Genomic DNA, 72,089 nt, shown 5'->3' with positions numbered 1-72,089 from the left:
ATGTGTGGTTCTGGATGCCAGTAAGGGAGGAAATACCCCTAAATGGGTTCATAAATGGCTGATGAATCTTTTATCCTGAAGCCAACAGCAACCACATTACAGTATACTGTGTATACTCTGGTATCGAGCACTTGTGAGAAATTGGAGGAAAAAATACTGAATGATATATTTACCATGCAATGTCAAATCTCCACCCTAAGCAATCCTACTCAAACCTTAGCCTAACCTTACAATATACCTAGCCTACCCTATGCAAAACTACTGTCAGTAAGACCTAAATAATTCAGAGCTGCAAGAGCAAAATTGCACTGCAGCTCTACAGTAAAGTCCAATAAACACATATTCTACTTGAAGTACACATTAATACTGCACTACATATATGAGGGAAAATGTCTCAGTCAAAATTGTCATGATACTCATACTCAATGGCCCTATATGATCAAGGATACCACAAAACTAATCAAAGTTTGTACAGAGTACTGTCAAGTATTAACCAATATCCAACACTATATAAAAAAGGAAAATAATGATAAACACCAAACACTTCTAATATGAAAGAATAAATAACATTATTGATATTACCATGATCATAGCAACTATCTTGTTGCCAGAAGTGTTGAAATTTGCATCAAGTTTCCCACAGAACATAAGTAAAGCTTTTACTTAATCAGCATGACCGGATGGATTGTGGTTTTTCAATGAATGCTGGTCTGGAAAATTGGCTAGTAGTGCCTCAATAGGACCTGCTTCTTGGTGAGACTGGTATAACAACATTTTGGACAGTTGATGAGGTGGGACTGTCAAGTTATGATCATAGTGAGTCATATAGGGGCTGGTTGAAATAAAACATATTTATGCATAAAATCAGTCTTTCTTAATAAGGGTTACACAACCGGAACAACTGACTCAGCCAATACACTGGTTAATCTGGCAAACGTTGGCAACTAATCACATTTTATCTCATTACTCTGGATGTGGATTAACCTGATTTGGGATTGTTACATGGTCACCTAAAATCAGTAGGGACGGAAGTTTGATGTGGTCAGACCATTTCATAGATGTCTTATGGTACCTGTTGTGTAATGCCTCGCAACAGACAGCAAATGTACCACACTATTTCAAAGTGAGGCTGATAATATCCTGGAAGGACGAAAATGAAATTCTTAATGAGTCTGCCAAAAGAGACATTACCATAAAAAACTGATGACTGGATCTGATAAATTCCCGTTATGTATCTTAGCAGTTTTTACACCCTTCCTGGCATGAAATAAACTAACCACTGATGGAAAGATGATGATGTACTCCAGACTGAAAAGAACTGACATGTCTCAAGAGAGATGAATTATCAGCCCCAGTCAGGTGCCACTTGTTTAGGATGGCTTGTGTGACATATGTACAACGCAGAACCAGTACAGTAGTAGACATATTGCATCCCATGTGGTTCTCTTGACCACCCTGTGTCAGGATGTAATTCAAAACTGAAATTATTCTTTACAACTTTTAGGGTCATTAAAAATTGATTACTGCAGTAATTTCTTCAGCAGTTATCTCTAAAAAAAAAAAAAAAAAACATGATTATTAACTCCCAGCAGTAAAATGAACCAACATGTGTCATGAACTACTTATTATACACAACTAAATTGTATATACTATATTAAAATTCAACTGGCAAAGCAAATATAGCCTACATGCTAAAATAAACAAGCAGACTAGCAATTTAACTAGTATTAATACTTTATATCAAAGATTACCTGTAATTCACTGATGACTTTTGTCAGAAATAATGTCAAAAAGGCACAAATGCCCAAATATAGCTTTTCTGTAAGAAAAGAAACAAATACGTGTATCCAAAATTTTTTACAGGGAATCCCTCCCTATGTGGTGCCTCCAAAACCAAAATAAGGAACCAAGAACAACAAGAATGCACCAGAGATAAATATAACAAAGAAATGATCAACTCAGTTAACAAAGTTGAAATTTCAGAAATGTATATATGTTGATGCAAAGTCTGATGTAGCCTATATCCTAAAACAGCCAAGTCAACCAGTTCTCAAAAGCAAAACATACAGCACTATTAATAAGAAAGGCATTGTTCCTTTCTTTTTCCAAAATCACCAAGCACTTGGAGGTACCTTATACTGTATTCCTAAAATTACCATGTACCTGGAGGTAAGTGCACTCTGAAACATTGCTGACAATGAATATGGTCATGCACTCATATTAGAAAACAAGTATTCCAAGTTTCATTAAATTAATGATGACAATAAGAAACCCTGAAAGAAACTATCAAATATAAATATTTTTCAGCAAAATAGGATAACAGCTTTCCTAACTGTTATTCAAAAATCTGACATGATAAAAATATCCTTCAAGAAACTAAGTAAAAGTTAAACTACAACCAAAAAAAAAAAGTAACAGCAGTTCAAAGCAAATTATTTTTTACAACACCTACTGTATGGTAATATGCGAGTAACTAACACAATGCAAACAAAAATTAACGGAAGTTTGCATGTACACTACTAATTCAAAAGAAAATACCCAACAGCATGTAAAATGCATCCACAATACATTTTTCATTAATTGTGCTGCATTATTACATTACATTATGTCTCATGTTCTATTTTCAAGTTGCTAAAAGAGGTGAATTTTATCACAATTTGTGCAATTGTAACTGTATATATCCCACAAAAATTTTTAATTTCAATTACTGCGTATCTTAATAAGACTACTTTTTGTACCACTGCTTACAGCAATTTGTGCAATTGTAATTGTGTATCTCCCACAAAAATTTTTTAATTGCAATTACTGCGAATCTTAATAAGACTACTTTCTGTACCACTGCTTACAGCCCTGCAGTACTGAGCACTGATACATCAGCTGACTGGCATTACAGTATATTCTAAACTTCAGGTTGTCATTGTCAAATTATAATCATATGTCAAATTACAATCACATGCCTAAGGATAAGACCAACAAAAATTAGCAAAATATACAATTGGGGAAAAACCATTTTAAAGGCAATACCATTTCAGCTTGTGCGTAAAAAACTGTAGGCAGCACATTAAAAAAATAAAATCTTGTCAACTTCAAGAGAATAATTCTTATTTTCAAGAAGCCAGTCCTCTAAATAAACGCTATGCTAATAAATTCCTCCATTACTGGCTTCAAAGCAGCTTTTGGCTTTGCATCCCTTCATAACAAGCTCGCCTGTGGACTATGACAGTGATACAATGGCCTGGCCTACTAGCCAAATTACCAGAGATGAGCTAACATTTTTGTGGCTTTGTTGAGCACAACCAGCTCAAGGTGCCACCGAGTGTGCTTTGATCTGAGGTGCCACAGACCCAGAGATGGTAATATGGGTATATGCTAAATATCCTGGAAGCAGAATTTCCATCAGCTGATGATGAGGACACTTCGAAGGAGCATAGTTTTATGGTGCTTATCATGGCAAGAGATCTGGTGAATGTTCAACAGCAATTCATGAGGGCAAGATTAAGTTCACACTGATGACTAACTGACAGTTTCCTTAAAGCAACAGAATCAGGGGAGGTCGACTACGAGGGCTTCACACTAGGATGTTGTACATAGGGAGGAAAATGTTCTCCTGGATGAGAACATAAGCAACTGGCTAAAGGCTGTTGCAGGAGACCAGATACTAACTCTTTGTTCCCAAGGTGCAAACTGCCAACACACTAAGGCCAAATGACGCGATGACATTTGCATTCACAATAATGTAATGCGAGGTCTCATGAAACCAACTCCAATCTCACAGTTTCAAGGATCTGGCAGACTGTACGTGCACGAGCACATACAAACATGTATGCAGCTGGTATTTTTGCCTTTTATCATCCTCTAGCACCCTATCCATATTATCAACACCCAGCTAATCCTGGATCTCCCAATATCCATAAAAGGACAATTTAAAGTCATTTAATTCTAAGACACCAATGATTTGGATGCATTTCTAAAATCAAACTACAACTATACTTCAAGATATTACAGGAGAAAATTAAGAAAAACTACACTTCGAGATATTACAGGAGAAAATTAAGAAAAATTAATTTCAAATTTGAAGATTAAAATACACTAACATCAAACATCAGATACTATTCAGCGGCAAGTGGTAACACTTCATACTCTAAACATACCGACAAATGAGTACTTCAAAACCAAGATAAGATAACATACAAACAAAATCTAGTTTACATCAGTAAATGGAAAAAATAAGGTACTGCATTAAAATGAGCACAACCCTTGATGATAATAAGCCCAATAAGTGCAAACCTTAATATTATCATGAGTTTACAAGAAAAAACTGATTATCATAGACTTTCACAAGCCTGGAAGGTTTTTCTTTAAAGGAAAACTTAATTACATGTATCTCATCTAATCAATCAATGAATTATTTTGAACCTACTGACTGGGCACCATGAAAATGTTGAAGAGGATCACAAAATTTCAAGGGATCCCTCAATATTTATCTGTTACTGTGTAAATCCTATTCCTTCCTATAAAACATTTTTGGGGGACCAGTGGAAAATGTAAAGTTAACTCAAGTAAAAGTCACGGTGGAAAAATAGACTAGATAGCCTAATTAAGATAAAATGCTATGAGCAATAGGTTTTCATAGATTGGCTCTAATCTCTCCCAGGAGTGGATTATTACCTTGATGAGGAATTTCCATGTCTGAAAATTCATGAAAAGCAATATACGCTCTGACACGGGATCTGGAAACAAGATGCCACATGAAGTTAGACGTAAGATCTGCGCAGGGACTGATGAAATTATTTGTGGAACTGCACCTTGGTTCATCCAGCAGGAGATACAAGAACTTGTGTAACTTTTAAATAGGTTCAAGGTTCTTGACTACTAACAAAGCACAAGCAATCTTGGCTCGACTATGGTATACTGTAGTAGAATTGAGAACAAAGCATCTAAAACCAGTTCTAGGACTAGTGTAAACGAGAAGCAACAGTTTCTGGCTTTTATGGATGTATACTGTTGAACCTGCAACCAAGCCCTACTTGACTTTATAAATCATATTTTATAGCAGTCATGTCTCTGCTGGAAGCTAATTGGTTTCACTGCTTCAAGTATAGCATAAGAAAGATCATACACGTGTTAGCATACGAAAGATCATAAGAAAGATCATGCACGTGTTTTCTGTCTTGTGAGATTAGGTCACACTCATTCAAGACATTCTGGTTGGCAGCGGTTAGTTAGATGAGAGAGACCATACTGATCAGCAATAACTTATGACCTAATCAACTTTACCCATACTGTGTGCATGAGCCAGACATCTCTTTGAATATGTGAATATGTAAGGTTTATGACAGTTCAATGAGCTGCTATCCATGTTAGGTCATAAAAGATATGTGAATATGTAAGGTTTATGACAGTTCAATGAACTGCTATCCATGTTAGGTCATAAAAGATAACTCTATGTTTTACAGTTTTCACCCACAGACCAGCTAATGAGGGAACTGTTGATCCTAACAGATACCTACACAAATTCTGTTATTACTGCACTGCTATAAAAAAACTGAGGGATGTATTAGTTTTAGTTTTAATAGATATTTAACTTTCTGAGTAATCTACATCAGTTAATTCCTCAAAAAGGTCATTAACTGGATTTTGAAATTCAAAAATGTAACTACTGCATATACTAGTTACCAGAACTCAAAATTCACTTTAAATAACAGTGAAAACAAAGCAATAAAGTATATCTATGTATAATTCTTTCCCTAAAATGCAAATATGTATAATACAGTGTACTGTATACATCTATGATGGGTACAATACCCAGTATAGCCTGGTAGCTAGGACATTTGGCACTCTAGCAAAATGTCTGGGTTCAATTCCCTGATGAGCAACAACTCTTCAGGCCAAATCTGTTAAGTCCCACAGTTCCTCTGCTGCCTAAACCATGAATTCTTAACATAAGAAGCTGGATAAAAGTGGTGGGTCACATTCAGAGAGAAGGGTATGTGGATGTTAGTTACCTCACCCTGAGACTTGCTGAGGCTAGGGAGGCTAATACCCACCGCAGCAACCATCTTAAAGGGAACAAGGAAATGACAGGATATTCTTAGTGGAACAAACACACACACAATATATATATATATATATATATATATATATATATATATATATATATATATATATATATATATATATATATATATATATATATATATATATAATTCTCCATCGGAGATATTCCTGAGGCAGCGTGAATTTGATATTAAGTGACATTTGTAGCTTCATGATTATATATATATATATATATATATATATATATATATATATATATATATATATATATATATATATATATATATATATATATATATATATATATATATGATGTAAGTAGGCCATGAATTTTATTTCATATTTATTTTGAAGACATCTCATCAATCTGAAACAAAATGTATTTCAGTATTATTTTCTCTTATATTTATTTATTACGACAGATGGCTGACAATATATCACACTGAAGACAGGCTATGTGATCACAGATGAAGTAGCAAGTACCTACACGGGGGGTACCAGAAAGGGTCATGGAAATTTAAATAAATTATCTATGAAGGTGGATATCTGCCTTGCCAAATTTTCACTGTTGACAAAACAAGATTTCATTGGAATAGGATGCAGGAACACAACCAAACAAAAGATGCTAGAACCATAGCAAGGAAGAAGCCATTCACGAATCGACTAAGCTTGATGCTAGGAGATTTTGTGGTTTTGAAGTTAACCCTTTTTTCTCAATTAACTTTCTGAGAACCTGTGTGCATTCAAAAACACTAATGAACACACTCTCAGCTCACTAGCAATCTAAACTCAAATCCTTGGTGATTGTTTAAGGATCGATTAGTCAATTATTTTATGCTGTCTTGCCAAGTTACATATATCAATCAACCCACTTCATCCAAGCTGAATATAGGTGGGCCTATAAGAAACTTTCCAATCTTGAACACTGCATCCAACAAAATTTCGACATTCAGTCAATGGATCAAGGAATGGTGGCAAACTGCAATCAGCATTTGCACAGATGGTAACCCTCAGTAGCAATAAATAATTATGATCTTTTGTTTCTAGATATTTGGAAATGCTAAACATGCCTGAGAGTATGAAGAATATCACAGCAGACCATGAAGATGTCACTAAAAAATTCACTGAAGAATTTTGGAAAAAAATTCTAAAAAAAATATTATTTACCCAAACTTACAGCCTTAAATAGAATATACACTTGCTGAAATGAGGGAGGAAAACTATGGAAATTCCAAAAACTCTTCAATGAGATGCTAACCTGGAAGAATTATAAGAATTAAAATTGAAGAAATTAACAAACTGTTCAGTGAACTATTAGAAAGTGTTGTGGAGAACTGCAGACAGGAAAGAGTATGCGAAATAAGGTGGTGCTGCCAAAGTACCAATTCACAGCAAATGTGCTTTATTGCTACATTGGAAAGAATGTACCACACTGCTGAAAGATATAACTTGACAGATCAATAATGCCAAGAAGCTTTAAATACCTAACAGAACAAAAAAGAAAAAAAAATCAATCCAAAGTAAAGCATGTTCTACAATTGTGAGACCTTTCCCACCTAACCCCCTGTCCTTAACCCTTGATAAAGACTATTGATGAACCATTGTCATGTACAAGTGCACCTAAGGAATCAAGTTCTGATAATGAAATATTTGAGTGAATGTCATGAATTTTTGTTCTTTACACTTTAGTTTACTTGTATTTAATTGTAAGCAATGTATTTTTTCGATATTTTTTTTTTCAAAGGAAACTATGTTTTAGCTTAAACCAAATGCAATGTCACTTTCACACATACATTTCCACAAAATACCATAAAAGAGACGTCAAGTATTTTAAATACTGTATGGTGAAACTAGGAAATAGTAAAGCACCACTGTGCAATGCTTTTTGAAAACACTGAAGAGTACAGTGCAAGATAAAGAACAGAAAGAATCTATTTATGTCAGTGACAACAAGTAACTTGAAATGTCATTACATGTAATGAAGCTGGTTGCACAGAAATAAGGACAGTACAAACATAGAGTAACAATACACAATATAAAATGTCACTTAACAACTATGGTTAATATAAAAATGTTATTTAATAGATATTAATAAATAATACCATGTAATAAAAATGATCACTAAAGATATTGATGATAGAAATCTTGGTCTGTACTGCATGACTTCCATCAAATATTTACAGGTTTTACTGCACGTGTATCACAAGTATCAGCACTGAAAATACAACTTCATTTTAGCTAGAACTAAGCAATATTGACAAACCTTGAAAATCGTTATAAACTATGCTATCTAGGAATAGGAAAATCTAATCAAGATCAGGACAAAATACCTTAGCCTGGTCAACGGTAATTAACGTAGACATGAAAGCAGCCTTCGCAGAGAATGTCTAGACCTAAATGAAATAAATAACGATATCACAATCCACTGGTTCAGTTTTCACTTTATTTCTACTGCCATTCATCCAAAAGTGCGGGCCACACCTAGAGCCTAGCTCTAACCCTCTCTCAAACCTTCCTGTTTCCCCCTTCCCTCTCCCCCACCTCCCCCATTTCCACGAGAACCCGTCAACAAACACAAGTCAATGAGATTTAGCGATCATTTTCGCTTAGAATCCAAACTTGTAAGGTTTCTTCAACACGGATCACACACACAAGTACATAGACCAATCCTTACCTATAGCTTCCGGGCAATTAACGTTAAGAGGATAAGCCCACTTACGGCTCAAAAAATTTTCTTTTAAGGTTTCCCTCTCTTCTGAAAATGCCGGCATTAGCACCCGAAACTGGACACATACCGATGTTTCACCTCACTTTGGAATTCTCAAATGTTCGTTGGTAGAATGTATTCCAATATCAAACAATTCATCGACACATGAGCTAAAGAGACTACAAGATAACAGACTAACCTTAGGACGAAGCACTCGCAATCCTCCTTACACTTTCGAGTCACTTCATATACTGAAGGATTGACGCACGCGCGCCGCTTTGTGGAAAGGAATACGAGCCTAATGTTTACTAATGAATATTTTAACATTTTAATTTTGTTACGATTTTATTAACCTAAACGGTAGTATTATTCCTTGCTTTACTACCTTCTGTTAAAAACAGTAAAGTTGAAAGTAAAATCCGACCGATATATTACTAACTGTAAACTCTGCATTCCTAAATTATTAGTTGTAAATAATTTAAGTTTCTCATTTTTTACTAATATTCATTAACTTTTGAAATGAAATGAAATCCATACTAAAATTTTAAACATAACTGCAGACATATGCAATGCGACAACGATAAAGCTGGACAGATCTCACGCTTGGAACTAAACAAAACATACCTGCAGCAGACATCAATGAAAAGTGTTGCCAAAGATCACGCGAGTCAGCAGAACGAACGTAGGAACCAGATAGGCTGTGTTTGTTTGTTCAGTCTGCAGTCCTCCCTGTGTTTTAATTCGAGCGAATCTGCGTGTGTGTGTATGTGTGTGTGTGTGTGTGAGAGAGAGAGAGAAGGTTTGCGCGCCAACAGTTTTTTGCTCGGATGAAACGTCAAACACTACACGTTTCCCGGCGATTTATCTTTCCCATTTTCAAAATTAACACATGCTTCCGGTTTTAATAGCAGATATCGCTAACAATCACTGCATGCGTTCTGTTGCAATATCAGTGATCCTTATGTCAGGTGAGGCTTTAACATTACAAAACGAACGACAGTGTTCGGGCTTACAACCCAAACCTCCTTTGGTGCCCTGCCCAGTGGTATTTTAATGGTTTGGATATGGGTATGGCTATCTTTAGTATGTTTAATCAACAGAGGAACCAGAGACCTTATTGGTGGGACGCATTGCGTAAACATTATCTTATTAATTAAAACATATTACATGAAACAAGTTTCTAATGAGTATCCTGTTAAGTTTAGTAGAGAAAAAGACAAAATTGTTTGCTTTTTAGGAAACTATTTTTTAGTGGTACCCGAAATAGAATGTTGTCGGAGTAAATTAAAATGGGACACCACCAAGCCGGTTGAGGTCACTCAACCCTAAAACAATTTGTTCACTTTTCAGTATATTTTCTGTACGTAACTTTTGTATAATTAAGTACTGTAAACAAAAAAAAAATAATAACAGCACGCTCTTGGTTAACCGCAGCAATAAATCGATGGTTAAAACGATAACAATTTATGCAAATAATCGTGATATTGATGTCGTATAGACGTATATGTTGGTTGCGCCTAGAGGTAAATGTAAAACGGACAATTAAAAGTAAATCGCCCATTAAAATAAGTTCATTATGCTATCTAAGGTATCGAAATCATTACAAGTGGACTGCGCTAATGACGCAGAAAGCAAATAACACTGCAATGTTAATGCTGCGATTTTATTCATAACGACACCAATGTTTACGATGCATGCGAGGCCGTTCTCTAATTATCCAAGTGATTATTTTGTTCCTGAACCCTTCGCATAACTGATTCGGATGACAAAAAAAATCGTTTCGCTTTCTTTGTTTGGAAAGAGAAATGAAATAAGGAATGTTTACCATGTCGATATGTTAGGACTGTATTGTTTTTCACGTTTCTCTTGCAATTAAAGAGGTGCATTTTATGTTAACATTCGCTATAAATACATAGGCATTCGTGCTGTATACATCACAGCCAAACTCACGGTCACATACGTGGGCGTTGCCATGATTTCTGTCTTGGGGAGGAGGGGGAGTAATTTATCTTTACATAGGTCTTTTTTCACAACTTTCATATTTTATGATTTTCTTATACTTACCAAAATTTAGTGGGTTGCGGAAGCATCCCTAATGGATACGACCATGTTCACATATGCAGTAATAATCAAGGTCTAGAGAATAATTCTCTAGACCTTGGTAATAATTATAGACACTAAGTTCTATAGTTAAAGGTAAAGACACAGTAGGCCTACAGAGAGGTACTTATTATTCGTTAGATTATCGACTGAATCTCCCCACCCCCCACCCCAAAAAACTCTTAAAGTTGGTTCTTCTCCCTAGAGACGAAACGACGTTGCGGCTGATAGATTACGAAGCACGGGCTCTTAAGTCTTATGAGCAGCCGGCAAGAAGAGGAGGAAGGTGGCCGTTATTAAGATAAAGAAGCAAGATGGGCAGGATTCCAAACCCTCTGAGACCACCTGGTGTTCATCAGTCGAGGTCGAAGAGAAAGTACGATGGCAGTGAGTACTTGGTTCAGCTTTAGAGATGCCAAGAAGGAAAATGAGAGTTGCAAGTGACGGAGAGAGTTTACGACCGGTACACGAACAGATTCGTTCGGGGCAGCTAAAAGGGGTGTTGGGCGAGTCGAAGATTGTTTATGAAACCGGTTGTTGTAAAGGGCGCGATGTTTATGCAACAATCCGCCTCCAAAAACCGAAAGTATTTTTTTAGATATAAAGGAAAAAATGTAATAAGTACAAAATATACAGATCAGCAAGCCTTCCATATAGATTGCATAAGGGGACCATACGAAACCAAGAACCATTTATGGTTGCTCTGTCTGCATTCTACAGTTACCAGTGCTCAGGAAGTGAACCTGCTTATATCAATCTTTTTCTCTTGAATCACAGAGGCGAGATATATTTCTGTAAATATTGAAAGAACAAAGTTTAAGTTAAAGACACAGGCCGTAAAATGTTTGTATGATGTCAGTTCGCTTCTTTTTTTATGCAGATTTATTGTGGCTCGAGAAATGTTTGGAATTTCAGATCAAAGTAACTCTTCGTAAAAAAACGTTGCGAGACAAAGTCTGGGAGTTTTTTCAGCACTTAAAAAGGCGCGAAAACCCGAGTGGAATGTGGTCGTGTTCACGTTACTACAACGTTTATACCTGTGTGAGGGCTGCGGGGGGAGCGCAAGGGGGGAATTATGGGGGCTTGTTTGAGGGTTCAAAGATGCACTGGGGTCGTTATAAAAGGAGGAAGGGTGTAGACGCCGGAAACTGGAGGGAGGATAATTACGGCCCCGTCCCCAACATCAGGGATAATATCCCGTTTCCCTTCACAACCTGTCTTTGAAGCACCTGCAATAGAACCGACCCCGTGTCACACGATGAAGAATAATTGCAATGAAAAATAAGCGCGGTTTTGTCAAGTAGATTTGCCAATGACCTACGTTCATGGATGTTGATTCTTACACTTTCAAGCATTTGGTAGACTCCTAAAGAGCTGCATGGAGTATGTGGCCTGCATCACAGAACTGAAGGAAAGCCTTAACGTTTGTCAAAAGAGTAGGAAAAACAGAACAGACAAATCATATTATTACAAAATGTAAAAGCCTAGTACTCTATGAGATAGTGAAAATGGAAACTTTTTCACAACAACAATTTGTACCACACCTGGTGAGATTCTGCAGCCTTGCAAGAGTTATTATGAGAGAGAATCTCTGAAAGATTCCCACCAACGATTATTTTAAATATATCCCGAGAGAACGAGACGGAGAGAGCGAGCCTATCGAAATGATTGAAAAAGAGAACCAGAAATCATACTGCAAACTGAAATCCATTGCCACATTTCTAAAAAGAAACGAAGTCCCTTTTATTTCCAAATTTTAAAAAATTGCAAACTATGATTGTTATATTCCCTGCTATATATAAAATATCTTATCAGTCATATTGTATGTGTGCTTATATGCATAAAATATATTTGTTAAAAGTTTGCAGGTAACTAGTTTAGCCTGCAAGAATTACACACACACACACACACACACACACACACATACATATATATATATATATATATATATATATATATATATATATATATATATATATATATATATGTGTGTGTGTGTGTGTGTGTGTGTGTGTGTGTGTGTGTGAAGTTGTTTCTAGCAGGTGTGGCTCCATAGAAAAAGAATTAAGATCGCCGCCACATTCACACTTTAACTGCTGCATAGTGAACGCATCTGCGTGCAGAAAACTGCCACAATACTAAGCGCATCGTAACCTTGCTATGCAGGTCCATCAGTAGCACACTGAGCCCCTGACACACACACACACACACACACACTTATTCACCCTTGTCTTTGCATTACTCTCACGCTTCCTGGAAATTATTTTTTCGTAGGGGGCTAGTGCCGTCAGTGCACCTCATACAGTGCACTGTAGGCATTACTTAAGGTCCTTTGCAGTGTCCCTTCTGCCCCTAGGTGCAGCCCCTTTCATTCCTTTTACTGTACCTCCGTTCATATTCTCGTACTTCCATCTTACTTACAAACATCTCCTAACAATTGTTTCGTAGTGCAACTGGGAAGTTTTCTTCCTATTACACCTTTGAAAACTTTTTACTCTCAGTTTTCCTTTCAGTAGTGAATGACCTCATAAGTCCCAGCACTTAGCCTTTGGCCTAAATTTCATAATCCATTCCATTCCATTCCATTCCAGAATATTAGGACTACCCTCTCCAGTGCCAACTGTACACCATCTATTAAGCACTTCTACAGTATATCTTCCTCTCCCCTTATAGTATCTCGTAATTATACAATTCTCATCACTAACCTACCGACCTCCCTTCACTTCACAAAACCAACTCGTTTCATAACAATCTGATCCTTACATTCACTTAACTTTTCACTCTTGCCACTCTGTCTACATACCTCCACATTTCAGTTCTTCTCACATACACGCATACCACGTAAACAGTGCATCTCAAAGCCTCAGGCGTTTTTCTGTCATTCACATTCAAGAGCCACACTTCTCTCTCATAAAAGGCTTTGTTTAAATATTCGTTCATACATCACTCACCGTTATTCTTACGGCATGTAGGCACACACAATACTATGTATACATACACACTCATACACACACATATATATACATATATACATATCTTAATTTTGTTTGCTTAGCGTACCAACGTTTAAGAAATCCTTTCTAAAAATCAGGGCTACTGAACTTTAAAATATAATCGAATTATAATTTTGTACGCTTTTAAAAATCTGATTTAGGATTAATATAATACTAAAATATCTAGTGTCATTATGTAAAAAATAATTTAATAATAACTAAACACAAAGGAATCAGAAAATAACTGTGAAAAGCTGTACAGTATATACCTTGATAGACGCTGTAGTGAAATATTTAAGTAACTATTTTGGCTTTTGGTACAACCTATTATGAGCTGTCTTTTAGAAATTACACACACACACATTACACACACACACACACACACACATACACATATATATATATATATATATATATATATATATATATATATATATATATATATATATATATATATATATATATGTGTGTGTGTGTGTGTGTGTGTGTGTGTGTGTATGTATGTATACATTTCACGTTACCAGTAAAGACAAGTGTTTAGTATACCTTTCTGTTGAACTGATACTTTTATGCATTTGATCCGACTGAAAGAGGGGGTGAGGTGATTAGTTAGATCGTGGTTTTCTATTGTTTGCACACGTCAGGGATAGCAATTGGAATTTCTCACACTAATGTCTTCAGACCAAGAGTTTTATCCCATTTCCAATTAACTCATATCTCCAGCCAACTCTGGAAAACCTGAAACAAGTCACGGATTCGTTTCGCGTCCCGTAATCAAGATGTGATGTATGTCATGTTTTCGGCAAAAGGTGGAGGTTCTGTGGCCTGCAAAAGTGCCCCATTGCTACATTCCAACAACGGTTGCCCTTGAGACATGACACGGGTCTTGTTTTCGAAGAAATCGTGATGTTTATCAGTACCACGTTCGTTTGATTGGTCCTCCTGCTGTTGACACTGGTTTCAATGTGAGCTGTTTGAACAAGTCACCAAAACTTTGCCGCATTCCTTGCCACAGCTAAAAGGAGTACATGGGCATGTTCGATTGACGCCTGTTTTTCCCCTTGTCGACCTATGCTGTGAACTGTGTCGTCAGCTGTTCATAGTGGACTTGCAGCTGGGGATGGCTGGGAACATGTGGCTAACAGCTTAATCCCAAGACCTTTTCTGAAAATATAAATCTTCAGGGGGATTACTACATGCAAGCGCAAATGCACACACACATGCGCACTAACTATATATATATATATATATATATATATATATATATATATATATATATATATATATATATATATATATATATGGTATGTGTATATGCTTGTTGTCAGGGCGTGCAATGTCTCCGTGTATTTATTGGATGTCAGGAAAAGTCTTGTTTCCCGTATAACTGCTGGCTTTCAGAAAGCATCCTGTTTACTGTATGCCTTTTGGCTGCCAGGAAGCATCTCGATTTTGCATGTTGGCTGTCATGAAGCTCCTTGTGCCCTGCATGCTTGTGTGATGTCAGGAAGCAACTTTATTCTTGCTTGCTTGTTGGCTGTCAGAAAATGCTTTGCTTTCTGCATTGGTATTGCTGTCAGGAAAGACCTAGCATCCTCCATTCTTGTCAGATATAGGAAAGAGCCTTATATTCAGCACGCTTGTCAGTTGTCAGAAAGTATTTTTTCCTTCATGCTTATTGTCTGTCAGAAAGCAACTTGATCCTGCATGCTTGTCAGCTGTCAGGAAGCACGTTGTCTCCTAAATGTTTGTTGTCAGGAAATGCATTGTCTTCTGTATATTTACTGACAATCAGGAAGTATCTCGTTTCTTGTATAACTGTCAGCTGTCAGGAGCTGTCTTAATTCCTGTATGCTTGTCAGCTGCCAATAGGCACCATGTTTCATGTATGACTGTTGGTTGTCAAGAAGCACCTTGTTTTCTTCTATGCTTATCCGCTGTCAGGAAGTGCCCTGTTTCTTGTATGATTGTTGGCTGTTAGGGGGCATTTTGTTTCCTGCATGTTTATTGGCTTCCAGGAAGCTTCTTTATTGCTGTATGCCAGTCAGCTGTCAGCAAGCTTCTTGTTTCCCGTGTGCTTACTGGCTGTCAGGAAGCACCTTGCTCCTAGTATGGTTACTGATTGTCTGGAAGCATCTTTTTTTTTTTGACTATGATTGTCAGCTGCCAGAAAGTGCCTTGTTCCTCTGTGCTTCTCTCGTGTTAGAATGTATCTTGTTTCCTGGAAGGATGGAGATTCGACTAGACATGCTGTCATCGGCTCTTTTTGAACAGGCGTCGTGTAGCATTTTATTGATAACAGGTGGACCCCCATCCATTTTATAATGAACTTATTATTGTTTATAGTGCCACCATGATTTGGATTTCATTTGTTGCTTCGTACCGTCCTATTTTCATTTATCAAACACTATTTATTTAGTTGTCAGTAATGCTCAGCAAATCGAAGCCAAGACCTTCATTTGAATACTTGTCGAATATATTTGAATTCCTTGTCTTTCACTGAAATTTGGGATTAGTTAGTCTTCATCATGTTTGTTACTGAAGTAATTACAATTTTTGCACTTTACGGACTTATATTTTCCATCCTATAAATATATGGAAAATATTGTTCTGTTTCCTCTTCTGTTTTGATATGGGGGCCATATTTTAGATGTACAAGTATTTTGAAGATGCTACTGCTAAACAAGATTTATTTCTGAAAACCTGTCACGTACTGTTATATTAATATCATTATAGTTTCTCCCATTATAAGTGTTTTTGGGCTACTGAAACTCTCATAATCATTATAATATTCTGCAAAATTTGACATAACCAAACAATATCCTTAGATTCTGGAGTGTCATAACCTTATATTTTCTGAGTCTCTAGCACCATAATGGTCTCTGTTGTTTGGTTAGAGTCCAGAGGTCAACAGCAGGCCTCTCATTCCCTTCTACATCCATTCACTCGTCTAATGGAAAAGGTCCATGCTATCACAAAGCTGGGTTTATATCAAAACCAGACACCGACATCATGGCACCATGAATATTTTCGTTGTCTTGATTAATAGAAGCCCTGCTGCATATTTTGACATTACAGTTTGAAACATTTCTTTTGCTTCTTCATCACCAATAGTGTGCTGGGCGTTCCTGGGGAAACTTGTGTACCCTATCGTTAAGTCAGTACAACAGCTCTACAAGGATTGTAAACAACAGCAGCTATAAAGGAAATCCTGGCCTTATCGACCATTTGATAAGAGGGCCATTACGTCATCCCCATTAGTGGTAACGACGTTATTGGCATTACGATATGCCATTGTTAGCAGGAAAAGAAAGTATGAGGAAATACCAGATTTACTATTGCATCACATGAGAACTACAAAGCAACTGTTTAGATCGACATAGGGTAAACGGATTTGGTGGAATTTTCTCAGACAGGTACTGAACACATTAATCTATTTATGGTTAATAAAACTGGCGTCACAACATTTAGGGTACTACGAATTTACTCGGCTGTAACTGGAAGGTCGATCACACAGCAGACTAGAGGAGGTGTTTCAGGTTAGAGATCCTGTTCGTCCTGGTTGTGTAGATGTCTCCCTTATGGAATCAAAATACACACACACACACACATATATATATATGTATAATATATATACATATATATAGATATATAAAGATATTTCTATATATATATATATATATATATATATATATATATATATATATATATATATATATATATATATACATACAGGGTGTTTCAAATTAGAGCCCCCTCTACAGCATAAACTAAAATTGATATGGACAAAAACAAAAGTAATTCAGAACAGATATTTATTTAAGTTTCTCTCTGAGTATTTAATATTTTGTGTGGCCTCCATCTTCCTGCACCAGAGCCTGCATTCTTGAGGGGTATGATTTCAGCAAATCTCAAAAAAGCTGAGACTCAAACTCCATTTCCCTGAGCACTTCGATCACCTCTCTTCGCAAGTCGTTGAGGCTTGCTATACCATCATAGTTCACTGTGTGCGCTTCAACACGATCCTTTAAGAAACTACCAATGTTTTTACACACATTAAGGTCAGGGGAGCTACCTGGAAATTCACTTGACGAGAATAAATCGATACCACTGTTTCAAAGCAGCTCCTGTGTCTGAAGAGCCTTGAAACATGGTGCCTTATCATGCAAAAATGTGACTTCTTCAACAGATAACACATTTTCAGGATCTTTGAGGAAAGGAAATACTCCACCAGTAAGCACAGTTTCTCTGAAGTATTCGCCATTCCATGACTGTCCTTTTTCTTTGATGATCCACATTAACCATTTGGCTGTGAAACAGAGAAAAATTCCCAAACATTCAGGAAATTTCACAACTTGGCGATAACGCACGTCATCGCTGGTATCATCCAACTTTGCAGCCCAAATTATGTCATTTTTATGATTTGGCTTCCTGACTGTGTAAATGAAGAATTCATCTGATGCGGCAACATGGAGAAAGTCAGCTTCATCCCAATCTTTAAGAAATGAACCACAAAACCATGCACGGTCTTCTCTCTGTTGCTGAGTGATGTTGGGCTTGCTGATAACATGAAATGGCTTGATACCAGATTTTTTCAACTCATGATATACAGCACTATAACTTCTCTTCTTTTCCCTTTTTGTTTCTAGTTCAAGCACCAATTTACGTAAAGACTTTCTTGGTCTACCCACTGCCTGAGCTATGATGTCTTTTGACTCCTGAGAAAGGACTTCAGGCCTTCCAAGATTCTCACTCTTTTCGCGATGACAGTCATATGGATTTTTGTTCCAGTTTCTTTTAACAAAGGATTCATCTCTTTTAATGTATTTAGCTATCCAGGAACATGAAATGAAGGATGCGCCAGCATCCCTGTTCTCTCTGAAGGTTATAGCCCGGATTCAGTCAATACATCTGATTCCCTCCGAGTCGTTAGCCATGGCTGTATCTAACTCCGTCACTCTGTCTGAAAATACAAGAAATGTAACATGAAAAATAGCTTAATAGAAACTTAAAATAATGTACTTGGAGATGGGCTATAGCAGAAAACTTCATAACTTTCCATTTGTTCTGTGGAGGGGGCCTCTAATTTCGAAACACCTGGTATATATATATATATATATATATATATATATATATATATATATATATATATATATATATATATAATATATATATATATATATATATATATATATATATATATATATATATATATATATATATATATATATATATATATATATATATATATATATATATATATATATATATATATATATATATATATTCACGAAGTGACCATGTACCTGGCTATCACACAACTAGTCACAAAATCCAAAAATTTATAATATATATATGTATGTATGTATATATATATATATATATATATATATATATATATATATATATATATATATATATATATTATATATATATATATATATATATATATATATATATATATATATATATATATATATATATATATATATATATATTCACGAAGTGACCATGTACCTGGCTATCACACAACTAGTCACAAAATCCAAAAATTTATCTCACTTCAGCCAGATACTTGAACCCTCATAACAATAAAATTACGACTGAACACTCTAAAGGTAAAAGTGATCCCTTAAAACTTGCTTATCACCTAAAAAATCAAATTAAGTTTATCGAGTTATGTGTGAGGTATAGAGATATACTAGATAAAGAAGGGCATCACCCCATCAAACAACTATAATTGTTTCCCTGGTCTTCATTCACTTCCATTTAGGAGAGGAGGACAAAACATGTCTATCACTTACCTTGTGCATACACAAATAACCCTATTCATTGGTTGGTAAAAAATGAAAAACTGTGTTTTGAAAACTTTAAATACAAAAATTTATTTCTAGCTTCAAAAGCTATAATTAGAATTCACAGTCTGAAAAAATTTACCATTACTTGAAAACAATATAAGATTTAATTAATTCTTAAACAAGATTAATTCACAAAACTTTAACTTATCAAGAAATTAGGTTAGATAAGCAAAATTCAAACTATTAAGATTTACTCGAGATTTGAAAAAGAAATCTTAGCAATGTAAATGCACTCTCATGTTTCCTGAATGTTAAGGCCATTTCTTGGTCCCTCTTTTATGCTATCTGCCCAAGCCTTTCTAGGTCTTTGTCCTCTCCTCTTTTCTGGTAATTCCAAATTATACACTCTTTTTCCCAACCTGTTGTCATCCTTTATTCCCATATAACGAACCAGCTACTCTATCCTTTCACTTACAGGGAGGGAACTTATCGCTTCCATGGATCAGCTCAATTTTCCCCTTGCCAGTCTTTCTTACACCACATACACAACGCAAAAAATTCATCTCGACAGCCTCAACCCTTTTTACTTCGTTTGCATTCATCGTCCACATTTCGCTTCCCTAAGGAGAGTTGGCTCAACAACCACTGAACATTTCCACACCGGCTTAATTTTTTTTTTTTTTTTTTTGCATACATCCATTCTACCATTATCCCATATGTATCTACCAGTCAGCTGGTTTCTATTTACCCACATAACTTTACTCTTGTTTACAGTAGTATATCAATTCTCTCCTCTTGCAAATGCTTTAAAACGCTTTTACTACTCCGTGCAGTTTCTCTACATTATGCCCAGTCAGTACTGTATCATCTGCAAGCATTCCACAGTTCAATCATGGCTCGTTTTCATACCCCACGGCTTTGCAACTTCATCTACTGCCCTTTGATTTCACGTAGCAAAATATCTATAAAGTTATTAAACGGCCATGGCAACATAGAACACCATTTTCTTAGACTTACTCTCAATAATTTGTTTTCTGTACTAGAAATTCCCAGTAACATATACATTGCATCTCTGTCAGCTTTATCATAAGATTTTAACTGGTACCAGAATGCCACTTTTGCCATTTCCCCCTTACTTTCAATTTTCTTCCTTAACCAGTTCATTACAGAGACTTGATTCACACATCCCTCTCCTTGTCTAAACTCACTGTTTTTGCCTGTCTATCATACTTCTATCGTTTATCTTACTTTGTTAATCAAAATCCTTTCGTGTATATTCCTAAGTAACTAAGGAATGCTATACACCTCTGTCATCTCTCTTATTGTGTGTGTGCGCGTGTGTTTGTGGCTGAATATCTGTGAATTTAAAAATAGTCACATATGTATGTGATATACTGTATATATATATATATATATATATATATATATATATATATATATATATATATATATATATATATATTCTTATGCTGTGGTTTTCATAATGCAGTAATCTCCCCGTGTGTATGCGTGTATTGTTGTATACTGTATAATCTTATGTTCAGATGCGCATATGCCATAGAGAGTTAGCATAAGGTAAAATGGTTACACTCTGTATGGTTTGTAAAAAGGGACGATAGGCGTGTAGAGAGGAGGGACAGAAGCTGCTTGTTCTGGACAGAGAGTGGTTGTTAGTCAATATTCAAAACTGCTTAAGTAATGCATTCCATTGGGACGCGATCAAATCACTGTTGGGTGGAAAATCCTATCACGTATATAGATGCCCATACAGAGGGGTTCATTCTGAGACCTATAGCCGTGTTGAAAAGAGAGGCGCGGTCCTCTCTCTCTCGCTCTCCCTCTCTCTCTCTCTCTCTCTCTCTCTCTCTCTCTCTCTCTCTCTCTCTCTGCTCGCTTGGGGACTTTGATGTCCTGTTGTAAAGTAATTGATATTTTGGTAGACGATGGTCACTCATAACCTTTAACTGTTTAATTCCTTAGTAAATGTGTCTGAGTTATCTGAACAGTGTATTTTATTAAGTGTGTGTGTAACGGCGCCTGATTAAAAACACGAAGCATTTGGTACTAAGGTATTGTAACATAATTATTGGTTTTTAGTGCACTAAAAATAATATTTACAGTGATTGTATGTAAAGATACCCTTTCACTTTTTTAATATTTCTTCATGTTATATGTTTTATGCTTTATCTTTTGAAGAATTTTTCTTTTATACATATATGTGGTGTGTTTGCTATTGCCTTAATTTTTGCTTTACATTTTTTGATATTTAATTTTTTGTAGAGTATGTTTCTGTGTCTTTTGTATCCACATTTTATATGATTGATTTATTTGCCTTATTTTGTTTAACACTTGGGAAATTAAAATTTTGTTACTTAACAATTTAAATTTTACTTGAATAATTTTTTGATTAATTAATAAAGTAATTTCTGATTTAATTTTGATTGATGATTAATTCAGATTTAATCCAATTTTGCTTTGTTTTTAAGTAATAATGAATTTCCCTGAGACTGTTAATGTCATGTATAATCTTTGAATTTAGAAATAAATTTTTGTATTTAAAATGATTAAATCAGAGTTTCATTTTATTGACCCACCAGTAATTTTGATTTGAATTAGATATAGGGTGGTAAGTGAGATGTTTTCCTTCAAGTAATTGAAGAGAGCTCGAACCAGGGAAATAAATAGACATACTTGAACTTTTATAATGTTAATGGAGTGACGCCCTTAGATTTGACCTCACAGATTAAGTTCGTTAACGAACTTAATCTGCTTCCTTTCATGATTGATAGGTTTTATAAGGGATCACTGTTGCCTTTAGAGAAATCAGTCGTTTTGCATGTGGGATGAGGGTTCAGGTGTCTGGCTGTTGTGAGGTAACTATAATTGTCGAATAAATGGTAAGTTTGGTAATCAAATATCAAGCACTTAGATACCAGGTTTGATTTGAAGAACAGACACTGGACACTTCGTCACAATATATATATATATATATATATATATATATATATATATATATATATATATATATATATATATATATATATATATATATATATATATATACTGTATATATATATATATATATATATATATATATATATATATATATATATATATATATATATATATATATGCATTAGCTACATTAATGAAAAGTGGGCTGCAGATAATAGCACGATATTCAACATGTACACATCGATAGATTGCTAAGTCAGGTGAGCTGCTAAGAAAGTATTTCGACTGTATCCCTTGACTCGGCTGATAAATACTCTGCCAAAACTGTCTTTTAAATTACAAGACTTAAAAGGCCTAACGTTGTCCGCTGTCTTCAACAATGAGATATAGTATAGTTGCTAGGGTGAGACAGACGTAAATTTTTTGGTGCATGGGCCTGGGGGAAGGTCAACATGATGTCCAGGCTCTCAAAAAAAAAAAAAAAAAAACGAAAGGAAGGGCTCAACAGCGAAAGAAAGATGAAGGAACAAATAAGGAGGTAGAAAAATCCAGAGCTCGATTTCCACAGAGTAAATATGGTAGGGACAAAGAGAAAAACAATAAATGCCAGTTAGCAAAAGAACAATAATTATTCGTTCGCCGTGAATCAGAAACAGGTGAAGTTCCGATAGAGAGGAAAAATAGGCCCGAGAGTAATCAAAGATTCTCAGACCTTAAGCGTCGTTTGCCGGAAATCCTTCCGAGAAATGCGAAGCCAGCTTCCGTTCCTATGACTCAGTCACAGGATGCCGCAGGACTCGTAGGAGTGAAAGCGAAGCGCTGACTTTATCGTCGTGATGTCACTGTTATTCGCGTCTATGAGATCAGAACCCTTCCTTCGATGTGCTTTAGCGTCATTTTCATACCCCGGCAGAGTCATTGCTGAGATTCAGAAGTATCCCAAAATGAAAGGGTATTGTACTGTACAGTACAGTACAGTACAGTACTCTGATATGCTTCTGCGAGTGTCCTGCGTTAGTGTGTATGCTTCAAAGATTATTTTTTCCTACAGGTTGTCGGGGTAGGGGACGGGGGGTGGGGAAGTGAAGCCTGTATCAGTTCCTTCTTGATAAAGAAGCATTTTTTTAAAGCGAAATCTGTTCATTCTCAGGACAAGAACAGGGAAATGAGAACAGAACTTGAGAGAGAGAGAGAGAGAGAGAGAGAGAGAGAGAGAGAGAGAGAGAGAGAGAGAGAGAGAGAGAGAGGTGAAGCTTGCCTCAGTTACTTCTTGATAAGGGAGCACTTTTGAAAGCAAAGCCTGTTTATCCTAAGAAGAAAAGCAGCGAAATGAAAACAGAACTTGAGAGAGAGAGAGAGAGAGAGAGAGAGAGAGAGAGAGAGAGAGAGAGCACGCAAACGGGACACTCGTGTTATCAAAGCATTTATGCTATCTATGAGAATGAAGTCATCACATGTGCTGGTTTGCTGATGACGTCAACAGTACGGACATTCGTGCGAGTTGACTTACTCAAGGTTCTTTTCGGTTTTAGGAACGAAATGGACTTCTTGTAGACAATTCAAGGAGACAAATCTTGCCTACTGTTATTTTCCTACTTTATAAGGTGGTGTGCGAATATATCTGACTTAACACGACATCCATTCTCCTTCACGGATAAAATTGTAGAGTGAAGGTAACTTGGTCCAAGCACTGGAACGGTATGTAATGTCCCTTGAATCGGAACTGATCGTCTCGACCCTGTCTGTAATTACCGCCATTTTTGACGGTTTGTGGACACACGTACGTTAATTAATGATTTGCTCTAGATTATCGGTGTGAATAACTTCGCACAAACCACTGAATTAATCTGTGATGGTTATTCCTAAATGAACTTTGATGAATACGTCTCTCGTCATTCGTGTGTGTGTTTTTGCAAGCAGGCACTACTGTGAATTCAATCACAAAGTACGTAATAATTTTTACTTGTATTAATAAACTCTTTGTATAGTACCGTCTTTTTTTTATTTTCATAGAATTTTATTTTCTAGTTCTTTATTATGTCTAAAGCATTTATAATGGTTTGTTATTTTTTTTTTATTTCTACCGTTAATTTGATTGATTTAAGAAAAATTGGCTATAAAGACATGCGCCTGGGCGCTTTCAGTCATTCAGCGGCTAAGACAGTGAAAAGAGGGAGTTGGAGTGGTTGGACAGCAAGCTGGAAGAACGGTAGCGTGAATGCAGGTCAAATAAAAGGCTAAAAATTGGGAGCAGCCAGGAGCCCAAGGGTCGCTGCAAAGAACCTTTAGTAAGGCCTACAGTGCACTACATGAGGTGCACTGATGGCACTACGCCCTTACGGAGTTTCCTGCCGTTGAATCAAGACAAATGAACAGGATATACCGATCCTTCTTGGCGTTTTAGGCGTTTTCTCCCACGCTGACAAAAGTACTTGGCTGGAAGTGACCGAGTTTATTCTTTTTTTAATCCTTGCCCTCGGGAGCAATAATAGTCCATGTTTAGGCCTACTCGCAAATACATTCATAATAAATCTCTAAAGGAATCGGGCTCTAACTTCTTTTTCTTATAAAACAAGATCAGTAGAAGGAGTGGAAAAGAATGCCACCCTGTAGCAAGGCATTGTCACAATTTCACTTGCAATTATTGACCAATATAGAAAGAAAAGCACAATATACGATAGTGAGTCTAACGATTTTTTTTTTAAGTGGGGTCAGAGTTTTGTTCCCTAGGGCATTTAAATCCTCTCGTGCATCCTTCATGGGATAATCGCTACCTTTTACATTGACCTTGAGACTACTAAACATGCATGTTTATCCATTCTCTCTCTCTCTCTCTCTCTCTCTCTCTCTCTCTCTCTCTCTCTCTATATATATATATATATATATATATATATATATATATATATATATATATATATATATATATATATATATATATATACGTTGGCCTTAAGTATATGCCAAATAATTCTCTCCCTACATATACGATATAAAAAAAACTTCTGTTAGCGTTCTGATTAAAGTATTCTGAGTTTATTCTCAACATGCTTTTTGAGTTTAAAATACTCAACACAACCCTTTGTTGTTCTAGTTTATTTTCGTATGCTTGAACTCGACCTCTGCATGCCCCAAGGGCAACTTAGCTTGACCGTGAATCCTCAAAGATAACTGGTATTGCATCTCAAAATCTAACCCACGCTTAAAAAAAAAAGCTTTACATTGTTACTAAAGCAAAGATATAACGAGAGGTCTTAACCAGATAAAAATAGAATCTAGCATAGATAATCTTCGTATGTTTTAGGCATGCAGTGCATTCAAACACCAACCAAATTGATTAAGAACTTTTGTTATGGCCGTTCACGCACCGCCAAGAAGGTCTGGGTAGATTTTCTAACTTTATTTATTTATTTATTTATTGCAGGTTGTGCAACATTGGCGGGAAGATATTATCTTCTTGGGTAATGTGAGATGCAAAACACTAAGATTGATTGACTATTGAAGAAAATTTTCCGGGAAAAAAAAAGTAAAGGATCTTAGTTCAGGAGGCAAATCTCTTTCGCTTGCAAGACTTGTCAAGGCAATAAATCAAGCATGCGTATTTTTTTTACACTGATCTGTATTAGCATTTTTATAAGTATTCTCTTTTTATATATGCCATTCTGAATACTTTGTTATCATAATTTTACCTGAGAACTATGTAAGACTCATTTTCTGTACATGTCTTTTTAACTCATTAAATTTGTTTATCCTACGGTGTTGACAGCGTGAAAAGGGAATTGATGATGAAGTATGTTACTCCACTTTTTTTTAGATGGACAATGACCCCCTCCCCCCCGTAACCCTTTTCTTCGAAACAAATTAGAATCGGGGTACAGCACCGTACTTGAAAAAATGATGCAATATACTTTACAAGAGGCTTATAAAACTCCAAGGAGTTATCCTACCATATTTCCAGTCATAGCGTACCGATCTTTTCGGTGACTTCATGAGAAATACTTCCTACTTCGCATTAAGCTACTCTGCTTCTTGGGCAGTGGTTCTAACGGTCGGTGTTTTAGCAAAAATAAGAAAAAAAATAAACATTGCAAAATTCTTATAAGTAGAAAATGACGGATGAAAATTACGTCTGGTATTTATTGCCATCTATACATTTTTTTCTGAAATGAAACTTTTGCGTTTTGTATGATTATTAAACATATGCGACTTTCCGATCAACCAATTTCTATAATTTTCTCGATTCGCAAAGACCACATCCTAGGCATTTCCCTTCCTCTCCGACCAAGCTTTGGAAATCTCTTCCCATTCCTATTTTCCCCTGGTTCCAATAATATTACACCATTCAAGTGGAAGTCTGCCGCTTGTGCACTTCTTTTGCATTTAAATATCGCTTATTTCTCTCGCCTTTGTCATGTCTTGGGTAGGCGAGAAAATTTAGGCGCCTCCTATTGATTACTGTGTAAAAGAAATATCCAAGTATTAACACATAGAAAGTGGTTTTAAGTTGTTGAAATACACACACTCACGCATATTTACATATGTATATGCATATAATATACTGTATATATATATATATATATATATATATATATATATATATATATATATATATATATGTATATATATATATATAGATATATATATATATGTATGTATATATATATATATATATATATATATATATATATATATATATATATATATATATATATATATATATATATATATATATATATATATATATATATATATATATATATATATATATATATATATATATATATATATATATATATATATATGTGTGTGTGTGTGTGTGTGTGTGTGTGTGTGTGTGTGTGTGTGCTTTCTGTTAAGGCACAGTCGTCTCGTAAGCAATTATTACTGAATGGTTATGCACAAGTGGAGTCCACTGTTTTCAGACGCCACATCTCTTATCTTCTAGATCTCCTCTCATCCTTAAGGTTAAAAATCAGAAGAAAAAGAGAAAAAATGGATATTGTGTTTTCCTTTTTATTCTTTTATGCCGACAGCTGGTTTGGCCGTTAACTCATGGACATGTTCAGGACTACGAGAGATCCAGAATGGAACTGCACTTACACACTGGGGTGTCACAAAAAAATACTCACATTGTGACTCCCCATAACTCATTGAATTTTTAATTTCTTTCAGATCTAAGTGACCCTAATGATATAAGAAGTACGACTAAGTTTTGAAGAATGGAAATTCATCATAAAGTGCCCCTCGAAGCACGAAAACGTCATGGAACTGCAAAGATGATTTAGAAGACATTTTCTCACAGATCCACCTTACGCGACGCACCATTACTCGCATCCGAGATAAGTTTGAATCAGATGGAACTGTGCATGACATCCAAAAGGAGAGCTCAGGAAGACCACGTCATTAACCAGACCCACAGAGGAAAAAAATTTTCTGGAAATCCTTCACCGATCCCCACAGAAATCTATTCGACAAATGGTTCGTGAAACAGGAATCCCAAAATCAAGCGCCCTTTGCATTTTGAAGCGAGTTCATCGGAAATATTACATGATGTTTTTGTGCTTCCAGTAGCACTTTATCAATACTGCTCCCTTTATTAGGATCGATTTGATCTGAAAATAAATGAAAAATTCAATGAGTTATGGGGGGAGTCAAAATGTGAGTATATTTTTTGGGACACTCTATATATAGCTAAACCCAGTCAAAATCAAACGGTTGAAACAAAAACCCGAATAAAATGAAAAATCAAGGAAGAGCGGAAATTCCACAGATCAGAATTATTTTCCTGAAGTTCATATGCTGGGCTCCTCAGCACTGATGAGTACTGATGATATGCAGTGGAATTTCCTTCCGCTGGATGGGAGAACAGTCTGAAGACACCTGGACTTTTAGTATGCTTTGCTGCAGTGCAATGCTCGTCGCTTCTGGCGAATGCACTCAACAAGAAATAGTCTCTAAATAACGTTTTAGAGACAATTTTTTTAGTAGGAGGATATCTACAAGAAGAGTGTGGTCGCTGAAGCATTGCATCACACTGCAACAGCCTACACTAACTGTCCAATTGTCTTCGGACGATGTTCTTCCCTCTGGCAGAAAGAAATTCCACTGCAGACCATTAGGACTCACTGGAGCTGAGGAGCCTGACTTGTAAGGCTTCGTTGAGAGTGGCCATGGTCTGATGATTTTTCCTTTTGTTAACTTTTATGTTATTCTTTGAATTTTGTCTGTGATCAGCTACACAGTGGAGTGTAGTTCCATTCTGGAACTAATGTAGCCATGAAGACAGCTATGAGTCATGAGTCAATGGCTGAAACAGTTCTCATCAGAAGAGAATAAAATGGAACACAAAAACGATTTTTGTCTTTCTCCCCAGAACTTTACCCTTGAGAATAAAAAGAGATTTATCTTAAAATAGCGTATTTTATATATATATATATATATATATATATATATATATATATATATATATATATATATATATATAAATATATATTGGATAAACGATTTTTGTCTTTCTCCCCAATTTATGAGAATAAAAAGAGATTTATCTTAAAATACATCTAAACAAATGCAGCTGGTTGGAGGTAAACCTAATGAGTTTTCTTTCTTGTGTTGAATTTATGTACCGGTATGTAAACAAATGCATGGTTGGAGGTAAACCTAATGAGTTTTCTATATATATTGCTATATATATATATATATATATATATATATATATATATATATATATATATATATATATATATATATATTATTCCAAAGAAACACAAATTCACTACGTAGTGGAGTGGAGGATAATGGGAAAAAAGTGCAAATGGTGATACAACCAACAGATTTGACAAGAGAACTCTTATTATCCTCATAAATCAAAATCAACCTCCGGCCACCTCAATATTTGGCTATTTCCAAGATGGCTGACACTTTTCAAAAATGGCTGCGAATTTGCCGTATATTTCAAATATTTTCATTTTACAAGCCTATAAAAGTTCCATACTGTCCATATAATGACTGAGGATTTGTATTTTGGCATTCTTACTGTCATGAAGAGATAAAGTGAACCCATCTTTCCAATATGGCCACCATATGAACACCATATTTCCAAAATGGCCACCAAAGATAAAAAAGTATGTATCTCCTGAGAGAAACCAATATGTTTTGTGTATCAGTTAGTTTTAGCAAGTGCAGCTGCAGAGAGCTGTGCAGCTAAGTCCAGATTTGTAGCACTTGCACCTGCCATGGCATTCCTTTTTGCAGCCACACTTGTGGTGTCCTGCACTTCCACTGGATGAAGGGAGGGGATTCTCATGTTTAAAGTGAGCAGGAGGAACATTTGTGTAATATTCAGGAAGAGAAGGTACTTTTTTTACTTTGTTCCACTTTGGATGATTTGGGCCAAGTTTCTGTCCTCACCCTTCTCATCAGTGCTTGGATGCTGAAACAAAGATATGCCTGCCCCATGGAAGGATGTTTGTGCAGTTGTGGCACTTGGATTATGGTCCAGATTGTCAACAGCACAAGTTGTAAAGAGCCCTTTTCTTAGTGTAGTGGGACAAACTACTTCTTCCTCCACAGACCTTGTTACAACTGCTTCTCCTAACCCTTTAGTCAATTCCAGAACCCTATCATAGATGATGCAGATTCCATGGTGATGGAATGTATCAATTAACTGACGCTTCCTGGTTTTTGCAAAGACCAGGAGACCAATATATATTGGAAACGGAGGTTCTCTTGACTTGGAATGTCGGGAGAATGTTGAAGATGCTGGATTCTTTCGACAGTTGAAGTGCGAAAGTTGTGCTAAAGCTAGATCAGTAGACGATGTTCCATATTTAAGTTGGGATTTTATATCGCCACCGTTTTGTAGCACACTTACAAATTCCAACAAACTTGGTGGCACAGATTCTCTTCTAGTGTCTGCTGTTAAGGTTCCATCAAAATCTGTCTCATGTTCAAGTATCTGTTTCCTCAATATCTTAGCTGCTTTGGCCAAAATTAGTGCATCATTGTAGCCACATACCGTGGCTAGGGCCCCTCCCATTTTCCTTTTGTAGGCAAACCAAATTTCTCTTCCCTTTTTAAAGTCCTCCAGTTCTGGGATGCAGGCAAGCATCCGTTCTTTCAACCGTGTTCGGTGCACAAAGGAAGCATCAACATTTAGCTGTTCCACTCTTTGTTTGTACAAATCATAAAGTTCTACCATTGTAAAATAGCAGCACCCATCTGTAGTCAGCTGCTTGTCTCTTATGTATATCTCAAGCTCAGCAAAAGCATGGGCACATGCCACTTGTCTGTACTGCACATAATCATCTCCAATTTTCTGGGAATTTAGCCAGGCCCTTTCCCTGTTGTACACACCTGTCAGACAAGATGGGTGATACATATGGTCCTGAGAAACAATATCTCTAGCACTAAGCTTGGCCAGAAGTTTCTCATCTAGTAGGTTGGTGGCACATCATTGCAGCTTTTCATGTAAAGGCAATGTCATGGCCAATCGTAAATCTTTGATTGGTGTTGGTTGGTCACAAATAAAGCATATTTCTTCCTTCTCAGTCTTAGATTCTTCTGCATCTTCTTCATCTGCCTTCTGGATACTACCTGTGAATTTTGCTGAGTGGGCGTCATTTTCTTCTTTTGTCTTACACAATGACTTCCTTTTCCTTTCTAGTTTTGTTGTTTTGAACTTCAGCATACATGATTCATGATATGTTGCGTTGTTATTTTCAAAGGTCTGCAGAATTCCATCACTTTCATCAAGCCTTTTGGGATGAAATGGTATAGGCATTAAATTTAACTTATAGACTTCAGGAATGTTTGTAGCAAGGGTAACATAGCCAGCACCAGATGCATCAGCTAGTCTTTCACGTGTGTTCTCTTGGCACAACAACAAAGCTTCCAGTTAGTCGTACTATCTCCCTTCATGAAAGACGTTGACTTCCAAGATTGTCCTGCCATTGCTTTTGTTCTATAGGCCGAGGGTATATCCTTTTACCACCTATATAACATACGAGTATATGCACTTTCAGATATGGGACACAACTAGGCTCAGATATGTCAAAATCCTACCCCTAGCCCGACCATTCATCCAGTGCTATTTAATTCCCGTGTGATCTGTACACCATCTAGAAGACTAAAGCCCCATCTTCCTTGGCTCGGCTCTCCCGCGCTGGCACATCCTGTCAATTCAGGTGCAGCTGTTTAACTTTGAAGTGGAGCTAGCTAAACAGCATTTGGGAAACTAATAACAAATCTCTGCCATTAGCTAGCACTGAACCCCATGCTGAGTTTCACAGCTATACTGTCAACCAGCGTGCCCTCGTAGTACAATGGTACTACACTATTACACTTTTACATTAAGCTTATTACCAATTTTTTCTTCTAAATGAGGATGAAAATGAATTAACTGGGGATTAATTGATTTCTAATCTACAAAAAATGAACTGATCAGGCTGAAGTTACCCCAAATCCATGTATTACCAGACCTTTAGCCTCGTTTATGAACTTAAGTACCAATTTTTGGCATTTTGGTGGACATTTTTTATATAGTGACAGCCATCTTGGATATTTCTATGCAGAGAAATTGTGTATCTACATATATAAAGGCTTGTTTTTAATATTTTAATATAAACTGGGAGTGACTTAGGGATTTGAATGTGATTAATCAATTAAATACCAATATTTAAATATCCACAGGAGGCCATTTTGAAAACCTGTCGGCCATCTTGGCAAATGGCAAAATTTTTGTGGTCGGAGGTTAATAATGAGATCATGAGACAAGAAGAATAGTTGAGCCAAGTTTCATGCTTGTATCACCATTTGCACTTTTCCCCCCCTCTTTTTTTTTTTGTAGTTACCCGCTCCTCTAACGTAAGAAGTTACTTCCATAGAGGATCTCAATGATGGACAAGGTTCAATAAAGACTATTCTTTATTTCCAAACTTTCGGAGGCCACTCTGCCCCAGTCATCAAGGGACCCAATATTTGGTTTTATATATATATATATATATATATATATATATATATATATATATATATATATATATATATATATATATATATATATATATATATATATATATATATATATATATATATATATATATATATAACTTTATCACATACACAATTGTTCTGTGCGTTAGTAGAATTACTAAAAGGACCTCATTCAAACTGGATGGTATCTAGTGGAGTATTTATTCAGAAAAAGTTACAAGCTTTCTTGGACTTGATAATGTGGACTGTTTGTCCAAGAAAGCTTGTAACTTTTTCTGAATAAATACTCCATTAGATACCATCCAGTTTGAATGAGGTCCTTTTAGTAATATAAGACCGCTACTGAAGAAGATGGCCCAAGAAAGGCGACCTCCAGATCCGTCGCCAAACGGGAGCTAATGAGACCAAAAACCACTAGGGAATTGGTCATTCTCCTCTTTCTTAGGAAACGGTCAATTCATACCATCGGAGGCTTAAGGCCACACCTTTATGTTTTGTATATATACCCTTGTAAAAATTTCATCTGTCCATATTCTACCAGTGAACAGGGGCACAGAAGCAAGTGCCCGAAATATATGGTTTCAACGTTTAAATAGTGTTTTATGGGCCTTCTTATATTCATATATATATATATATATATATATATATATATATATATATATATATATATATATATATATATATATATATATATATATATATATATATATATATACATACAGACAGGGAAGAGTAAACTTTGAAAAGGTGGGTATGCTACTTGTTATTAATGGAAGACCAACTCTCTTCCAAACAATTTTTTTTACGTGTTTCAGACTATATTGCAAGATCTCAGCTGTTTATTACGGTCCCATGAAAATGTTTGAACCGACGACAAAACCAGTCAGAAACAAACTGAGTATTTTTGTGAAAGCTTTACTTTAGTTCCATATCACTTATGAAGTATTGCCATTGTTGTGTCCCTGTTTCATCTTGCATGTTCTCAGCTCCAGTGACTGTCATATTTCGGAAAAATGGCCAGTTTTGTTAATGCTATAGCACTAAATCACGTTTGCACTGCTCTCTCGACAGAGCCGCCTTTTTTACACATGAATATTTTCTATCTTTTTTTCGCCCTTTTCTGATATCTTGTTCTGTAGCTGAAGCTGATACTTCTTAGTCTTACTGTGGTAGTATCTCTCTTTAAAAACCTTAAAAAATCTTAATCCTGTTAACTGTCCCCTGCTTTCTTGATATAACCCTTCCATGAATGCAGAAGTACCATGTACCTTTGCATTTTTTTTTCCTCGTTGGAGGCAACTCCTTTTACTGAGAAATATTATGTCTGGCTTTTGCCTGTTGTCTTAGATTTCCTTATGCGACACCTTTCTCTGTAGCCGAGTCTGCTTCCTTTTTTAAAGGCATCAGTATCCTGCCAATGTTGCAATCTTATCCTGTAGGCATCTCTTACGAGTCTCGTTTTCAATTTGCAACTTCTGTGCCCTCAGAACTGTCTTCTGCTCTCTAAACTAGACCTCTTTTTAAGGAATTTTACCTAGAAATGCTAGGTAAGTTTGCCTTTGTCTGATCCTTTTAACTGGTTCAGGTTCGACTTCCATTCCACCACTACTAACAGATGATGGTAGATTGGTTACTAGACCTAAAGGAAAGGCTGAACTGCTTCATTGAGCTTTTGAAGCCAAGCAATCAGATGAGGATGTTTTACTTTTTTGTTTGGCATTACATGGAAAATGCTGCAAAGAAAACCATGCAAAAGAAAATGACAATTTCATAAAATATACTTTGACAACAAACTCCACTTAAGAAAATTTATCTCATAATTTTTTCTTTTTTCAATTTAGTTTGCTGAGGTAATCTTGCCAACATTGAGATTTCCCAGAATGCTCTTTACTCCGTAGTGCTATGGCCTATTACATGAGCCTTGGTCTTTCAATCTCGCATTCTTGAATGTATGCAAGTGGATTGTTGTCGATCTGTCATGAAATCCACCCAATACATGTACAGATGGAACCTCTTGGCTGCAAAATTTATTACTAGGCACTCCTTTTCGATGTTACAGTAGTTGCACTCATACTTCTTGAGTTTTATACTTGCAAAAGCAATAAGAAATATCCCATCAACAAACTCTTGCAGTAGTATGCCTTGGTTTTTGATAAAAATGAGTGAAATCTTGCTGAGACGAGTGCATGTGCTTCTGTTAATTTATGAAGGTTTACTGAATGAGGGGAAAAAGCTGCTGAATCAGTGGAACCGCCCCTTGAGACTTACCTGACCTGAAGTTTATGGGGCTTGTTAACCAAGCCCTAAGTAGTGAACCAGATTTCACCACAAAGAAAAATTTTGAAGGATGAAATTCCACTTGATGTTAAAGTAAACATGTAATGAATTGAAAAATATCGATACTGAGAACACAAAAACCAATAAGGGGCCGGAATGTGCGCTAAGAGTAGTCTTAAGACATTAAAATAATCTGTGTCAACATCTTGAATTTCTGTAAGGCCCTAATTTTGATATGTTATTTATTCAGTTCTTAACGCCGTAACTTCAACAGAACCGCTGCAGACAGATTTATAAAATTTAATATGCACAGGTGAAACCAGCAATAAATTTTTATTTTGCACCCTGAATGGCTATGAAAACTTCATCGATCGTAGGAGGCCATACTCATAATGGAGGAATTTAATACAATGTGAATTATATATATATATATATATATATATATATATATATATATATATATATATATATATATAATATAATATATATATATATATATATAACAAAAGGAATCGAAACCTTAGGTTTCTGTGTCACACACACGCACAAAGTTAGGCAGGCTAATAAGATCTGAACCACGTCTGTTCAGTAGTTGGTTCTTGTTATCTGCATATCAGTGAATTCCCCTTCCATTAACTCATTTGGATTTTTTATTGTCTGTTGTGACGCACAAGGTATTCTAAAGCGGTAAAAGTGCGTCAGGGGTATTTCGCATAATAGCTCCGACTTCGAGATCGAGCCAGAGACCTCTCACTGGCAAGTCAAGCATTCTCGTAATAGCCGAGGCTTAGTGTATATAACAGCTCGTATTGGTGTCTTTTTTTATAACTTTCCTTCTTATTGTATAACGACTCCTATTAGTGTCTTTTTAAAAATTTTCTTCTTGTTGTATAACGGCTCATATCAATGTATTTTTATATTTTTCTTCCTTTTTTTTCTTCCTCGTTAAATGTAAAACTATCTTTTTTTGTGCTATACTTTCCGCACTGAAAAGTCACTTTCCTGCCACTTCTGTTAGGTTTTCAAAACTCTCAGGGTGTTATTTCACATATTTTTTTCTGTATTGCATGCATAAAAAAACAGATATTCGTTCTTATTATCACAAAACACGTTATATGATGCCATTTCTTTGGCAATTTCGAATGTTCAGTTGCAATGTGCTGGATCTGGCTCTAAGGAAAACTGCAATGTAGACGAATAGTTAAAATATCACGTGTATCTGTTTTCTTGTTTTCATTTCTGATGTAAAGACAAACTTTCATTTTCTAGTTCACCCTTCTGTTTTCTTGTATCCTACTATTTTGCTTTCAATTTTATTTCTCCTCTTGTCTGTATCCTCACCTATAGAAATTCTAAATTAATGTCTGTTGGGCATCATTGGTTGTCCTAATACCATTTCGTAAACACAGTTCTCTATTCATCGTAACTTTTCAGTCTCTAATTCGACTGAGTTTATTATGGCGGTCCCTAATACAATGGAAGGCAAAGCTAAATTGTTCCGAAAGGTTTACCCTATTAAGAACGGATGCTTTTCCGTTTTCTATAAGATGTATCTCGATTTAAAGAAAATTTCATGGTAGACCAAAATATATATCGTCGACAGCGTTAATTATCATTGCTCTCAAAATATAATCGCATGTTATTGTGATAATAGTGATGCATTTGATTAAAAAAGGAAAGGAATTTTAAATTTGTGGATATTTAGATTTAAAATTTTTTAAATCCAACCAGAAATTTCATGGCATGAAGTTAAGCATTTGTGTTTTAAAGCTCGAAGACTATACGATCACTTATATCTAAGGCACTACGTTAATAATAAGAACTCAAACGGAGCTTTTAGATGTATTTCTGCCCTACTTAAGTGTGAGGCCTGGTAAAATAACTGATTAGCCCAAACCATCAGTTATCTGTCCTTGGTTTAGGTAGCCGTATTGCTTTTAGAAATTTACCAAATATATAGGCTAACATTCATGTAACATGTTCCCTGAAATGCAAAAGGAAGATGTACCATAAAAGCCAATGCCTCTGTGTTAACATAGTTTCATTACTTATACCAGTAGGCCATTGCAATATAAAGAGGCTCAGGGAGGTAGCAACCCTTCATAATCATAGATAAAAAACAGAGAGTTTTGTCTAATGTTAAAAGAACACGATGAATGAGCTGCAAGAGTGCTTTATGTGACTATTTGTGTGACCAGTTTTATGCATAAGTGAGTGTTTAGTAAACTCTCAATCGTGCATTATCAATCAGTTTCCATTAACGGTCAGTTTTAACGTTTTGCGTGACTCAGTACTAATCCCGCTGTTGGGTAGTGTCGTCAGAGCACCCCACTTGGTGCACCATAGGCATTACTGAGTGGAGTTTACAGCGTCCCTTCGTCCCCTAGCTGGCCCCACTTTTTAGTCTTGTACTTTTATCTCTATTCCTGCTTCCTTACTTCCAGCTTGCTGTACATCCTCTTCTGTTATTACTTCTTAGTGCAAATGTGGGGGTTTCTCCCACTTCCTCCTTTGGATCATTGTTTTTCATCGTTTATTTTCTTGATCTCTTTATCTTGCTGTCCAACCACCCAACTCCCACTTTTCACCGTCTTCAGCGCTGAATGGCCGGGAGTTCCCCATTGCTTTGGTTGACAGCTTAAATTCATAAAATCACATCAGACTATCAGTACTATGCATTGGACTACTTTATATTACCAGCCCGTGTGTTTCTTTGCTCATTAGAGAGTCTGGTCGTGGAAGAGCACAGAACTGACCCTGGGTGAAAACCACCGCTTGCAAGGTTTGGCTACGCGTGACTTAGTCTTCGCTAGCACTTTGGAGCCGTTTCAAGCTCGAACTCTATTATTCCCTTACATTCAGTTCTGATTATTCCATTAAGGGGGGTTACTCGTTCATTCCTCCCACTTCAGCCTTTACTTATCATAGGTGCAAGTTTTACATTTAGCAATATGGACGCATAAAGTACGTGAATTTGACACACTAACTTTCAGACTTGTGAAAGTTCTCCTTCAACTTTTTCCGTGCTGAAAAAATTGTCAAACTTTCACTAGTCTTGAACGGACAATTATAACTTATAAATACTCCAGTCTCATCAGTAATGGAAGTGTGTGAATAAAATGGTATACGCGCACCAAAGTCGGAAAATTTGTCCATGTGCATGTAGCCTAGCTCTTACATCCCTTTTTTCTTATAAGTGGGCCCCTCAGTACATCTTTCTGACGCTGAATCTTCTACATATGAGTTAATACATTCATAATTCAGTCAAGAAAATCATGGCCCTATGACCCAGGATTCATTCAAAATACAAAGTTCTTATATTTCGTGAAAATATTTCTAGCCCACCGGTTTCACCAATTATGTGTTAAGGAAGAAAAAAAATTAATTTCTTAGTAGAGAAATGCAATGTAGAAAATATCAAAGTGAACAGATGCCACAGTCAACATTTCTACATTTCCTGTGGTAAGGTGGCGCCGTTAGTGCACCTCACGTTATGCACTGTAAGGTTCTTTGCAGCGTCCCTTATAGCTACCCTCGCTTTTAGCCTATTGCTCTACCTCCGTTCCCGCTTACATTCTTCCATCTCGCTGTCCAACCACTCCAACCTCCCTTTTCACTGTGTTATGTGCTGAATGGCCGAAAGTCCCCCAGTGCTTGGCTTTATAGCCTAATTTTCATAAATCAGAATATTTGTACATTTAATGAGATACAGAATCAAATCCCGTAAGATATAGAATCAAATCCCGTAAGATACAGAATCAAATCCCGTAAAGACTTGCATACATCACATAAAGAAGCAAATACTGTCAGGTTTTTGTGACTGTTCAAGGTTATTGAAGAACGTTTTAGAACATTTGACAAAATATCCTGTTCAGCTATTATTGTATGCTCAGATATAATTTTTTTCCCACCCGAATTTGAAAATATACGAGTTAATATCCTACTAGATAACGTAGGCGCGTTGGAAATGACAACACAGAGTTGGAAACCTCATATATCTGAGGATTAACCAGTTTCGAGACGTATTTGCTCTAAAACTGGCGTCTACATGATATGGCTTCACCATTTTACGCAGCAGTAAAGTATAGCTAGACATGCGCGTGTGATCACATTTCATGGTCGCGTAATTTAATTTCCAGCATTTCCAAACCGTCAAGGGATGGAATGGAATATAATATTTAGGCTAAAGGCCAAGCGCTGAGACTTATGAGGTCCTTCATCGCTGAAAAGGAAATTAAAAGTAAAAAGGTTTTAAAGGTGTAACGGGATGAGAACCTCACAATTACACTATGAAACAACTGTTACGAGAGGGTGGAAAGTAAGATGGAAGACAAATGATATTATCGGATGTACAGCAAAAAAAAAAAAAAAAAAATGGTTGCAGCTTAAGTAATGCCTACAGTGCACCGCGTGGGGTGCACTAACGGAACTGTCTCCCAACGGGGGCCCAAACCATCAAGAGTATGCAGATATCAGCACATCTATACGGATCAATACTGTCCGCTAAGTGATGTGAAATGTGACTGTTTCATGAACAACTGAATTAAAAGTACCATTAGCCAAATTAATTTTTGTGATGCTGGAGGAAATGTGCGATTTTTACGTCAATGGGAGAATAAGCTTACTTCTAAAAAAAATCCCTTTTATGACTTCTTAGTTTGTCAAAACGGGTGCAAGTGTAAAATAAAGAAATACTGTTGTGACTTTTGAAAATAAAAGCTAATTTTACTAATTTTATTGAGGTAACAGTGGCGTTCTCCCACCTTCACGCACAACTTTATTTGGTTTTCTGTAACATATGTACACAACACACACACACACACACACATTATCTATCTATCTATTTATCTGTCTATCTATATCTATATATATATATATATATATATATATACAGTATGCATACATATGTATATATATACATACAGTATATACAGTATATATATATGCATGTATATATACTGTATGTATATATACATATGTATGTATACTGTATATATATAGGTATAGATAGACAGATTATATATATATATATATATATATATATATATATATATATATATATATATATATATATATATATAAATCATGGCGTCTGCAGCGCCGAAAATATAGCATGAATAAAAATTGGAGAACAGTCTGTGTAGCATTTTTAATTTATTGGCCAATTTTCGAAACATTATCAAGTTTCATTACTATCGCTGTGAGATGATAAAAATGTACAAAAAGAAAGAATACTCTCACCTGAAACAAAGTATTCGTAAACTTTGGTTGAAATCACAGAAACATTAAAGTAGTGGAAAATAAAATTATGTAAGAGATGGAAGCGCTAAATTTAAAAGAAGCGAGACTTGTAATCAAACTGATAGAGCTAAACACTGAGTGATATTGTCTTTTTTGAACTTGTGTTATAGAACTTATGTTATATATATTTTATATATATATATATATATATATATATATATATATATATATATATATATATATATATATATATATATATATATATATATATATATATATATATATATTATATATATATATATAATTATTATATATATATATATATATATATATATATATATATATAGATTATATATATACATATACACACACACACACATATATATATATATATTTGATAACACAAACAAGTATACATATGTATATACATACACGAGAGTTTTCGTAACAAAGTAAAATTGCAAAACCGTGAGCAATTCTTAAGTGGCGGCATTTTTGGAATACTTGACAATGCAGGGGTTATCGATAATGGGAATGGCGTTATTTCAACACTCTTAATTCCGTTGTCAGGATGTCTTGAGCAATTGGGATAAACAGCAGGAACGCGGTGAATCAATATTTTCATGAAATGTCCGATAGGATTTCAGCAGAGAATCAAGCCAGTCGAGAAGGTGCCAAATGATATTTGAATTTTTCTAAAGGACGGTACAAGAAAGGAGACTCATATGACTATTTTGAAAATAGAAACATTAAAAACTTTTACACTTACGTGAATATCATAGGCAAAGATTAGAATGTTTTAATAGGAAATATTGTAATATTATGAAAAAAAGATGGTTATCTGGCAGACTTTGGCAAGAAACGGTAGAGCGCATGCGCAGTCTGTCTGCATAAGCACTCTGCCTCTCGCTGCCTCTTTAGACTTTGCCGTTGAACAGCGTTTGTGGACTCTAAAATTTTTCGTGTTGTGTACTAGTGATGTCGGACTCGGAGATGTTAAGTGTGCCTGTAAGTATCCCAGAGAGTACCGTTGTGCGTTTGATGTGCTTATGGCTAATCAATGATACCCGTAGGGTCTGAAAATGTGATAATTATACTTGTGTTTTTCGTTGCTTTGGTGAGTTTGAGGGAGATATAAGATGGCTGCTGCTCTGTGGGGCCCGGAGACTAAGTCCATTGAACCCGTTTCCTGTCTTAAGTAGAGCAGCATTTGTTATATAAATATGTATGTTTCGTTAGCTTAATGTTCATACTATGGAACAGAATTGTAATAAATGTCTTATTCTTTGTTCCAGAGCGGTGGAGTGGATGGGTTGACGAATGGTGAGTGTAATTGGTGTTCAGGGGGAAAATGAAGCGTCCAGAAACAAAGTCCCCGAGTTGGCTGCCTCGTGCAAGGGACTTTGTTCTCAGACCCGCTCTCTCCTCTCTCCCTTCTCACTTTACATGTTTATCTTTGATACCTACTCCTATTTAGGTTTCATTTGCATGCATTTTGTGGTCCCTGTGGTCGTTAGATTATAGAATTCGAAGAACAGCATTTAAATGCCATTGTCGGAGCTTTAAATCGGAAATGCCGGGTCTATTCTTGGACTTTAACTTTGAATGTAGTGTACTTAAGGCAAAATCTGACAAGACAAGAAATTCTGTTTGGATCATTACGTAATTCTACATATGGCGAATTGAACTGGTGAAGGTAGTTTTACCCGTAGACTGTTTTTCTCCCGGCGTTTAGACAATTGAGAGCAAAGTTGGGTCCATAGGCTGTCAGTCATGCAACGCTGCTGTCTATCATCCGTTTATTAATAGCCTTATATGGTGCAACGTATTATGCAGTGAAATTAGGATGTTTAAGGACTTGAATCTTCACTGTAATGAAGTTTGATATTCTAAATTGGAAGGGGCCAGTCTAGAGGAGGTAATGATTTTATAGCTAGAGATCGCGTGGCTTGCCCCGACTAAGCATTCCCTCTCCCTGTCCCTGGTCCCCCCCTACCTAGCCATTGCACGCCGATGTTTAAACCTTTCGCTTTACTGAGAATTTGGTTTTTGTGCTGCTTCTGGATTTATTGATTTTTAAGGGTTACGGTATGCATGGTACTCTTCGTTGAGTTATAGGGCGTTTCTTGAGGATGTGGTCGTTGCTGCTCTTGGTCTCCGATCGTCAGTCTGTCAGTGTCCTGGTTGGATTAGCAGGCGTCATTGTATGTCCCACCAAATTCCCTCCCTCCCCCCTCCAGTCCTCCCTGTTATCTCCGGTGCACGGCACCACAACGTGAAGCAGTCTGTGTGGAACCAAGTCACAATTCGTGCGATCCCTACGTTTTAAATCTCTTACTTATTTTTTCTGTACTTATCGTGTATCGTATTGAGCTTTTAAGTAGACACTGAGCCTGTTGAAAAAATACAATGACTTTTTTAAAAATTGCCTGTGAATTTTTTTCAGCGCCAGTTTTGTCATTTTACAATAATGATTTTTGCTCTCTTTTCTCGAGTTAATGCGTCTGCAACACTTGTAGCAACCCACATATCTAGCCGGTGCTGTTATTACGATTTAATATGTATACTGGCTTGCTGCTACCAGGCCTTGGCATCGGTGTCTGTTACTCTGACGCACATGGTGTCTGATTTAATGAAATAAAAAATTAAAAACGTCCATTTGACTTTCCTTTGGATATTGTTTCTTTCCCACGTGCTGTGTATCTGGTACCTGTATGGAGGCAGATTTCCCTCGCAAGTCATTGCGGATCTTCTGTGATTCATCCTACTTCCTCCTCTCCTCCCCCCCCCCATCCCAACCCTACCTGTACCTCGACCTTTTTCTTCACCTCTGGCCCACCTCCACCTCCCGCCGACCCGGGTAGCGTGCAACTTGAAGTCTTGGCGTGTCGCCCATATTGCCAATTCCCTCCCCCTCCCGTCATTCCCCCAGCCTTGGTCGTTGTGGGTGGTGTGTCCTCATCCATCCCGCCTCGCCCCACGCCTCCCCACCCGTATCCCTCACCTAGTCTGCTACTGTCTGCAACTAGGATCGCGGCACTGATAAAATGGAAATTTGACTCTCTCTCTCTCTCTCTCTCTCTCTCTCTCTCTCTCTCTCTCTCTCTCTCTCTCTCTCTCTCTCTCTCTCTCGGTTTTGTAATCTTACATTTTAGTAGTTTTATGCTTTTCTATTGAAAAGTTCCCAACAAATTTGCATGGAGAATCAGTGTTTTTTTATACATCGAACAGTGTGTATTTATACACATGCTCGAAGTTAATTTCAGTAGAAACATTTCCGTTCACCACTGACGTAAAACACTTGGGTACCGTTTGAAATAAAAATAATATGAATTAGAGATGTGAGCGCTTCGAAGTTTTGTTGTTCGGGACGCCTACTCGGACACATGCAATTGCTGTTCGTGTACACGATTGCCAAGCTGTCCAACAGCTCAGGTCGACGTTATGATTTTATTATGTTGGGTAGTTAACGAGTTACCGTCACCATGACATGAATACTAAAACTGTAAAATATTGCCCGTGACTGCAACCTTATTTTAGATATTAATGACGGTGATATTTGAAAGTGGTCATTGTTGCATATTTTGAAACTGGCGATGTTTGTGTAAGACTAACTTTATCGAGCCAGGAATCTGGTATCCTTTATTTTGTATGTTAAGCAACCCTGAGAGAATTTCCTCATATCGAGTTACATTGGTATTCATGTTCTCATAAACAGTTTTATTTTTAAATATCATAACGCTGAATCCAGAATCTTCTTTACTTACAAAGTTCTTTTGAGTTGCGCCTTTTCTTACCTTGAGCAACCGGAAAGTGAGACGAGGTGAGTCAGGAAATTAGTCATTGGCCATCCGTAAGAAGCTTCTCCAACATGCCGACTTTGCACCATTTAAAGTTTTTGTCAGACACGCAAAAAACTGATAACAAAAAAAAAGTCTGTCATTGAAGGTGTTCACATTTTGTCGGAAATCAAATTAGTTGGCAACTGTTCGTTAAGACTCATAATGGCTCGTCGTCACTTGGCTAATGTGAATAAATAGTACTAATTATGCCGTGCTGCCTTTTTTTGAGTAGTTAATGTACTCTGATAGATCGATATGTATCTTATATATGAATCGTTGGGATATAATGCCGAAAACGCAAGAAGTTCCTCATTAGTACATTATAGATTACTAATATAAATAAGTAGTAATCTCGTCTTATGATTTTGATATATAATATATATTATATATACACAGCATATTTACATACATATAATTTATATAATGGATATATAAATTGAAGAGGAATTCATTTGTATATGATTTAATACGGGGTCGCTCTCTATTAAATAGCTGGCAGGTGCACATGAACATAGCTCATGTCGTTGAGTCATTGCGTAATTATCGCTGGCGCAAAGCGCACCGTGCCTTATTATTTATAGTGCAGTCTTTTAAATGAATTCCGACAATGAAAATGCACACGTGGAATTTTGGCAGTGGTTCTGAAGTCTGGTGCAGAATCCGGTAGCGGGCGCTCTCTCGATCCTCTTGAGTTACTTCCTTGGGGAATGCCCAACTTTCCGTTTGAATAAGTTGAGCCGTTTTCTACAAAGCATCGTGGTTGTTATTGTGTAGACATGGTTTGGCATTAGAATGCGTTAACTAATTTAATTTGATTATACTAACGCAGTTGGGAGAGTGGCGGGGCCCATGCTTTCTTACCACTAGATACTTGACTGGTATAGCATTTTCAACCCTTGTAATTTTGGGGAGTGGTGAGGCCATATCAGACATTGTTGATGAATTTGGCTAGTGTTTGAGTGCAATGCAGACGTAAAACATACTAAAATAAGTGCTACATTTTCTTTTTATCATATTAAGACCCTTCGTAATATTTTACACCGGGTAACGATTTAAACAATGCTTTTTTGTTCTTAAACGTGGCACAAATTTTGAGCTACGTTGCACAAATTTTGAGCTACGTTGCCAGTTCTCATAAAAGACTCTCTTCCAAGCTAAGCTTCCCTTCGGCCACGTAGAGGTCGAATTCAGATACAAGGAAATAAAGAGTATGGAAATAAAAAAAAATCTCTAAACGAAAATATTACAGGATCGTGTAGAGTATTCTAAACTACAGAAGCATATAGAGAATGAACTGTGAATAGTTTTATTTTTGTGTCAGATTATTCATTTCTATGGGGGAGAGAGACAAAGAATGGAAAACATATAAATGGTTCCAAGGTCAGTATAGGAGGAGGTACCGATTAGCTTATGAAAGATAAGAAAGGAAGTTTTAAGTATCCACAGAAACTGCAAATGTCTGGACGACGCGACGTGAGGAAGGAAAAAAAAAAAAACAGTCGTTGGACTGCAGTCGTATATTATACTTCTTTTCTTTCTAAATTCCTCAGTGATTACAAATGGAATTATGAAAATGTTTTGTTACAAGTTATGATGATGTTTTGCACTCTATTGATCTTGTCCTATATGTAGTCTTACAGTCCAAATACCATAAGAGATTTACCATGATGAAGTGGAGAGTAGGCCGAAACAAGGGTTATTATTCCTTCTAAGGATAAGGATTAAAAGAGAATAAACGCGGGCGCTGCCAACCAAGTACATTTGGCAGAGTGGGAGGAAACGCCCAAAACAACAAGATGTATTGGAAATGGTGTTGAAGTAGGGTCTGAATTGTTCATAGGCTATTTTTCTTTTAAACTTTGGACTGACTAGGGAAGTTACCTGTAGCTGCTAGGTTTAGATGTCTTGTTTTGCCTTTTGTTACTGCTTTCGTGCGTGAGTGGGGTCAGTTTGCAGATATTTAACTAAGCTGGCTGGTGATGAAGTGATCCTATGTTTTACTGTAACACAGTGCAATTCATGATCAAATTTCTGTTTATTGTGGTGTTGGGGTGCGTCCACACTGCGGGAAACATGTCATAAACCCTCTTTGGTAACTTCATCACAAACCGGCTGAAGTGTAGTGAACGACTTACTTTTAGTCCTGATCAGTGCTTCTGAAAAATTCAATGGCATTTACCCAATATTCGTTCTTCATTTGCAGTCGTTATCTTGCTTTCAGTCTGTTTTATTAGAAATACAGGAAAACACGGAAAACCGAAATTGGGAAAACCGTGCCAGACTCTCTCTCTCTCTCTCTCTCTCTCTCTCTCTCTCTCTCTCTCTCTCTCTCTCTCTCTCTCTCGTAGGCAGGTAGTGCCGTCAGCGCACCTCATACGGTGCACTGTAGGCATTACTTCAGGTTCTTTGCAGCGCCCCTTCGGCTTTAACCCCTTTCATTCCTTTTACTGTAGCTCCGTTCATATTCTCTTCCATCCTACTTTCCACCCTCCTAACAATTGATTCATCGTGCAACTGCGAGGTCTTCCTTCTGTTACACTTTATAAACCTTTTACTGTCAATTTCCGTTTCAGCGCTGAATGACCTCAAGCGGTTCCAGTGCATGGCCATTGGCCTAAATGCTCTCTCTCTCTCTCTCTCTCTCTCTCTCTCTCTCTAGTTGGTGCACTTTCTTGCTCTGCTGTGTTAAATGCTTCAAGAATGTTAAATAGTCAAGTTTTCCTGCCAGTGCGCCCATACATAAAGTACTTGTCGAAGTAATGTCTGACCCCTGTTAGTTGTTTAAAAACCAACGTAATCATAGTAATATTTATGAATCGATAGTATATGCATGTAAAACCTCCCCTTGAAGCCCTATGACCTTGTTTTTCTTTGCAAATATTTCATTGAGCATGATGGGACAGATACCCTGTATTGTGTCTCGCTAATGCTAATCCTCATGTTTTCTCACTTCATTTGTTTTTCATTCCGCCCACCCCGTTTGTAATTGCATTGGCTCCTTGGTGACTCGGTGAACCCATCTTTGAGTTTTGCATACTCCTCTTTCACTCCTTCCCTTTTTTTCGTTCCTGTTTTAATATTCTCTTATTTCCATCGTACTTTCCACCCTCCTAACAATTTTTCAAGAGTGCAACTGCGAGGTTTTCCTCCTGTTACCCCTTTTAAACTTTGTCAATTTCCATTTCAGCGCTGAATGACCTCATTGGTCCCAGTGCTTGACCTTTGGCCTAAATTTTATTATTCAGTTTAATTCAATACTCCATCACCTTGTGGCTCTTAAATTCTAGCCAGTTTTTCTTTTATTTTCTCCACACGCAATACTATTCTCACTGATCAAACTCGCTTGTCGTGATTACATTTTTAACAGCATTTTCACCCCCTTCTCCAGCCTGAATTTCTTTCTTAGTTTTTACTCCCCCCCCTCCCTCCACGTCACAACAACTGGTCGCTACATGGTTGCTACACTGCTGATAGTTTGATTAGTTAATTTGGGAGCACTGAAGCCGGTTGATACTTGAATGGGCTATCACCAGGAAAGATGAGAGACCCTCGATTCAAAATTCCCCAGAAAATCCAGAACATCCATGGAGTAGGATATAGGCGTAGCCATTGACTTAGAAAACTCTCTCTCTCTCTCTCTCTCTCTCTCTCTCTCTCTCTCTCTCTCTCTCTCTCTCTCTCTCTCTAAATGTATGGCTGTATTAATAAGCAAGCTCACAATGACGTTTGTATGTATATTTCCTATAATTCCAGTATGGCTGTATTAATCAATATAAGCATAAACACAATATGTATGTATATATATATATATATGTATATATATATATATATATATATGTATTTATATTTATATTTTATTACGTATAGGAATTCACTAAGAGTCAAACAAAGACTGCTGAAGGAAGTGTAGCATTGCTCATAGCAGCAACCTACTATACAGTAGGAGTAGGGGCGTAAGGGAAAGTTTAGAAATCTTGGGTAATTACTGGATCCTGGTGTGCTAGATTTAAGCTCACGTTTTCCTCGATACATCGGTTCGTTGTAACTGATTCTGGGATGTGTTCCAAGATTAATAATCACGAGACATCCTTAAACCCTGCTTAGGCATCCCCCCTCCCTCCACAGCAGAGAAACACGCTTTTAGAATTGTCGGTAAACATGCAATATGGATGTTAGGGAAAACTGCAGTGGAATGACGTGATAGAGATAGACAGCTGGCTTGGACTTCATGATGACGTACTTCAGTGTACAGCCAACCCACTGAGGGAACTCGGTATGATGGTGCGCGAATATTTGTACTTGTGTTGTTTGGGTTTCGTTAATCATTTCTTCTGTAGTGTAGGTTGTAGAATTATGGTTGTCTTTTCCTGGTACGATAAGCCTTAGTTTCTTTGGAGAGGCAAGTTGCCGAAAGAGATTCCCCGAAGTGAAGCGAGGCCGACTGAAACATGGAGGGCCGTCGGCAACCTGTAAATGACACTGGCTCAGCCAGTGGTGTAACAGTGCCAGGCAAAGTGATGATGACGCATCAAAATTGAGTGGCACTTGTGTGTGATAGATGATTAATTACTCTTTATAATGAAGTTACTGAATAGTCCACGTGGATCAAGTACCGGTCAGACCATTATTTGAAATGTAGGACATCATACTAAACTGTTTAGTGTCTGTTGTGTGGTCGTTGACCTTGGTGGGACGTCTGGTGTCAGTGTTAATACAGACTTGGACGGATCGCTCCCTCATTCCCGAAATAACGAATAATGAAAAGATATTTTCGAATCCAGGTCAAATTATTGGTCATTTCTTGCTCTCGAGGGTAGTAAAAACGATTTTTAAAGTCCTTGAAAGGCACCATAGTTAAAAGTCATCTTGGTCGAGTCATGGTCAAATGTGTGGTCGGAGTACCGATGCCAAGTAGAATGGGAAGGGGTACCGATGAAGGGTTTAAAGGGCGCACCGTTCCTTCAACCCCAGCGCCCTCTTTCTTCGCTGTCAGGGCCCACTTAACCAACCCTCTTCCTGTTGCCTTGCTTTTTTTCCTCTTTTTATTATCACAGAGCTGCAGCTACTTACTTTTGTATGGTGGTTACCACTTGTGTAATCGTTACATTGTGTATGCTTGTGTTTGTCTTGATATGCATGGAAGAAAAACAAAGCAACGTTAAATGTCAGTCCAACACTTCTAGACACTTCTCTTGATCAAACCATCCAGTCAAAACATAATCGTTATTTGGGTTTTTAGTTTTCTGTAAAAAACACTATTGTGCCGGCTTTTTCTGTCCGCCCTCAGATCTTAAAATAAAAAACTACTGAGGTTAGAGGGCTGCAAATTGTTATGTTGATCATCCACCTTCCAATCATCAAACATACAAAATTGCAGCCCTCTAGCCTGAGTAGTTTTTATTTTATTTAAGGTTGAAGTTAGCCATAATCGTGTGTCTGGCAACGATAAAGGGCATGCCACCACCGGGCCGTGGTTAAAGTTTTATGGGCCGTGGCTCATACAGCATTGTGCCGAGACCACCGAATGATAGATCTATTTTCGGTGGCCTTGATTATACGCTGTACTGAACAGAAAACTCGATTGTACCGAAGAAACTTCTCGGCATTATTTACTTATTTTATGACATCCATCTCTCCCCACGAATACTCCGTACTGCCACAAATGCTTAAGGATTTGTTCAGCAAACCGTTGTTTAAACAAATGCAACCCTTGACGCCTCTGCCCCACAATTTTACCCAGCAGGCGTGGCATTTGCGAGCTTGTTTGCTGACTTTGAGTTCCCTTGCTCACAATTATCAATTCTCCCATTCCTCTCTCATCCATAACATTATCTCCCTTGTGTACAAGAAGCGATTAGATCTATTCTTTCACCATCCATATAGATACACTCGCCCCTGAAATCCATTTTCTGTAAGAGCCTTGCACTTGCTCACATTGTTTTTAGCCTTCTCTTTGGCAAACATTCAGCTTCTCTGACGTTCGTTCCATCCACCCCTTGCATCCTTATCAGTCCGCATTGGATCTTTTCATTTCGATTGTAAGCTGCACTGTGTCATAGTGAACATGAATTTGATCCACACATCCTCACCTTTGCCCTCACTGTTCGTAAGAAATCTGTGGGCCTAGACAGTGCGGAGATTAAGTAATCACTGTTTTGATATCGTCTGTTTTGCGGTGGTGTAGTTTTATGTTGGACTAGGCGCTCTCGAACGTGTGTGTGTGTGTGTGTGTGTGTGTGTGTGTGTGAGCGCGCGCGCGCACTTGCCAGTTTATCACTATGGATACCTTAGCTGTGTGGTTATAATTTCGAAACGTCATTAATCGAAGGCTTTCAGAATGCACATTTGCTCTATATAAAGCCTAAAGTGCTCATCTTTTACCTTCTGCTTGGAATTCGCTTTGAAATAGCTTGAATACACGTGGTCGTTGAGATGAAAATTAATGCGCGTGTACACTTGGCAAGAAAAGTGAAGATACAGTTTTCTTTAGATTTCGTTCATCGAATTTTAATTTTTCTTACAGAAAACACAAAATCTCGGTAAATTTACTCTAGAATATGAAAATACAATGCAAATTATATCATATATGTTAAATCTGCAAAACAAAAACGTTCAGATACTTAAAACCACCATGCATGTCCGAAGTAATCAGAATTTCTCAGATGACTTCGTTCATAGATAGTGTATGGATATCTCGGTGTAATACTTTTTATCAGAACGGCAATATTTACTCGTTTTCCGTTATGAACAGGCTTAATTGCATCATCATACGAGGTAATGATAATTTCTTTAATTTTATAGATTCATATTTGTATTTCACGGTGTTAAAGGTCAGCTGAAATTAATGGCAGTAAATGTTGTGACAGCTAGGCAGGTACCCAATCTATTTAAATCCACAAGAGCGTTCTCTATGATGTGCGGAGTACCGCGTTAACTTCGGCGTTGAAAACACAAGTAACTGGATGTTTCTTAACGTTGCCGTAGTCTCTCTCTCTCTCTCTCCATTGCTAAAACATACTGTACAAATATAGTATCGCTCAATCTCTAAGAGAAAAAGAATAATGAAATGAGTAGCTCTACATGTAGGCCTTTACACAACAGAATCTCTCTCTCTCTCTCTCTCTCTCTCTCTCTCTCTCTCTCTCTCTCTCTCTCTCTCTCTCATACATTGCATTCGTTCCTTTATTGTTCCCCAAGTTTTTCGTTGGACATTGCTCAAATTTAACTCTTGATTTCATTATGGAAGATCGCGAAAAGCATTCCGTTCATTGTGGTGTCATAAATTCATATGTTTACTTCGTAGATTATGTGGAAAAATGTTTATTTTGCTCAGAACTGTCGCTGCAAATTACAACTTGAACAATACTGTAAAGCACTACTGCATTTAAGTATCAATGATTTCAGAACCGTAGAATATGATTGAAAGTTATTGGAGGTCAAGCAAAAAACAAACACAATAAGACTGAAGCTCCTCCCCTTTCTAAAGTTGCCAGATGCCTCATTATTTAGCAATATATGTCCGAAGATTAAAAAAACTGTATCTTCACTTTTCTTGCCGAGTGTACATTCAAGATCACACCCACTGCCATGTTCCAAGGGTGACAGACCTGAATTTGCGATTTTTTCCTTGGAAAGTTTTGGGATTCTTTAGAATTAATCATACTTGTGTAAAGTCTGCGTATTTCCTTATCACACATAGGCCTAAGCCTATTTAAATTGAGATGGAATGCCATATGTCTGAATTAATCCAATTTTTTATCCACTGGAATTAAACAGACCACCGCTTCTCCCAGAAATTCATTAGCAAGATTTGATGTTTTTATTGTTAAGCTAACAAAAGATTTTGAAGACTTGAACATGTGATCATTGCTCTGCCATGGAACTCCGACCATAAGATCATTTAGGATAAACAAGTTCATTTCCGATAGCGAAAGATACTAAATGCTTGTTAATAAGCCAGAAATAATTTAGAATGAGAAATACAGAAATTTCGTTTATATTCTTCATAGTAGGATTTTGATTTACTTAATGATTGCCATGTGTGGTGTGGTGTAAGGTAGTTCTAGTATCATGTTTTATTTGTGCGGATATTGACCAAGAGATTAAGAAATCGATAAAAGTTTAGTAAACCAGCGATAAGTATTTTGTTATCAACTGTAGTCAGCCAACGGAGGCATCACGCTCGTTTTCATTTTTATTGTAAGATAACTTCTTGAAGGTGGACTACTTTTGAAAATAACAAACAATGTTGATGTTATGTACCGATTACTACTATGGAAAGGCACAAAAGGTACAATATAAGACCGTAAGATTATGATCTAGTTGCCAAGAATGTATGGTTAAAATTAATTATTTTTTAATAACGAGTACATTTTCCACTTCAAAGTTTATTTTTAATCCTGGATAATTTTCCGTCTTATCTAAATCGGTCACTCGATTTTGTTTGCGCAGCAGCAATACCGAAATTAGTCTGTCCTCCAGTTGAATCACTCAAATTGCCCGGTAAATAGAATCATAACACCTTGCGTTTCAGCGTGAATAAAAAGTGGCATCTTACAGTGTACTAATTACAATGACTTTATCGAAAGTATCCTTACACAACAGTGAACTGTCTCCGCTTTATGAGAAAGTGACACGCACGGTTATACGCATTGTAGTACTTTACCGTAAGCGAACCCAGCACAACGTTTGTTTCCAACATGCAAACTATTTGGAAAGGAGCCAAGTTTTGAGGCTTCTGGCTTCTGTCTCTCCATCCCCATGTGGTCATGTTTGCACAGCCAGTGGCGGCCAACATTTATTTTTATTTGCTCTTAGTATTTTTTTATGTATATTTTTCATTCGCACTACCAAAATTCTATACCATAATTTTTTCAAATCGATTATTTTGTGCCTTTTGTTATTGTATGATTACTTCGGCATAAATTTTGTGGTGAATTAGATTTTCTCTGTGTAGTTTTCTTATATAGACTGGCGTTACCACAGCAGTGGTCGTAGATGCCGACTTTTTCTCTCGTTTTTAATTCTCAAATTGCTGTTCTGATAACGAAATTATCATAGTTTAAGTAGCCTTAGTCTGCGTAGAGTTGTGTACGGAGAAATTTCGTTGAAACCGAACAATTGTAATGCTGTGTGTATTGGAACCGAGTGTTTGCGTACTGTGCTTCGAATTTACAGTGTACTTTTGATGGCGGGTTTTTCTTTTTTTATATAACCTACAAGTATGTAGATTAAGTGCTTTGCATTGAAATACAGTTTCTGTTCTTTGAATTAGGTTATCTTTGCCGTCATCACCATTATACCACCGAAAATCCTTAGAAGCGACAGATTGATGATATCCAAGATTATTAAGAGTACTCAAAGACGAAATTCGGTGAAATGAAACCAACTTGTATTGAAATTGGTAGACCCTCTAATATTCTTGTGATTGCAGAGATGACAAAATGGAACAACAATCCCCCCCTATCATTCTCTCTCTCTCTCTCTCTCTCTCTCTCTCTCTCTCTCTCTCTCTCTCTCTCAGCAGCTATATGCAGTACTGTATTAATTTCCTTCATTTCAAAACGTTTTGATTCTAGGCATTTTATGGCGAGTTCTTTAACAGTACGTTGATTTAAGTTGTTTTGACATAATTCCCAAGGCATTTTCATTTAGTTTTATTATACCCAAAGTGTTATTTCACTTTTTATTTTTCAAAGTTTCTCAGTTTTGGGGGGTAGTGTTGATTTGAGCAGACAGACGAAAACCCATATTTATTATTTTAATAATTCCCACTTGGAGCTGAACTAAATGCAGGTATACTTTTGCAAATACAGAACTGCTAGTGGTTTAGAAAACTGAGTATTTACTACCATTTACATTTGTAAACGTAACACATTCTTGTTAATTTAATAGCAAAGCCAGTGGGACGTCAACATAATTCTGTACCCCTTTCCAGCACAAGCCTGAAGAAAATAAAGAATAAATGAGGAAGTAGGAAAAGGTTCAACAGCAAAGAGTAGTGAATCTACTTATCACTTGAAAGATGAAATATGAGACCAGAAAAACAGAAGCAGGAAGCAAATTCCCAAGCTTTAACCTTAGAAATGAGGTACTGTATTCAGTGAAGCTTTTAATTTGATGGTTGCAAATTTCCGGAGTAGTTGTAGGATGAAGTTGCCGTAGGGGAGTCACGAGGCCACTTGAGAGGAGTCTTCTCCATGAGCTTAAACAGAACTTTGAAATAACCCAGTATCTTAGAAAGAGATCCTTAGCCCCTTTAGGGTGGAGGAAAAGAGAATTGAGAGATGAGATAAGAGTAGAAATATTGATCAAATGGACTAACTGTCAAGGAGGAAGACTAAAGAAATTTCCCTCAATTATGAGAATAATCCCTGTACTTCAGGCAAGCCTGAATCAGTTTAAAATAATGTACATCAATTAAACTATAAATCCATAATTTTGGAGGCATATTTAGCAGTTGGAGCAGTTTAATCTCTTAAAGATTAATTAAATTCAACTTTTATACCTAGACTACTGATAGAATTGAAAGTTTCACTTAAATTATCTTCTAAATAATCTAAACATTGGCTGGGAGAGGAGGCAAATATTAAGGAACTGTTTCTCTTAGGTCATTGGATTTGACTGCCGTTTTTATGGGGTGCATATGCCTCTTTCATATTATTCGGGAAATGAAGAATAATAGTTCAGGATTCTAGTATTTAAATTTTCCACAATTTATGTTTAATATATGTAAGAACTTAAAGTCTGACATGAATACAGTTTACGTAATAAAATTATTGTCACTTTAAAATAAAAAGTCTTCAGTTTTTAAGGTCATTTAGTGTGTTTCTTGTTCCCTTATTTTTGTGTACTGAAGAATTACACTGTACAGTACAAGTACTAGCATTTTCTTGGTATACCTCCCTCACCTTCCTGAAACCTCAAGTTATACACCGTTGCTGTCATTCTGTTGTCTGTTTCCAATCTACTCGTACAAGCATATCACCACATAGCATAATTCAGTTTTCACTCTTGCATTTGTTTGCATTGTGTTATATATCTGTCACCTTCTCATGCCACTTGCTTATTCATACCCAGATTTTTTCTTTTTTTTTACCTTCAGCGGAAAAATAAAAGAACACCTCACTCCTGAGTGTGGCTACTGTATTTCTAGTTTTCTTCATACTGTCAAAGAATTTCAGAATAATCCTTTTTATTTTACAAGTTCATCTATGATTGAGGTTATTTTAGAAAAAGAACAGTTCAGTTTTCAGGATAGAAATAAAGCTTCAGTAAATGTGATACTGTACTTAGAAATGTTTAAACTGAAATGTTTAAGGTTTATCTTTATTTTTCCTTTGCAGGAATCAGCAACGGAATATCTAACGACACCTCGGAACACAGAGAGCATAAAGAGCACAAGCACAAACACAAGGATAAAGACCGAGATAGGGAAAAGGATCGGCATCGTGACAAGGACAGGCACAAAAGTTCCCACAAGGATAAAGATAGGGACAAGGACAGGGACAAGGATAGAAAGGTCTAGTCACAAGAGCTCACACAAGGACAAGGAACACAAAGACAGAGATGACAAGCACCGTGACCGTGATAAAGACAAAGACAAGCACAGGGATTCGGACCGTGACAAACACAAACACAGAGAAAGTAGCGATAAGGACAAGGAGAGGAGACGGAGAAAGACAAGGAACGAGAGAGGAGTGACAAAGACAAACACAGGGACAAAGACAAAAGCCGAGAAAAAAGTGACCGAGACAAGGAGCGCTCTGACAAAGACAAATCAAAACATCGTGATGAAAAACGCCACAGCAGTAGCAATGAAGAGAGGAAGGATAGGGATAAAGATCGCCATTCTAGCAGTCACAAGAGTTCGCACAAAGACAAACACAGAGATAAGGATCGTGATAAAGACCGTCACAGAGATAAGGAGAGGAATCATGAGAGAGAAAAGGTAAGATTGATTAATATGATACAAAGTTCTGATTGGAACAATAATTCCTATTGTCTTGCATTGCTTATGTACATACACACATAGGTAAGAAAATCATGTTTGCACACATAAGAAAATCATGTGTGGATGCCTTGCTGACCATATTCTTTGATACTATTGCTTTTCCTCAAACTTTCCATTTAATTAAATGCTCTCTCTGCATTCCCAATTCTATAGTTCCTTCCTGTTGCAGTGCACATAGATTTTATCCAGGTACCCAGGTAGCAAAAATGGTCCACCTTTTGAATTCTTTTTGCCTCTTATATTTAACTCACAGCTAGTTTCTTCCCAATATTTTGTTGTTACCATACACACTGACTTTGCCGCATTGATATATACGGTAGTCTGTTTTTCTTACTTTTCCTTCAGCTTGTATAACAACCTTTGTATCTTTTCCTTTGAATCAGTATTCAGTAGTGTTGTCATTGTACCTGAATTTGGTAACATTCTCACCGCCAACACCACAACATCTGCTTTCCTCTCTATAATTCATCATATAATGGGAGTAGATCAGGGCTCATACAACAGCTGTCTCTCTCCCACCCATTTACTCTGCTTCTCTTGAATCTTGACTGCTGCCTTTTAGATTCAAAGTGTAAAGTTTCTTATCATTCTTGATACAGTATTTTTGCTGTCTTCCCCCCCATTTTCTTTTTACTAGCTCCATGTTTAACTCTAGTCCTTTTGAATTTTGGATATACATAGACCTTTTAGCACTGCAGTTAGATAATGTAATACTTAATAAAACAGCATTTTCAGTATAAAGATGGTATTTATTGTACCCTTTTTGCAGTTAACCCAAATTGCTTCTCCTTTCCTTTTTTTTGTAATTCCACCCTTCAGTGTTTCCTTTATTTATAGGCAGCCCTCGGCACAAGAGTGTGTGTCAGCTTAAGGCTAGTTTAATCTCAAAAAACAATTTACCCTAATACCATCAGAATCACTTTCCCAGGCTGTCTCAAGGCGGCGATAGTCATATGTTTACAGAACTCATACCCTTCTTATGGATAGTCACCGACAAAAATCTTGCCAGTTGCTTTGGAAAATCTCCTGTGTCTAGCATGTAGTTTAGCAGTCCACATGATCTGTTCCACTCCCCAGTTTCCCATGGCATAACATCTCTCCACCAATTCTGTCCTGCCCCAGTCTTACATGTTTTAATTTCTTTGACTAAAATGAAGTCATTTGTACATAGACAATGCAGTCAACTAAATCTGTTTTGAAATATCAAAGTTCTCAATGTCCAATTGACAGCATTTTAATTTTTTTTTTTTTTTTTTTTTTTTTTCCTCAAAATTCTGGTACAGTATTTGATTCTTTTATATTTTTTTATTCTTGTCACAAAAAGCAAAAATAGCCACAAGTAAATGTAATTTATATTTTACATAAGTAATTTCAGATATTTTTCAGCTCAGTAACTTTAAGAGGATTTTTTTTTATGTATTTTGGTTAATGTTATCCAGCACAAGAAGTTTGAAAATGTATTTAGTGAACAGGATTACAATACACATGCCAGAACCCTTGGTTTGATAAAAAATTTTATTTTTGTTTCTCACGCATGGAAAGGTCAGTAGATCTCCTGTTTATTCCATTTCTGTCAAGTTCATCAACAGGATATTACCAAACAAAAAATGCTAATGTAGTAAACAAATTAAAGAGCAAAGAGGTTTTGGTTATTGTTTGCCTATTGGTTCATACTGTTGCCACTTGGTTTAAATCACTTTCATTGAAGGAATGCATTGTTTAATGTTCTTTAAGAATTGATCATAAATTACACTCTTTGGTATGAACATCCAGGAAATTTCATGTAAGACTCATTGCACAGAAAATTTTGATATATAACTCATAACTAAAAGATTATACATCATTGGTTCAGGTAAAGGCAGAGGTGAAAGAAGAACCAGTGGAAATGGAAATCCCCACAGAAGCTCCACTGCCAATGGAGGATGTAGCTGTGAAGGAAGAACCCATGGAGTCTGAGGAAGAAGACAAGCTTGTGATCAATGAGCCAGTCAAGGAAGAGCCCCAGGAAGAGGATGAGGAGGAAGATGACATTCCGCTGGTGAGTAGGGTTAAGCAAGAACAGCACGAAGATGAGGGAGGAGAGGATGAGGATGAGGATGAGGATGATGAGGATGATGATGATGTCCCATTGGTGAGTGACTTGTCTTACTCAGTATAGGTACTTTATTGCTTCTAGATGGATGATGGCTGTACTGCTCATACCTTGGAAGTTTGTGGCATGCATATGAACAAAAAGTATTGTATGGTTTGATCTTCACTATCAGTTGCCTTTCTGATATAGCCTTTCATTTGCCCACATCTGGGTTACTTTTGTGAATGCTGTAGCATATTTGTTCCCATGTAATGATGTTCAGATTGGTGCTTTATTGTAAAATTATGTAGAATTCTACCTTCTTTTAGGCTCCAATTATACTTGTAAAAATGTGGTGATGTGAACCAGTTATCTATTTTTTTAACTGTAGGATAAAGAATTAAGGCTGGTAGGGATATTTGATATTGGTCATTTGCTCTTGATTATGTTTTGAGGTCAAAGTTTTCATGTTATTTTATGAACTAAGTTTTGCCTTAGTTTTCAGTTTGCTTCTTCAGGACAGCCATGCACGAAAATATTTGGAGGGGGGAGAGAAGGAATAATCGAAAGTATTTTGCCCTCGTTTTGTTAGATTCTAGGGCTCTGGTAGGCATATAGCCCAGGCTTTTTGTATATTGACTTGCTAAGGTGCACATGACTTAATATAAAGTTGTCTCATATGGCTCGCATATACAAAATCTTGCTTGGGACTGCCCCATATTGATATTGATTGTCCAAGCACAGGTTAATGCATGAGGACTTCAGCTGTGGAACAAATTAGTTGAACTTAAATATAGTTGTCACCTTTGTTTTAATACTTAGTCATATAAGAAAAAATGCTTTTGGCGAGTAGTGGAAATATAAGTTGTAAGAGTATTGTTAAGAATTGCTCATATTTCATGGAAAGCAGTGTATGAGGAACTGGCCAGAGCTGTAGTTTGTTTTGGTTGACATTGTTTGAGGGCACGTAACATGATATGAGATATGCCTCAGTTTCAGCAGAGAACATTTGAACAACCCTTCAGTGTATTTTGGGATTAAGCCTCCTGCATACACGAATGGGGCAGGTTGTTTAATGGGTTAGCCTTGTACTGCTTATGCCAAGTATGCTCGTACAGTGATGCTGTTTTTATTTAAAAGTATAAATAGCCTGTCAAAGGAAAGTAGGACAAGCTGTTAGGAAATAAGCAGAGATTTAATAATAATTGATACAGTGAAGGTGATTTGAATAAGTTTAAAGTGTATTCACTGTGGAAAGGGGAAGTTTGGTAGACATTTGAGTAAATGTAGCAGGAATGCACTGTGGAAAGAAGAAATTTGGCAGAAAACTTGAACAGGTTTAAGGGAATTCACTATGGAAAGGTGTTGTAGCAGAACATAGCACTTTAAGTTATTCCTACATAAATACAGACCTTCGGTCTTCACATAGGATTTAGCTTGTAGACACAAGCTAAATCGTATGTAAAGACCTTTAGGTTTGTATGTTAGGAAAAATACAAATTACATTAAAGATTTGCTATTTTAAATACTTGAGGTATAGTTTTAGTGCAGTTTTCATTTGGAAAACCACATTTATTTTTAATGCATTTGAATGTAGTAGTGTGGAAAGAAATATAGTTTTCAGAATGCAAATAGCATGGCCTATTATGATATTATATGTTACTCTTGTTCTATATATTTTTAATTATATAATGACTTTTAGATTTTTGTAATTTGCATGGTAGCTTTTTATCATATGTTTTTGTTTTAAAGTTTACATTGTAGCTATTTCCTTTTTTACCTTTTAGTGTTTAATATCTCTTCTATGATATAATTATTATTATATCATAGAAGATATAATAATTATTATTTATATATATTTATACTTTGCCATCATCGTACGTACGTAGTAGGAAATCTTGATTTCAATGTTTTCAAGCATTCACGTTTTAAAATTAAAGTTGTAACTGAGGGTGCACTTACGCAGTTGTATAGGATGTATAATGCATGGTCTCCTTGCGGTAGATTGTTTGAATTGCATAGCAGTGGTTATAGTGTAAAGGAAGTGGGAAGTTTGGATTAGTTATTTGTTATTTTTTTATTGATGTAGATTGTTTTCCATAATTTTTATTGTTGGATGACAACCAATAGATTTGTTTAACATGTGAAATAGTGAATACTAACTTGACATATTGGATTTTTTTTTCTACATTCTAAACTTATTACATATTACAGTCAGCTAGGAAGCGTATGAGACAAGAGGTAGATGATGATGATGAAGATGACAAACCTCTTTCATTTAGAATAAAAGGGAAGAAGCCAGACGCAAAAGAGAAGAAGAGAAAAAAAAATAGGGAGGAAGATGATGACGATGAAGACTTTAAGCCAGTAAGTATGGGAACATTTACAGGTTTATGCTTTAGGAAAAATTGCAATACGGTTTTTTTCAACTTTTCATCTTATTTTTTCTGTTCCAACTCATTTCAAACCTTTGGAATATTTATACAATGGGTACATTGTATCTTTAAGATGAGTGGTTTTAATATAAGGTAGATGATGCTGCCCAGGTGTTATGTTTTATTCTGTAAATATGGTAATTGTATAGATAAGTGATGAAAGTATATGTGTATTGTAATTCATTAAGTTTATGTAATTGTTTACCATAAAACCATGAGCACCAAAGCAGTGTGTTATGGAGAGAGGGGGTGGAACCACAGAAACATCTACTGTACTTGACATTATTTTTTGCCCAGGAAAAGAAGAAAGTGAAGAAGGAAAAAGAGAAGAAGCCCAAGAAACCCAAAGCCACCAAAGTGTTGGCATCCCCGATTAAATCAGAATCTCCTACTAAGAAAACGAAGAAAGAAGAAGAACCCGTATGGAGATGGTAAGCTTACAGCTGGTTATGTTGTTAAAAAGTGTGTTGAATTGAAACATGATATTTGGAGATACATTTTCCTGTGGGATAAAAAAAAAAACATTCTTGGATGGTGTTTAGTGTCCTGTATTGTTCAAAAGGTGCCTCCACATTAAGTTCGTGGAATCCACCACCAGATGTCACTACCGTCAACTCTCAGCTGTTTCAAAATGGCTGCCCACATGTTTACACTTGGTCGGATGTATTGTTTTGGTGTGAATAATGTGTGTTGGAGAGGATCTTCAGTATTTTTAGTAAATAGCATGAGAAAAGTTAGAAACATGGTTGTTGTGGAGAAATATAGACATTGTATTTTAGGGTGTTGAAAGGTGAATGTACCTGCAAATTGCGATGGGTTGTATTTGATGCTAGCCTAGCCCATATTAAAATTGGAAAACATTTTGACGAAGCAGTTATGCAGTTGTTAGCGTATGGCAGGTGCTTACTTGCCAAGGGCATCTCCCAGGAGTTTTCTACCATTCCTTCGTTGTCAGTTGTGGCCCATCATCTCCGGAATGCCAACTCTTATTCCAGAAAGCGTAAGCATTTAAAGAAGTGAGTTTCGTTGTGTATGCTAGCCTATGCATTCAAGGATGGCTTAGTTTTTAGAGTATAGTCAGTAAGTTTCTCGCTAAAGATAGCAAACATTTTTCGACTGCTTAACCTGCCTTGTTGCTTACCCTAGGTGGAGCAACTGGGGTAGGCTAGGACTTTTTTTTTTTTTTTTTTTTTTTCAAAACTAATGGATAAGCATTATACATAAGAACATAACCTACTTTTAACCATATCTGAGAACAACAAAGAGTTTAAATGAGCTGTGAGCAATTTAGAGTAATGACTGAATAGTTAGCTAGGGTGCAGTATTGAGGGGTCACGACCTTGGGTTGGGGTCCAGGGAGGGCAAAGCCCCCTGGCCAGTTTAGGGCACTGTGTTCGAGGTTAGGTTTGGTTGATCTAGGCCTAAAGTAGTCCTAAACCCTCACTGCATTCGCTCCCTTATTTGTAACAAGGTTCTCCTGGCAACCCCCAGCAAGGTCAGGTTAGGTCAGGACATGGCATTTTAGGAAAGGTTCTGCAGAACTTGTTCCCGTCATTCTACACTCGCTCCTCATTATCTTACCTGCCAAGGGGATCTTGTCCCTTCTGCACCCCCTTCCATATTCCTTAGTGTAGCGAAAAAGTACAACAGATTTACTTTGCTCACCTGTTTGAGAACACTCCCCTCCATTTGTAAAATAGGTTATACTTTCCAGCACGGCAAAACAAGTATTCTACCATAGGCTAATCATAACTAATGCATTTCAAATATTTGGTGAACTCAACACAGTTTGTAGAAAAAAATGCCTTTATTTACCAGTGAAATTAAAGTTAAACTTACAAATTGTTCACATGTCATCAGTAGGTGTTCATGTTGCATTGTAAGTTTGAAATAACTTGTTCCGTAGTGTGTTGAGGGGATCCAAAATGAAAATGTTGCTTTTGGTTGATGTTATAAATAACAGGTATAATTGGGTGAATTTGAATAGCCATGTCACAAGACACAACCTACCTTTGATTGCATGTATATTGCAAAGGTGAAGACTAAGCAAGTGTGTTGCTTTACCTAGTATAGGATAGGTGCACGAAGATATTGTTTATTTTTATAATTATTTGGGTGACAGTATAGAAATGATGCAGCAGAGGTGAGATAATTTGAAAATCTTAATATAATGAGAAATTTGTTGTCTTTTGTTTGTTTTTATGTTTGTCCTCGAGCGGCTGGTGCTAAACATGGTGGAAGCTCCACGGGACGCCAAGTGTGGTACCAGCCAACCTCAGGGATGAAAATAATTATATAGACAAAAGACAAGAAATTCTCATTGTATCAGTTTCTCAAATCATCTCACCTGTGCTGCACTTCATACACAATTTTCTGTAGTATAATAAAAAAGATATCTTCGTGCGGCCATCTTCGTTATCTTCTTTAAATTTCCTGAGTTTTTTTTTCAAACATTTCATAGTGTTTTGAACAAGATTTGTTCCATAAAAATTGTTGATAATTATGGCCATTCTTGAGATATTGTAGGCTATCTCCTGAACTGCATTTAACCCACTTCAGCCCTGCATTTCTGACATACATTGTTGGGACAAATCATTTGTCCATGTTTTTCCCAACCCCATTGTATAACATTTATGGAGCCCCTGCCCCATGGAAAAATTTATAAAAATTTCAAATAATGTTGAACCTTCCCTCCTTTACCTTGTAGCATTCAAAGAATCACTACATTGAAATTTTATTTACAGTATAAATGTATATATGTACAGTATATTTTTTGTGGGGTGGGGTGGGCAGGGGAAGCTGTGTATGGATGGTGGTTAACAGGGCAGAGGCTTAAGTACTTTTAACTTCTCAGACCATTGAATTGATTTCCTGCGAGTACAAGTTCTTGCATCATCGATCCATAGATGTACCTTGATACATTTTTATTGTATACAACTTTCTGGGAACTATTATTGTGTGTGTAAAGTATTAACAAGTTACGGGTATAGAGGAGCTGTGGTGGTCTATTTTCAGTGTATTCCATGCCATCACATAGCCTGTTTCCATACAGGGTATGAGTTAATGCTTGCATAAAATTGTTGGACTTATACTTTATTGGTTGGTGGTGATGTTTTCTTAGTAGTGTTCCTTGAAAATCCAACTTCAATTAATAGTGCTGTAAGAAACAGTTTCCAATATTTACTAATTGCAATGAGAAATCTGTCAATTAAGCACCAATTTTTACTGTCTTATATGCTATAGTTTTGGTTGATATCATGGTATATACGCTGTATGTTTGTAGATACCTTGTACATTGGCTTCCAGTCAAGCCCTGAATTCATATGGTGAATTAGGTAAAGTATGGATAAGTCATTCATATAAATCTTTTCTTAACACCAGGATGAAGACTGAATGTGTTTTTACCATCAAAAATCTTTTTTCAGGTGGGAGGAAACTAAAAGAGATGACGATCTCAAATGGACATTCCTTGAGCATAGGGGACCAAAGATGGCTGACTCATATGAACAATTGCCCGGTAATGTTAGATTATATTATGAAGGTCAACCTTTAGATTTGTCAGACACTACAGAGGAAATTGCTGGGTTCTATGCAAGAATGTTGGATCATGAGTACACAACTAAAGAGGTTTTCAACAGCAACTTCTTCAAGGATTGGAGAAAGGTAAAGACTATAGAAGTGTGTGGGTTTACAAAGGGTGATACATAGTTGAAGTCAGTTTTAGGTGGTGTAAAGTATCAGATTTCTGTTTAATGTTTTGATTAATTTATTTTTTTGTTTTGAAGATTTTGAAGAAGTTAAGTCCCTATTACCTAAATGCTTCGTGACATGAGGTTGGGTGTATAAGAGGGAAATACAGATAAAGATAGCATAGTGCAAATTATTGTTAAATTTTATACAGCATAGGCTATTGTTTTTAACCATACAATAAGTTACTGGTTATGCAGTCATGTTTGTTTTATTCTACAAAATGTAGATTATTATTATTGTAATTACATTCATTTTTCTATTTGCATTATTTTAAAATTTTTATTAACTTTTGAAATGCAGTTGTCATTACATCATTAGGCAAATACAGTTATCATTGATTAATTGAAACTCGGCCTTTGTATGCATTTCATTTATGAAAGCTATTACTGTACACCAATTAAGAGGACTCATTCGAACTCACTTTATTTAGATGGTTATCATAAAACACTTAATACTGCAACAACATCTAGTTAGACAGGTACCACATAGTATTATGAAAATTGCAATTGGCAGGTTGGGGCTAATTTTAAGAAATGTTGTATGTTGAATCAGTTGGATACTGGGTAAAATAGGACTTTTACAGTATTTGCAAGTAGCATTCTAGTTTGATTAGTAATTTTCAGATATCTTCTGTGTATAGTAAGAACATGATCTACGCTAGTTTAATATTGATTTAATTTATTTAATCCATAGAGCATGACGCCAAAGGAAAAAGAAATTATAACAGACTTGAAGAAATGTGATTTTAGAAGAATACATGCATATTATGTGCAAAAGAATGAGGAGCGAAAGAATAGAACCAAGGAAGAGAAGAAAGCTCTCAAAGAGAAGAATGAAGAAATTGTGAAAGAATATGGTTGGTGTACTATTGACGGTCACAGGCAACGTATTGGAAACTTTAAAGTAGAGCCGCCAGGTCTTTTCCGAGGTCGAGGAGAGCATCCTAAACAGGGTATGGTGAAGAGACGAACAATGCCCGAAGATATCATCATAAACTGCTCAAAAGACTCTGTGATCCCCAGGCCACCAGATGGGCACAAATGGAAGGAGGTAAGTTGTTGTCCAGTACTCTAGCCAATTTAGTGATGGTCTCTGGCCCTTGTGTGACCTGAGAATTTTGCCTTGGTGGACCCCAGTTTTTCTGAGCCAGTATATTATCTAGTTCTTTTAAGCTGTCTACTGTACTTTAATTTCTTCTTTTTCATAAAGTAACTGCCATTTTGTTTGGCAAGTAGGGTCGCTTCTGTGAAGTTGAGGAATTGACAAGACTGGTCTGACCCAGTTGTCAAATGAATGTCTTTTTGGCTTGTCTATTTCATAATGTTTCAGATAAAATACCTAAAAACTTGCATGAAACAAGGAATTTACTTGTTTTATTTTTCACTTGTTTGAATTGATTCTACTTTTTTCATATAAAGGTTTTTTCTCAAACTAATTAACATATGGAATATAAAAAGAAATACAGTTACGAATAATAAAGTTTGTAATGTGATGCAATTTTTGTAAAGTAGTTATACTTTATTTACAAAATACAGCAGTCTAACAACTAGGGCTCACCCAGATGTTTTTTTTAGTTAGGGTTAAAAATTCAAGACGACCAAAGGGAATGGTTGAAAAGCAATTACTGTCCACAGAAAACCTTGTAACTGTAAATGGATTATTGCAAAGGACCTGTATTCAACTATAGTGTTACTGCACAAGTAACATTGTAAGCAGTAGCTACCTACCTAGAAGACGGCAACAGAAAAATAGATGATTAAAAAAAAAATTTATATAAGTAAAACTTGAAATACTGATGTTATCTGGAAACTAAAGACCCCTGGAAAGAAAGTAGAATAGCTAATGTAGAATAACTATTGAATACATGCACTGAATGTTTGAACTGGGGATCGGGCCTTAATCTAGGGATGTAATTTTGTCATCTTTTGTGCAGGTACGTTGTGATCCAAAAGTTACTTGGTTGGCATGTTGGGTGGAAAATATTCAAGGACAAACCAAGTATGTTATGCTTAATGCTGCTTCCAAGCTAAAAGGCGAGAAAGATTGGCAAAAATACGAAACTGCGCGAAGATTGCACCAAATTGTAGATAGGATTCGAGAACAGTACCGATTAGACTTCAAGAGTAAAGAAATGAAAGTACGGCAGCGAGCTGTGGCTCTTTACTTCATTGATAAGGTAATTATTGCTTGTAAATCTTTTGAAAATCTGTTTTTAGGAAGTATATATAGTAGCACCTCAACCCTACAGACACTTTCTTTACACAAAATTCTATTTAGAGATTTGAGATGTATCTTATCTAAAATGGTAGCATAGCAAAAAGTAACAATGATGTAACTGATTATTACAGAAGTTCATAAAGTTGATGTGTTACTTGTTGACTGGTGATTTTTAATGTAGGATATATATTTGTCCATGGTGTTCATTAATCGTGACATACGTCAGAGAGGACTTTTTCTGTAATTTGAGTGTTATCCTAGTTAAGTATAAAGTAGCTCAATAGTACTTGCAATGGTTATTTGAATGTGCAGGAGTAACAGTTGTGGAAGTTAATTTAGTTTCAATTACATAGTAGTGGATATTGGTTTAAAGTTGTTTGGTATTTTGAGATCTTAAAACATTTTTGATAGGTTTCAGTGATGAATAAGAGTAATAGTGGGTACACTGTGAACTTTATTAATTTAAACTGATCAGTTGATACTTCTTATTGCAGCTTGCCCTTCGAGCTGGTAATGAAAAGGATGAGGATCAAGCTGACACAGTAGGTTGTTGTTCTTTGCGTGTTGAGCATATAACGCTACATGAAGAAAAAGATGGAAAAGAATACGTAGTGGCTTTTGATTTCCTTGGTAAAGATTCTATTCGTTATTTGAATGAAGTAGCAGTTGAAAAAAGGGTGTTCAAGAATTTGCAACTCTTCATGGAAAACAAACAGGATGGAGATGACCTCTTTGACAGGTTAAATGTAAGTGAGAGTTCTTGTTCTTAGTCCATATTTTAAGTTATGTACAATTTGACTGTTTTGTAAAATAAGGTGTTGATAAGCATTGAAATTTTCATCTGTTTTTAACTGGGTTCAGGATGTCAGGTTTCATGACAAGTTTATGACTAAGGCTTGTCATTTAATATAACAAGCCTGGTTAGGAAGTTGGTTTTTTAATATAAGAATCCTATTTGGAAGTTGGTTTTCTTGTGCGTTGTGCATGAAATAGTTGGTCAAGTTTTGACCCAAAAATGAGTTAAGAATTCTTGAGAAAAACATAAAAGAAATGCTTAATCTTTATTGATGTTTTCTATCTACAGTAGTGTTACTTTAGAAAATGGTTATAACAAAAAGCACTGTAAAATGATGTCAGTAAAATATAGATTACACTGACAATGAAAATAGGCATAGCATTTGCCTACACTATTTCTTTGGCTTAACCAGGAACTGAGATGTTTCTCACTGTTGCCATTTCCAGAGAAATTAATAAACTATTTATTTTTTGGGAGTAGAATGTGTAAATGTTCATATTTTAACCATTTTGGCAATTGTATTAAAAACAAGCTCTACTTACTTGCTACTAAACATCCTTAAAGCATAGGCATATGTTGGATATTTGTTGACCATGGTGCATGCGAATGAAAGAAACTTTTAGCAAAATTTTGAGTTGTGATAAGGCAGCTTCATGTTAAAATGACTAAAAAAGTACATTAGAATGAATACTTTGATTATGGCATGCAGTAAATTTGTTTGTCCACTTAAAAAGGAAAAGTAAAAAACTGCCCATGGAATGGCAAGAAGCAATTGTAGCATTTCTTGGAAAAGAAGTAAACATTCTTTCTTGCTTGCTCCTTCACTAGGTAATTCTTGATTTAATGTCATTTAGGAGAAAATTCACTGGTTTCTTGGGAGTTCCTGTGATTGAAATACCAGGTACAAGGAGTTGACAGTTTGAAGGTATTGGTCAAGTCCTTTAATAGATGTATTTATTAGAATATTTACAAACTTTGTGCAAAGTAAACTCTAGTGAGAATTTAAGAATTAAATCTTTGATCAAAAGTGAATGGATATTTGAGACTTTTTCAGTAATTAAGTTGATTAATGAGTTCTAAATAGCCAAGAAGGTGGGGTGGAACCATAGCAGTTCATTGACCAAAAGATATGAAAGTTGAGTATTAAGTTTGGTCCTTCCATTCAAGCATTAGTTATACATGCAGAACTGTGAACAGAACACCTGTGAATTAAATGCAAATGCTGGAAGTGTAATAAATCAGAGTTAAAATTGTATTTTAGTAGGTTTAAGTTGTTTTATGTGGGTCTTCAGTATTTGAACCATCAAGAACTCTGGGATATCTGGAATAGACATGAGCAAGATAACCTCATTATTCACTCGTAATTGGTCACCAATCAGTAGGCAAGATTTTATCTTAATCACTCATTCATATGGTTAATGGTTTAAAAATTCCAAACATGACAAATCCAAATGTTAAGACACAGGTTTGTTCTACATATGAATAAATAAATTTTTCAACTGATTAGTTCACATTTGAATGCCTATTTTAGTCTAAAAATTAACACTGCAGATACATAATTTTGCCTTATATGGTTAATGCATTATGTACAGAGTATAGTAGGCATGTGAGGTATGGGACCTGTTTACCTTTGCAGCACAATCACTTTGCATGTGTTTGAAATGCATTATGTCCACACATTAAAACTCAGTACATCCATTCACTTCTGTGTCCCATTAGGCAATTGAAATTTTTCAGCTGTTAACCTTATGAGGTTTTAGACTTTAAAGTAGACTGAGATTAAGTGGAAGAATGTTGAGTAACTCATATCGGTAGTTGGCCTTAAACATATCTGCGAGATTGTATATGTAATTTGTAAAATTTTATCTTTTCAGACACAAATTTTGAATAAACACTTGAACGAATTGATGGAAGGCCTTACTGCAAAGGTTTTCCGTACTTACAATGCTTCTCGAACTTTACAAGAGCAACTGGAAGAAATGACAAACCCTGATGATCCTATCCCTGCAAAAATATTAGCCTATAACAGAGCTAATAGGGCTGTAGCCATCCTTTGTAACCATCAACGTGCTGCTCCCAAAACCTTTGATAAATCAATGGCAAATCTGCAAAAGAAAATTGATGATAAGAGGGAGATTGTTGACGAGGCTGAAAGGGAACTAAAAAAATTGAAGAAGCAAGCTAAATCTGGAGGCACACAGAAAGAAAGAATTCTCTACGAAAAGAAGAAGAAAGCTGTTGAACGCTTGCGGGAACAGTTAGAAAAACTTGAATTGTCAGCCACAGATAAGGAGGAAAACAAGACTATTGCCCTCGGGACCTCCAAGCTAAATTATTTGGATCCACGTATTTCTGTTGCTTGGTGCAAGAAATATAATGTTCCAGTTGAAAAGATTTTCAATAAGACTCATCGTGCCAAATTCCAGTGGGCTATTGACATGGCCACTGCTGAATATAACTTCATGGGAGAACCCATGGACATATCTAGGACAGGAAATAATGACGACGAAGAGGAGGAGGAGGATGAGTAAATTATTATTGTTTGACCAGGAGTATGTGAATCAAGTGAATGATGAAGGATTTTGTGTGACCAAAGACTGTGATTTTTTTTAAATGTATGAGGGGAAGGTACAGGACATTTCTTTTATATATTTTTCCCGATATGCTGTATCTTCGTGACTTGATGCCTGGTATGGTCGTGATGTGTTTTAAGATTTATGGTGGTGTAAGTTTATCTTGAACTGTAATGTATTTAAATGTATTTTAAGAAGGTTTTCTGGAACCTATGTACCTTAGCTATTATTTATTACATTGAATTTTTTAAAAGATATTTGTATGTAGTTTTGCTAGGCCAAACTATTTTATTCACATAAATTGATTTTTTGTAAATGGAAAGTCAGCTGAGATGTGCAAGAGTGTATATGTGTGTGTGCATGAAAATGTTGGTATTATGATATACTGTCATAAGCATTTGTAGAGCTCACGTGAAATGTTAGGAAATGTTTGTGTATATATTTAGACAACACATATATCTCATTAGCCATATTCTGGTGATAGTCCCGGTCTCATCAATGCATGTATTTTTTTTTTTTTTTATTGTTGTTGATTATTGTTGTTTTAGACATTTTTCCTCACATACGGGAACTGGAAATTTAGAATCGTACCTCACAGGTTAGAAAGGTAATTTTTCGATCAGGGTTTGGAATGTGTATCTTACGTAAGTCTGCCAGGTTTGGTAAGCTTTGATGAGCCACTTGTCATACAGTTAACTACAGTATTCATTGTAAAATTATTGTTCTTGCCACTTTAAAATGGTGGGTGATGATTGCATCATGATGTCGTAAAATATTCCTGCTACTCCAGTCAACTTTCATCAGTCACCATTAGTAATTGCTTTTTATTATATTTTTTTTATAGATAAGTTGCAAGAAAAGTATAACTTCAGTAGTAGATTAATATAACATAGTTGCACCATGTGGGTGATAAGACCATAAAGGTCTTGGGTAAAATAGGTAAACATTAAAAATCAGTTGAAGAAAAATATTGTATGTTCAGCTTAAAGTGATAGTTTTTTGCAGTCACAGTGGGGTTAGTGGGACCATTTTTGCTGCCTTTAAGAGAAAATTATAATTTTATTTTTACTAGTCAAGTTCTACATGTTTTCGGTTTTGGGACATTCATGAAATTTGTTGAGAAGGGAAGGTAGGATTTGGTTCTTGTAATGAAAAAAATGATCTTTCCAAGGTTTTGTCGAGTATATTTGTGTATACTTTGGTTTCAGTACCTCTCTTATTTTTCATGTGCAATAGCTGAGCGATGCATTGTGTACTGTTGGGTTTTTTGTTAGGCATGGGTTTCACCTGAAGTCTAGTGGTATTACTGTAATGTTCAGTTTTTCAGAGACCACAAGGGACTACCACCTCCAGATTCATGACTTTTGCGGGTTTTACAAGTCACTGCTGGTGTTAAAATAACAGTTACAATCATGACCCCCGATGGCTAGTGCTGCAGAAGCTGTTTATAGTATTAGCTAGGTCTTGGCCTGTTTTGCCAACTGTTTGAACATGACCATACCTCATGTTCATCTGGCCATTCCATACAATAATGTGATATGCACTATGTATATAACTATCACCAATAAATCCTGATCATCATTTTTTAATACTTTTATTAAGTTTTCTTGTCGTCCCAGCTACATTTCTGATGAATCAGTAATAGATAAGAGTTCACTTTTAGTATGTGTGTTCCATATTTACAATGGACAGAGCACACCTTTTGTATACAGTAGAATTTTCATAAAGATGGTGATTGTGAAATGCAGGTTTTGTCAAACCATGTGGGGAAAAGGGCATCATTATCTAGTTTTACTATAGTGTTTGTTATTTTTCAAAACTATGATGGCTCTTTAGCTTCAGAATGAAGTGCTTTCCCCTATTATTTGGCATGTCTGACAGAAGTACAAAAACATGTTTTACATGTGCAGGGGTGGTATCTTTATTCTGTGGATATCAGCTCTGTAAATCACCTTCATTAAAGACAACCTTACTGATACCAGCTCATTTCTGTTTGGAAACTTGTTTCATTTGTTCCCACAAGAATATGAATATTAATCTTTTGGTAGAGATGCCTAAGGTGCAGGCTTTCTTAGGTCATTGTTGCTTTGTAACAAGGAATTCATGGTAGGTGAGTGGGCCCCCATGGGTACCTCCTGTATACTCGATAAGTATTGTATGCACTTTTTCCTTGGCTAAGCTAATGAAGATGTTGTCTTGCTAGGTTTTTACCATAGCTTATGCTGATGAGTCTTCTTTTTACTTTGAAGTGACTAGAGCATGTGACTTTGGCATATC

The 72,089-nt window shown here is 36.3% G+C and overlaps 2 protein-coding genes across 3 annotated transcripts in view; one reads left to right on the top strand and one right to left on the bottom strand.

Annotated features, from left to right (window-relative positions):
• The window catches only part of egh (beta-1,4-mannosyltransferase egh), a 126,455-nt gene extending 117,403 nt beyond the window's left edge, over nucleotides 1-9,052 (bottom strand). Inside the window, exon 1 of one of the 2 annotated variants that reach the window (XM_067103769.1) lies at nucleotides 8,964-9,052. The gene's annotated coding sequence lies outside the window, so the exon portion shown is untranslated. Of the gene's footprint in view, nucleotides 1-8,731 lie in introns of both variants that reach the window. The other variant, XM_067103770.1, reaches the window with a different exon arrangement.
• A 31,930-nt stretch (nucleotides 9,053-40,982) lies between these two features.
• Nucleotides 40,983-71,396, top strand: LOC136838577 (DNA topoisomerase I, mitochondrial-like). Its single transcript, XM_067103767.1, is given in 13 exon segments — nucleotides 40,983-41,123; nucleotides 41,411-41,438; nucleotides 55,303-55,472; nucleotides 55,474-55,635; nucleotides 55,638-55,907; nucleotides 57,823-58,101; nucleotides 60,256-60,408; nucleotides 60,774-60,907; nucleotides 63,902-64,139; nucleotides 64,920-65,276; nucleotides 66,160-66,402; nucleotides 66,938-67,189; nucleotides 69,114-71,396. Coding segments are annotated over 13 exon segments (2,973 nt in total). The 5' UTR covers nucleotides 40,983-41,093; the 3' UTR covers nucleotides 69,771-71,396.
• The last annotated feature ends 693 nt before the right edge of the window (nucleotides 71,397-72,089 follow it).

This window comes from Macrobrachium rosenbergii, chromosome 5 (genome assembly GCF_040412425.1).
Source record: "Macrobrachium rosenbergii isolate ZJJX-2024 chromosome 5, ASM4041242v1, whole genome shotgun sequence".
Classification (NCBI taxonomy): domain Eukaryota; kingdom Metazoa; phylum Arthropoda; class Malacostraca; order Decapoda; family Palaemonidae; genus Macrobrachium; species Macrobrachium rosenbergii.
Note: the sequence above shows the minus strand (reverse complement) of the source record. Positions and strands in the feature narration are given on the sequence as shown.